Source organism: Ornithorhynchus anatinus, chromosome 1 (assembly GCF_004115215.2).
Source record: "Ornithorhynchus anatinus isolate Pmale09 chromosome 1, mOrnAna1.pri.v4, whole genome shotgun sequence".
Lineage (NCBI taxonomy): Eukaryota > Metazoa > Chordata > Mammalia > Monotremata > Ornithorhynchidae > Ornithorhynchus > Ornithorhynchus anatinus.
Genome location: NC_041728.1, coordinates 164,486,655 through 164,555,843, shown reverse-complemented (window position 1 = coordinate 164,555,843; position 69,189 = coordinate 164,486,655). Strand labels below are relative to the sequence as shown.

At 62.1% G+C, this 69,189-nt stretch overlaps 2 protein-coding genes across 4 annotated transcripts; one reads left to right on the top strand and one right to left on the bottom strand.

Moving 5' to 3' along the window:
• Nucleotides 1-29,541: 29,541 nt before the first annotated feature.
• Nucleotides 29,542-56,863, bottom strand: FBXO45 (F-box protein 45). The gene is made up of 4 exons (XM_029062938.1): nt 56,564-56,863; nt 43,102-43,458; nt 32,682-32,828; nt 29,542-32,036 (listed from the first exon to the last, which is right to left on the bottom strand). The coding sequence occupies exons 1-4, from the start codon at nt 56,861-56,863 to the stop codon at nt 31,389-31,391; spliced, it is 1,452 nt and encodes a 483-aa protein (XP_028918771.1). The 3' UTR covers nt 29,542-31,388.
• Nucleotides 56,864-57,196: 333 nt separating this feature from the next.
• WDR53 (WD repeat domain 53) lies at nt 57,197-67,427 on the top strand. Of its 3 annotated transcripts, XM_029058877.2 has the most exons (4): nt 57,224-57,258; nt 61,111-61,606; nt 66,345-66,470; nt 66,811-67,427. In XM_029058877.2, exons 2-4 carry the CDS (start codon nt 61,124-61,126, stop codon nt 67,393-67,395), a joined length of 1,194 nt encoding a protein of 397 aa, XP_028914710.1. In that variant the 5' UTR covers nt 57,224-57,258; nt 61,111-61,123; the 3' UTR covers nt 67,396-67,427. The 3 variants fall into 3 exon arrangements, with proteins under 3 accessions (XP_028914712.1, XP_028914710.1, XP_028914711.1); XM_029058878.2 differs by lacking the exon at nt 66,345-66,470; XM_029058879.2 differs by lacking the exons at nt 61,111-61,606; nt 66,345-66,470 and having other exon boundaries at nt 57,197-57,258.
• Nucleotides 67,428-69,189: the final 1,762 nt, after the last annotated feature.

The window sequence follows — 69,189 nt, the reverse complement described above, 5'->3', positions numbered from 1 at the left end:
GGGAGTCAGAAGGACCCGGGTTCTAATTCCACCGCTGCCCCTTGTCTGCTGTGTGACCTTGGTCAAGTTGCTTCACTTCTCTGTGTCTCAGTTACCTCATCTGTAATAATAATAATAATAATAATAATTGTGGTACTTTTTAAGCATTCACTATGTGTCAGGCACTGTTCTAAGTGCTGGGGTAGAGACAAGTTAGGTTGGACACAGTCCCTGTCCCACGTAGGGCTCACTCTTAATCCCCGCTTTCCAGATGAGGTAACTGAGGCCCAGGGAAGTGAAGTGACTTGCCCAAGGTCACACAGCAGATAAGTGGCAGAGCCGGGATTGGAACTCATGACCTTCTGACTCACAGGCCTGTGCTCTATCCACTAAACCAAACTGATTTAAACTGTGAGCCTTTTGAGGGATACAGATTATGTCCAATCTGGCAACTTGTATCTAAACCAGAGTTTAGTACAGTACCTGGCACATAGTAAGTGCCTAACAAAAAACATTTTTAAAAAAAATAGCTGACCAACATGGGTGGCTAAGCCTGCAGTAGTTACCAAGGCAATCACCTTCTGGTTTTGGAGCTGCAGCACAATTAGGATCGAGACTCATCTGTGGTTCTTGATGGGAGACTCCATCATCGTCATCAAGTGCTTTGTCTAGGGCACATGCCATAAGTATGATATAGGGCATTAATTATAGGACTTTTAAAATTGATATTAGTTTTACCCCAACGGGCTCTCGTGCATCTGTTGTATACTACCTAAAAAACTATTTAGCTTTTTGGAAACTTCAGCAGAACGAACAACTGATATGAATCACAAAGGAAGTTAAAGCATACGCGTCCCATGGAGAAAGACATCAGAGCCGAAGAACTCTAATGCCATTCAAACTGAAATAAACTAAGGATTTCTAAGCATCCTTCCATACTACCGCGGAAGAGGATGTACCCGGTCTGGGGATATTTGGGTCCAGTCTTGCTAATTCTATATTCTACACACAATTACACTTAAGGATGAAACAAGGAGCTGTAGGTGGGGTGAATACCAAATGCCTAAATGACCCTTCCAAACGCTAGGTGAAGCAAGAAAGAGAGGGAGAAGGAGAAGAAAGGTTTTAATCGGGGAAGGCCTCTTGGAGGAGACGGAATCTTAATAAGGTCCTGAAGGTGGAGAGAGTGGCGGGCTGGCATAAATGAAGGAGGAGAGAGTTGTAGGCCAGAAGGAAGATGTGGGAAAGGGGTCAGGAGTGAGATAGGCAAGACTGGGGCACGGTGACAAAATGGACATTTGAGGAACAAAGTTTGTGGGCTGGGCGATAGTAGGAAATCAGCGAGATAAGGGGAGAGGGAGAATGCTGATTGAGTGCTTTAAAGCCAGCGGTACAGAGTTTCTGTTGGACTCCGAAGGGGGGGTTTATGAGGAATGGGAAGATGTGGACTGAATTTTTTTTAGAAAAATGATCCAAGCAGCAGAGGGATATGGGGACTGGAATGCGGAGAGACATGAGGCAGGGAGGTTAGTAAGGAGGCTGACGCAGCAGTCAAGATCAGATATTATAAGTATTTGGATCAACATATGGCAGTTAGGATGGAGAGGAAAGGGTGGATTTTAGCGATGTGCAGAAGTAGAACCAACAGGATTTGGTGACAGTTTGAATATGTGGGTTGTAGGAGAGAGGTGAGTCTAGGATAACACCAAAGGTTATGGGCTTGTAAAATATGTGATCCCTTTGTTGGGTAGGGATTGTCCCTATCTGTTGCTGAATTGTATTTTCCAAGTGCTTAGTACAGTCCTCTGCCTATAGTAAGTGCTCAATAAATACGATTAAATGAATGAATGAATGCTCAGTACAGTGAGTGGCACAAAGTAATGTATACCCCAATACATAGATTCTAGATATACAGTTGGTTTAGCATCCTAACTTCACACATGATTGCAAATACCTTAATACAAACATCTACGTTAAAACAAACAGCAGTAAGTTCTATTTGGGGTAATTATTAGGCCCTGCCATTATAGGCCACTATAAGGATCTGGTAGGCAAACTCTACTGCCTACTGCTGGAGAAGCAGCGTGGCTCAGTGGAAAGAGCACGGGCTTGGGAGTCAGAGGTCGTGGGTTCTAATTCCGACTCTGCCACTTGTCAGCTGTGTGACTTTGGGCAAGTCACTTCTCTGTTGCCTCAGTGACCTCATCTGGAAAATGGGGATTAAACCTGTGAGCCCTACGTGGGACAACCTGATTACCTTTTATCTACCCAGCGCTTAGAACAGGGCTCGGCACATAGTAGGCGCTCAACAAATACCAAATTATTATTATTATTACTGATACGCAGGTTAGGAATCGTGAGCTGGCTTCTTCCTGTCCCAAGACTTAGACAAACCAAACTTCCTGATAAACACGTAGCCAGATACGTAGAAAGGATAGAACAAAGGAGAGAGGAGGATACCTGATGTGTCCGCTTCGGGTAAATGATGGCTTGGCCAAACAAAATGGAGCGCAGGCCTAAAGGTCCATCACGTTCCACCTCTGGGTATTCTACTACTCCTAGGGCCTCTAGTCACCAGAGTTACTTTTGTGCTCTTAAACAAAGCGGTTAGGAGACAATCAAACAAGCCTAGAAACAAAACAGCTCAGAGGGAACAGTTGGACCAAAAGAGGCTAAGGCAAGGCCTCGACCACGGTCCTTCCACAGCACACAGTGGCCCCTCGGACGGGAGATGAGGGAGGAAGACCCAGGGGGTGAGGACTCTTCACACACACCCGGCTTCGTCTTCGGGCCGGCCAACCCAGGAGACCTCGCCGCCTCAGCTTGGCCCGGACGCTCCACTCTCGGCCTTCCCTAAAGCGAAAAGAACTCTGTTGAAATGAACCGGACCTTTCCCTCTTCCTCCTCCTCACCCCAAGTCACGATGTGACCGGTGTGGTGGAGAGGGCGCAAAGCTGGGGGACGGGGAGAGAGCCCTGGCCGAACCAAAGCTCTGGGGCCTAGACCAGACCAGCCGGGGCCAGCTTCTGGCCTGGTCCTCTCCCCCGGCCTGATCCCGCCTCCGAGCCCCAGAGAATAAACTGGGCCAGAAGTTGGTGAGAGCTCATTTCTGGTGTTGTCTTATTTTTTTTCAATTTGTTAAGGGCACAGAGCTTGTTTTGAGCATGGAACGTCTGCTAATTCTGTTGTAGTCTCCCAAGTGCTTAGTACAGTGTTCTACACATAGCAGATGCTCAATAAATAGCATGGATTGATTCTAAGTGCTTAAATAATGACAATAATAATAATGATGGTATTTGTTAAGCACTTAATAATAATAATGTTGGTATTTGTTAAGCGCTTACTGTGTGCAGAGCACTGTTCTAAGCGCTGGGGTAGACACAGGGGAATCAGGTTGTCCCACGTGGGGCTCACAGTCTTCATCCCCATTTTACAGATGAGGGAACTGAGGCACAGAGAAGTGAAGTGACTTGCCCACAGTCACACAGCTGACAAGTGGCGGAGCTGGGATTCAAACTCATGACCTCTGACTCCAAAGCCCATGCTCTTTCCACTGAGCCACGCCAGCACTATTCTAAGCACTGGGGGACATGTAAGGTAATCAGGTTGTCCCTTGTGGGGCTCGCAGTCTTAAACCCCCTTTTACAGATGAGGTCACTGAGGCACAGAGAAGTGAAGTGACTTGCCCAAAGTCACACATCTGGAAAATGGCAGAGCCGGGTTTAGAACCCACAACCTCTGAATCCCAAGCCCGAGCTCTTTCCACTAAGCCGCAGTGAAGCATCGTGGCCTAGTGGGTAGATCAAGTGCCTGGGAGTCAGAAGGACTTGGGCTCTAATCCCTGCTCCATCACTTGTCTGCTGTGTGACCTTGGACAAGTCACTTCACCTCTCTGGGTCTCAGTGACCTCATCTGTAAAATGGGGATTAAGACTGTGAGCCCCATGCGGGACACAGGCTGTGTCCAACCTGATTATCTTGTTGTCACGAGGTCCCATATCTCTTGTACCAACCTGGACCTTCCTGGACTGGGGGAGCCTCAGTGACACACAGTAGAGTTCAAACCACAACTCCGGTGGTTTGGTTAATGTGAAAAGTCTTTTAATAATAATAACAATGATGGCATTTGTTAAGCGCTTACTATGTGCCAACCACTGTTCTAAGCACTGGGCGTGGGGGGGGGGGGCGGGCAAAGTAATCAGGTTGTCCCACACGGGGCTCAGTCTTAATCCCCATTTTACAGATGAGGGAACTGAGGCCCAGAGAAGTTAAAGTCGCACAGCCGACAAGCGTCAGAGCAGGGATTAGAACCGATGACCTCCGACTCCCAAGCCCGGGCTCTTTCCACTGAGCCGTGCTGCTTCTTTTACTTAATTTTACCAACGTGCAAGGGAGTGACTCATTCACCCCACCACCCAAGGGTCCCATACCAGTCGGCGGTCCAAGGAGCCCCTTCTGCCGATTCTTCTTCCTGCTTCCCGGTGCTGTTGCCTTCTGCTGCTTCTCTGAGTGCTGCTCTCTTGCTGCTTCAGTGCTCGCTTCTCCGTGCTGCCTCGGGCTACCTCCAACTGCCCCCGAGGCTCAGCGTGGCCCTCATCATTCAAAACCGGCGCCTTTTATGTGCCCGAGGCGGGCGGCTGGGACTCTCCGGGGCAGTCACTGACTGGTCCAGGCCCGTTCCCGGGTAGAGCAGGGAGGGAAAGCCCCACCACCCTGCATCCTCCACCGCCCCACAGGCCCGCAATCCCCTGTCTCAGGTAGAGTCCCTCAGCGCCTTAGCAAAATTTCTCATTCAGTCGTATTTACTGAACGCTTACTGTGGACAGAGCACCGCACTAAGCGTTAGAAAAGTACAATTCAGCAGCAAATGGAGATAATCCCTACCCAACAGCGGGCTCACTAATAAGGCAGCTTGTTTTGGACTCACCACACTTGTATTTCTCCCAGTGTTTAGATCGGTGCCTGGCACATATTAAGTGTTTAACAGCTACCATTTTTAAAAAAAATAACCCTGGGGTAGTTATAAGTTAATTAGGTTGGACAAAGTTCAACCAAGGGGCTCACACATAGGACTCACAATCTTTGCACAGATTGATGCCTGTCTACTTGTTTTTATTTGTTTTGTTGTCTGTCCGTAGGGCTTGTCTCTGTTGCCGAATTGTACTCTCCCAAGCGCTTAGTACAGTGCTCTGCACACAGTAAGTACTCAATAAATGCAATTGAATGAATGAAAGCAGCATGGTTTAGTGGCAAAAGCCCGGGCTTGGGAGTCAGAGGTCATGGGTTCTAATTCCTCCTCTGCCACTTGTCAGCTCTGGGACTTTGGGCAAGACTTTGTGTGACTTTGACTTCTCTGGGCCTCAGTTACTAAAATGCGGATGATTAATAATAATGTTGGTATTTGTTAAGCGCTTACTATGTGCCGAGCACCGTTCTAAGCGCTGGGGTACATGCAGGGTAATCAGGTTGTCCCACGTGAGGCTCACAGTTAATCCCCATTTTACAGATGAGGTAACTGAGGCACAGAGAAGTTAAGTGACTTGCCCACAGTCACCCAGCTGACGAGTGGCAGAGCCGGGATTTGAACTCATGACCTCTGACTCCCAAGCCCCTGCTCTTTCCACCGAGCCACGCTTAAGACTGCGAGCCCCACAAGGGACAACCTGATTACCTTGCATCTACCCCAGCGCTTAGAACAATGCTTGGCACACAGTAAGCGCTTAGCAAATATCATTTTTACGTGGCTAAATGGGGCTCACACATAGGACTCACAGTCTATGTAGAGAGGCAGCGTGGCTTAGTGGCAAGAGCATGGGCTTGGAGGTCAGACGCTGTGGGTTCTAATCCCGGCTCCGCCACTTGTCAGCTGTGGGACTTTGGGCAAGTCACTTCACTTCTCGGTGCCTCAGTTACCTCATCTGTAAAATGGGGATGAAGACTGTGAGCCACCTGGGGGACAACCTGATTACCTTGTAATAATAATAATAATGTTGGTATTTGTTAAGCGCTTACTATGTGCCGAGCACTGTTCTAAGCGCTGGGGTAGACACAGGGGAATCAGGTTGTCCCACGTGGGGCTCACGGTCTGCATCCCCATTTTCCAGATGAGGGAACTGAGGCACCGAGAAGTGACTTGCCCAAAGTCACACAGCTGACAAGTGACCAAGCCGGGATTCGAACCCATGACCTCTGACTCCAAAGCCCGTGCTCTTTCCACTGAGCCACGCACCCCAGCACTTAGAACAGTGCTCGGCACGTAGTAAGCGCTTAACAAATGCCATCATTATTATTATTCGAGATGTGGCTACCTTGAGGGCTGCTGGGACTTGTAGTGTCACCCACCCAAGAGCTCAGTGCTGCTCTGATCGTAGCATGGGGGGGAGTCTCCTGGAGCTCTCCTCTGGCCCTCTCAACACCCCCAGCCAAAAGCAGATAAAATGGGAGGATGGGTGGGGGGGCTGGGAGAGCTCAAGTGTATCCTTGAATCTACCCTCTGGGCCCAGGTTTTTTTAATGGTATTTAAGCATTCACTCTGTGCTAGGCACTGGGTTAAATACAAGCTCAACAGGTTGGACCCAATCTATGTCCCACATGGGATTCACAGTCTTACCCCCCATTTTTAAGATGAACAGACACAGAGAATAATTAATCGTATTTATCAAGTGTTTACTGGGTACCAAGCACTGAACTAAGCAGTCGGTACAACACATTCCCTGCCCACAGCGATCTTACAGTCTAGAGAGGGAGACGGACGTGAATATAAATAAATAATCTGTACAGAAGTGCTGCGGGGCTGAGGTGGGGAGGGGGAATAAAGGGAGCAAATCAGGGTGAGGCAGAAGGGAGTGGGAGAAGAGGAAAGGAGGGCTGAGTCGGGGAAGGCCTCTTGGAGGAGGCGGGCCTTCCATAAGGCTTTATAGGTGGGGCGAGTCATCGTCTGTCGGGTCTGAGGAGGGAGGGCTTTCCGGGCCAGAGGTAGGACGTGGGGCCAGAGGTCGGTTGGTGCGGCGGGCTCAGGAACCCCGTAGGTTAAGCCAAGCTCAGGTAACACTTTCATTCAATAGTATTTACTGAGCGCTTACTATGTGCAGGGCACCGTACTAAGCGCTTGGGATGAACAAGTCGGCGACAGATAGAGACGGTCCCCGCCGTTTGACGGGCTTACGGTCTGATCGGGGGAGACGGGCAGACAAGTAACACTCTGGTCGTGGGGAGGGGAAGCGGGGTGGACTAGTGGATAGAGCTCAGGACTGGAGTCAGAGGACCGGGGTTCTAATCCCAGCTCCGCCACCGGTCTGCTACGTGACCTTCGGCAAGTCACTTCACTTCTCCGTGCCTCACTTTCCTCAGGAGCGGAATGGGGATTCCATGCCTGTCCTCCCTCCTACTTAGACTGCGAGCCCCACCTGGGGCGGGGCCTAATTAACTTGTAACTACTCCAGCGCTTAGAACAGTGCTTCACATATAGTAAGTGCTTTAGCAAATACCCAAGAAAGGGGGGCAGAGGAGGATGTGTAATAATAATGATAACTGTGATACTTATTAAGCATTTACTATGTGCCAAGCACTGTTTTAAGCACTGGGGTAGATACAACGTAATCAGAGTTGACACAGTCCCTGTCCCACGGTCTTAAACCCCATTTTACAGGTGAGGTAACTGAGGCACAGAGAAGTGAAGTGACTTGCACAGCAGAAATGTGGCAGAGCCGAGATTAGAACTCACGTCCTCTGCCTCCCGGGCCCCAGCTCTTTTCACTAGACCATGCTGCTTCCCTAGACCACACTATTTCTCTTGTATGACCCAAGGGTTTCTGGAGCTCTTAACAACTCTTCCGAGGAACCGGAAACAGGTGTCCTTAGGTTGCCTTTCCTTCAGGACTTTGAGGCGATGCCCGCTTTGCCCACTCCTAACCTGGCCACATTCACCCGTGAAGTATTAGATTAGAGGCAGTGCCGTAGGCCTGTTTAAAAGAAACGCCCGAGCCGCTGACTTGAAATAACTAGGACCGATGAACTGTTTTGCTTGCAGTTTGCCCGTGACTCACTGAGGGCCAAAAAATCTCTCGGGACCCCAGACGCTTTCAGCACTTTCCCTTCCCCGCGGCCCATCCCCGCGGGATCGGGTGAGGTCAGGCCAGCCTAGGGGTCCCTTAGACTCTGCTAAGAGAAGCCCAACCTCGACAGCTGGGTTGGGAATGTCCGCTCGAGAGGGTTGAAGCCAAACTGACATCAGAGATTGCCGTTCCCCGAGGGCCGGGAACCGTGAGCCGGGAAACGGGGAGTCAGAGCCGCCAAGGAAGAGAGAGGAGGCCTCACGGGCACTGGGAATTCCTCCAGTTTCTCCCGCTCCCAGGAAGCCTGGAGCCTTCTGTACCCCTGAGCGCACGCCAACCTTCTTGGCTGTGCCTCGGCTCTTCCGGCCAATGGCACTGCCTCCAAGGTGGCGGCCGTCCAGCTTCCCCTCCCCGCGGCAGCCCAGCTCGCCAGCGGGGAGCCGGGCCGGAGCTCCCCGGGCCAAGGCCGGGCCAGGGCCCCGATATCCCCCTCGCCCCCGCAGCGTGTATGACAAGGGGCTCAGCCACCAGCGGAGAGGCCACCTGCTTCCCAAGCTGGGCTGCAGGCCCCACGGCCGGGGGAAGGAAGGCCCGAGGACGGGGGTACCTCTTCCGTAAAACATATCCGAAGTCCTCTAGAACCAAGGACGGACCAACTCCCCAGCTCAAAAAGCAGTAGTGATGACAGGGCAAGTCTCTCTTTCACCTCACGCTCTCCTTTTCGATCCCAGCTCTTCACCCACTCCCTCTTCAGTCCCCAGTTTGTTTTTTTATGGTATTTGTTAAGTGCTTACTCTGCGTCAGACGCCGTACAGAGTGCTGGGGTAGATCGGGTTGGACACGGTCCCTGTCCCTCATGGGGACGTTGGCATTATCCTTGAAACCTTGGCATTATCCTCGACCCCTCTGGCTCGTTCCACCCACATATTCTAGTCAGTCTTACCTTCACAATGTGGCCAAAATCTGCCCCTTCCTCTCCGTCCAAACTGCAGCCTCATAATTGCAAGCACTTTTCCTCTCCTGCCTTGATTATTGCATCAATCTCCTTGCTGACCTCTCTGCCTCCTGTCTCTCCCCACTCCAGTCTATTTTCCATTTTGCTGCCCCAATCATTTTCCTTCAAAAACATTCAGACCACGTTTCCCCACTCCTCAAGAAACTCCAGTGTTTGTCCATCCACCTCCGTATTAAATAAAAACTCCTCACCTTTGGCTTAAATCACTTAATCTCCTTGCCCCCTCCTACATCACCTCACTACTCTCCTACTCCAACCCAGCCCGTACACTTCATTCCTCTAACGTCAACCTACTCAGCAGCGTGGCTCAGTGGAAAGGGCAGGGCTGGGGAGTCAGAGATTATGGGTTCGAATCCCGGCTCAGCCGCCTGTCAGCTGTGTGACTCTGGGCAAGTCACTGAACTTCTCTGTGCTTCAGTTACCTCATCTGTAAAACGGGGATTAAGAATGTGAGCCCCCTGTGGGACAACCTGATCGATTTGTATCCTCCCCAGAGCTTAGAACAGTGTTTTGCACATCATAAGTGCTTAACAAATGCCATTATTATTATTATTATTATTATTACCTCCATCTTATCTATCTCGCCGTCGACCTCTCGCCCACATTCTGCCTCTGACCTGGAAAGTCCTCCCCCTCAAATCTGACAGTTGCTCTCCCCCACTTCGAAACCTTATTGAAGGCCCATCTCCTCCAAGAAGCCTTCCCTGACTAAACTCTCTTCTCCTTTCATTCATTCACTAGTATTTATTGAGCACTCACTATGTGCAGAGCACTATACTAAGCGCTTATCTCACTCCCTTCTGCATCACCCTGACTTGCTCCCTTCATTCACCCTCCCTCCCAACCCCACAGCAGATATGTATATATCTGTATCGATCTGTAATTTATCGATTTATTCTTATTAATGCCTGTCTCCCGCTCTAGACCGTGAACTCGTTGTGGGCAGGAATGTGTCTGTTATTATATTGTACTCTCCCAAGTGCTTAGTACAGTGCTTTGCTCAAAGTGAGTGCTTAATAAATATGATTGAATGAATGGGGCTCCAGTCTTAATCCCCATTTTCCAAATGAGATAACAGACACAGAGAATCAATCAGTGGTATTTACTGAGCGTTTATGATGTGCTTGGGAGAGAACAAGACAACAGAATTAGCAGAAACGTTCTCTGTCCATAATGAGTTGGTGATCTAGAGAATTGAAGTGATTTGCCCAAGGTCATATGGCAAACAAGCGGCAGAGCTAGGATTAGAACCCAAGTTTTCCTCAGCACAGGCTTGGGGCCTCCTCTGTTTCGCTTTGGGAAATGCAGCTATTCATTCATTCAATCGTATTTATTGAGCGCTTACTGTGTGCAGAGTACTGTACTAAGCACTTGGAATGGACAATTGGGCAACAGATAGAGACCATCCCAGCCCAACGATGGGCTCACAGTCTAAAAGGGGGAGAGAGACAGCAAAACAAAACAAGTAGACAGGCATCAATACCATCAAAATAGATAAGTAGAATCATAGATATATATATATATATCATGAATAAAATAGAGTAATAAATAATATATACAAATGTACACAAGTGCTGGGGAGAGGGGAAGGGGGAAGAGCAGAGTGAGGGATTCGGGGCGATGGGGAGGGCAGGAGGGGCAGAGGGAAAGGGAGGGCTCAATCTGGGAAGGCCTCCTGGAGGAGGGGAGCTCTCGGTAGGGCTTGGAAGGGGGGGAAGAGAGTTAGTTTGGAGGAGGTGAGGAGGGAGGGCGTTCCGGGACAGCAGGAGGGCGGGGGCCGGGGGTCGACGGCGGGACGGGTGAGAACAGGGGACGGTGAGGAGGTGGGCGGCAGAGGAGCGGAGCGTGCGGGGTGGGCGGGAGAAAGAGAGAAGGGAGGAGAGGTAGGAGGGGGCAAGGGGATAGAGAGCTGTCTGACTGGATTATCTTGTATCCCGTCAGATACTGTCACTAAAAATCATACCTCCTCCAAGAAACTTTCCGACAACTAAGGCTTCATTCCCTATTCCCTCTCCTTTCTGCATGGCCTGTGCACTTGGAGCTGTATCCTTTAAGCGCCCGATATTCACCCCACCTTCAGCCCCACAGGATTCATGTATATTATTATTTTTTATGAAGCACCGAGTCATTTCCGATTCATAGCGACTCCATGGAAATGCTTTCTCCAGAACGTCCCGTCTTCTGCCATAAATCCGCAACGTTTCTCCCGGTTCTTCCGTTATCAACGTTATGGTCTCTGGCCTTCTAGCTGCCGGTCTACCTCTTCCACGTTTTCCCTGGACTTTTCCCAGCAAGGATTTTATTAATGATGTGTATATATCTATAATTCTATTTATTTATAAGGATGCTACTGATGCCTGTTTACTCGTTTTGATGTCTCTCCCCTTCTAGACTGTGAACCCGTCACGGGCATAGACTGTCTCTGTTTGTTGCTGAATTGTACTTTCCAAGCACTTAGTAAAGTGCTCTGCACACAGTAAGCGCTCAATAAATCGATTGAATGAATGAATCAACGCATGAATAGCCATAATTTATTTTCACGCCTGTCTCCCCCTTTGAACATTAAAGTCCTTTTGGGCAGGGATCCTTCCTTCCAACGCTACAGTAATAATAGTAACGGTATTTGTTAAGCGCTTACCATGTGCCAGACACTGCACTAAGCACTTGGAGTGGATACAAGCCGATCGAGTGGGACACAGTCCCTGTCCCACCTCAATCCTCATTTTATAGACGAGGTGACTGAGGCCCAGAGAAGTGAAGTGACTTGCCCGAGGTCCCGCAACAGACTAGTGGTGGAGCCGGAATTAGAACCCATGACTCCCGGGCCGATGCTCTATCCACTACACCACGCTGCTATCGTACTGTACATCCCCAAGTGCACAGCACAGTGCTCTGCACACAGTAAGAGCTCAAAAAATACCACCGACTGACTGCTTGAATCTCCCCCCAGTGTTTAGTCAGGACTAGGCCCGTAGTAAGCACTTAATAAACACATTAGCATATCATATATATCTACCAACGCTCAGAACAGTGCTTTGCACATAGTAAGCACTTAACAAATACCATCATTATTATTGTTATTACTTATTTATTGAGCGTTTACTGAGCACGCTGAGCACCGTGATAAGCGATTGGGAGAGTACAATTAACAATAGGACAGAGTCGGTAGCCTCTAGACTGTGAGCTCCTTGTGGGCGGGGACTGTCTCTCTTTATTGCTGTATTGAACTTTCCCAAGCACTCAGTCCAGTGCTCTGCACACAGTAAGCGCTCCATAAATACAACTGAATGGACATATTCCCTGCACAAGATGAGATGATGTTATTATTATTATTATTGCTGTTTATTAACTGCTCTCTCAGCCCCTGCCACAGAAGTGTCTGCCTGAAGGCTCTGAGACCTCTGTCTCTCTTTCCTCTCCTCCACACTCAGGAGCAGGGGCTGGCCTGCCCAGAGAAAGTGCTCAATAAATACCTGAAGTGTCTCGCTCCTTAGATTTTAGCTGCAATGAATTATAGTATTCATCAATTAATGGTATTTTTTAAGAACTTACTAAGTGCCAGGCACCGTATTAAGTGCTGGGGTGGATACAAGCAAATCGGGTGGGGCACAGTCCCTGTCCCACACGGGGCTCACAGTCTTCACCCCCATTTTACAGTTGAGGAAACTGAGGCCGAGAGAACTGAGGCGGCTTGCCCGAAGCCTCACAGCAGACAAGTGGTGGAGCTGGGATTAGAAATTGCCATCGTTCTTGTCTGCCTGCCTCCCCCGATTAGACTGTGAGCCCGTCAAAGGGCTCTATCTGTTGCCGATTTGTCTATTCCAAGCGCTTAGTACAGTGCTCTGCACATAGTAAGCGCTCAGTAAATACTATTGAATGAATGAATGAATGAATGAATGAACCCATGACCTTCTGACTCCCAGGTCCGTGCTCTATCCCCTATGCTTTCTGTTGAATCCTCAATTGTTCCTAGGCTTAGCATGCCCTTGAATTGTGAGCATTTTAAGGGTAAGGCCTGTACCAAATTAACTTTCTCTGTATCCTCCCAGCTACCCACCCAAGTGCTATATACAATTTAGGTGCTCAGTAAGTGACTGTCCTAATGAAAATACTTACCTGGCTGTACTTCCTGCTCTCGAGAAGAGAGCCGGGGTAGACAGGCAAAATCAATCAATCAACTTTGTGCAGAGCACTATGGTAAGCACTTGCAAAATTAGCTCAATAGTTATGTAAATATTTTGCTTTGGTAATCCAAAATAAACTACCCTCTCAAAGGTCACAAACGATCTCCTTCTTGCCAAATCCAAAAGTCACCATTCCATCCTAATCCTCCTCATCCTCTCGGCTGACTTCGAAAACCCCCTTCTGGAAACATTATCCGACCGCGGCTTCACTGAGAGGTCCCCTCCTCCAAGAGGCCTTCCCAGACTGAGCTTCCCCTTTTCCCTCTGCTCCCTCTGCTGCCTCTCTGCTTCCCCCTTCACCTCCCCTCAGCCAAGCCCTCTTTCCCCCTTTTCCCTCTGCTCCTCCCCTCTCCCTTCCCCTCCCCTCAGCACTGTGCTCGTCTGCTCATTTGCCTATATTTTTATTCCCCTATTTATTTTGTTAATGAGGTGTACATCCCCTTCATCCTATTTACTGCTCTTGTTTTTGTCTGTCTCCCCCGATTAGACTGTGAGCCCGTCACTGGGCAGGGATTGTCTCTATCTGTTGCCGAATTGTACATTCCAAGCGCCTAGTAGAGTGCTCTGCACATAGTAAGCGCTCAATAAATACTACTGAATTGAATTGACTCGACTCTGTCCTCTCCTGCTTCTCCTCCTGGCTCTCTGGCCTTTCATCCACAGTCTCCTGCCTCCCACCCCCGAACTCTGGGTGTCCCTCAAGGCTCAGCTCTGGGTCCCCTTCTTTCCTCCATCGACGTCCACTCCCTTGGAGAACACATTCGCACTCGTGGCTTCAGCTATCTTCTCCATTCAGAAGATTCCCAAGTCCACATCACCACCTCTGATCTCTCTCCATCTCTGCAGTCTCACATTTCCTCCTGCCTTCAGGACATCTCTACTCAGACTCATGTATCTTTCCCACGCGCAGCCTCTGGCCCGGAAAACCCTCCAACTTCATATCCAAAAGACAATGACTCTCCCCTGCTTCAAAGCCTTAAGGAAGGCCCACCTCCTCCAAGAGGCCTTCCCTGACTAAGCCCTCCTTTCCTCTTCTCCCACTCCCTTCTGCCTCACCCTGACTCGCTCCCTTTATTCATCCCTCCTCCAAGCCCCACAGCACTTATGTACTGATCTGTAATTTTATTTATTTATATTAACGTTCCCTGCCCCCCCCCCCCCAAGACCGTAAGCTTGTGGTGGACAGGCGATGTGTCTGCTTTGTTATATTGCCCTCTCCCACCGTGGAATATGCAGTGCTCTGCGCACAGTAAGTGCTCAGTAAATATGACTGATTGGCTCCGTTGGGATACTAATAATAGTGTTGGTATTTGTTAAGCGCTTACTTTGTGCCAAGCGCTTGTTCTATGCACCGGGGTAGAGAAGCAGCGTGGCTCGGTGGAAAGAGCCCGGGCTTGGGAGTCAGAGGTCGTGGGTTCGAATTCCAGCTCTGCCACGTGTCAGCTGTGTGACTGTGGGCAAGTCACTTCACTTCTCTGGGCCTCAGTTCCCTCATCTGTAAAATGGGGATTAACCGTGAGCCTCACGTGGGACGACCTGATTACCCTGTATCTACCCCAGCGCTTAGAACAGTGCTCGGCACATAGTAAGCGCTTAACAGATACCAACGTTATTATTATTATTATTATTATTACAAGGTAATCAGGTTGTCCCACATAGGACTCACAGTCTTCATCCCCATTTTACAGAGGAGGTAACTGAGGCACAGAGAAGTTAAGCGACATGCCCAAGGTCCCACAGCTGGGAAGCTGACACCACAAACATACCACGTCCAAAACAGAACTCATCTTTCCACCCAAAACCATCTATAGGCTGTGAGCCCATCACGGGGCAGGGATTGTCTCTATCTGCCGCCTAACTGTACATTCCAAGCGCTTAGTCCAGTGCTCTGCACATAGTAAGCGCTCAATAAATACTATTGAATGAATGGAGGCGGTACCCCCATCCTTCCTGTCTCACAAGCCCTTAATCCTTGACTCATCTCTCTCATTTAACCCACATATACAATCTGCGGCTCAATCCTGTCAACCTTCAACCTTCGTAACATTCCTCTCTATCCAAACTGCTTCCAGACTAATCCAAGCACTTGTCCTATCCCGCCTTCAACACTTTATCAGCCTCCTTATTGACCTCCCTTCCTCCCGTCTCTCCCCACTCCAGTCCATACGTCGATCTCCTGCCCGGATCATTTCGCTACAGAAACATTCGGTCCACGTTTCCCCGCCCCTCAAAAACCCATCCACCTCCGCATCGCACAGAAACTTCCACCGTCGGCTTTAAAAGGCTCAATCCCCTTACCCCCTCCCTCTTCGCCTCCTGCTTTCCTCCAGCCCAGCCCACACGCTTTGCTGCTCTAACGCCAACCTACTCACTGAACCTCAATCTCATCTATCTCGCCGCCAACCTCTCGCCCACGTCCCGCCTCTGGCCTGGAACGCCCTCCCTCCTCATATCCGACAGTCGATTGCTCTCCCCCCTTGGAAGTCTTCTTGGAGGAGATGTGCAAGCCTTACTGAAGGCCCGTCTCCTCCAAGAAGCCTTCCCGGACTAAGCCCTCATTTCCTGTGCATTTGCTCCCTTTATTCACTCCTCCCTCAGCCCCACGGCACTCATGTCCACATCTGCAATTATTTATATCTGTCTCCCCCTCTTGACAGGGACCTCACTGTGGTCATGAAACACATTTACCAGCTCTGTTAGAAGCAGCGTGGAGTAGTGGATAGAGCACAGGCCCGGGAGTCAGAAGGTCCTGGGTTCCAATCCCGGCTCCGCCACTTGTCTGCTTCACTTAACTTCTCTGGGCCTCAGTTGCCTCATCGGAAAAACGGGGATCGAGCCGGGAGCCCCACATGGGACAGGGACTGTGTCCAACCTGTTTCCCTTGGCTCTACCCCGGCGCTTAGTACAGTGCCCGGCACGTAGTAAGTGCTTAACAAATACCATAATAATGATAATTGTGATATCTGTTATTATTACTGTATGCTTAATACAGTGCTCTGAACACATTTAAAGCTCAATAAATGACTGACTGAAGGTGAAAACTAATAATAATAATAATGATTGTGGTATTTGTTAACACTTACTATGTGCCAGGCACTGTACTAAGCAATGGGGTAGACAAGCCAATCGGGTGGGACACAGTCCCTGTCCCCGTGGGGCTCACAGTCTTAATCCCCATTTTGCAGATGAGGTAACTGAGGCCCAGAGAAGTTAAATGATTTGCCCAAGGTCACAAGAAGAACATCCCCCATCACACGGGGTGTGTCTACACACCATTAGTGAGTCAGTCAATAGTATTTATTGAGAACTTACTGTGGGCAGAGCGCCGTACTAAGCGCTTGGGAGAGTACAATATAACAGCGTAACAGACGCATTCTCTGCTCACAACGAGGTAACAGTCTAGAGGGAGCTTAGCAAAGGGGTTTCTGAAGACCGTGTGCTTTTAATAATATGGACAGAACTTTAGCACACCGTGGTTCTCAGAGTGAAGAGACGATCTTCATTCGTTCATTCAATCGTATTTACTGAGCGCTTACTGCGTGCAGACCACTGTACTAAGCGCTTGGAAAGTACAATTGGGCAACAAATAGAGACAGTCCCTGCCCAACAACAGACTCACAGTCTAGAAGGGGGGAGACAGACTTCCAAACAAGTAAACAGACACCAGTAGCACCAATATAAATAGAATTATGGATATATACGCATCATCGATACAATAAAGAGAATAATAAATATATACAGATCTACACAAATGCTGCGGGGCGGGGAGGCGGGGTAGAGCAGAGGGAGCGAGTCGGGGCTCTGAGTGGGTAATGCGTCCTGCAGCCTGGCACAGAGCCTCAGAGAACACATTTGTCTGCAAAAATTTTCCCAGTCCATTCCACGATTCCCGGGACCTTGTGGCGCCTACTGAAAGGAAGCAGACAAAAAGCAGACTGCAGGAATATTGCATCTCTGGCAGGCTGGTAGGTTCTATTTTGCCAAAACTCTTGCCTGCGGACCAATCTCTTGCCTTTTCTTTTTTTTAATGGTATTAGTTTAGAGCTTACTGTGTGCCAGGCACTGTACTGAGCACTGGGGAAGGCCCAAAATAATCAGGTTGGACACGGTCCCCGTCCCACATGAGGCTCACAGTCTTAAAATCCAATCTTAATCACGGTCTTAACCTGTTTGACCCAAGCTAATTTCTGTAATTGTATTTCTCCTTTAATTTTCCTTTTCCTGTGAAGACAGCCTCTCTCTTGGCTGGATTCATTCATTCACTAGTATTTATTGAGCGCTTACTATGTGCACAGCACTGTACTAAGCGCTTGGAATGGACAAACCGGTAACAGAGACGGTCCCTGCCCTCGGACGGGCTTACGGTCTAATCGGGGGAGACGGGCAGACGAGAACGATGGCAACAGAGTCGAGGGGAAGAACATCTCATAAAAACAATGGCAACTAAATAGAATCAGGGTGATGTACATCTCATTAAACAAAATAAACAAAATAACTAGGGTGATGAAGATATATACAGTCGAGCGGACGAGTACAGTGCTGAGGGGGTGGGCCGGGAGGGGGGAGGAGGAGAGGGAAAGGGGGGCCGGTCGAAGGTATTTACTGAGTGCTTACTCTGTGCGGAGCACTGCACTAAGCGCTTAGGAAAGTGCAGTACGGTAGGTGTAGTGCCAGCCCTCGAGGAGCTTACAGTCTGCAGGGTGAGACCGACATTAATACAGTTTAGGGATAGGGGAAATAGGGAATAAGAATATTGACCCAACTGCTGTGGAGCTGGCATATCAAACCGCGTAGAGTACATAGCCAAGTAGAGAAGCAGTGTGGCCCAATGGACAGAGCACAGGCCTGGGAGGTAGAGTAGAGGACCTGGGTTCTAATCCCAGCCCCCCATTTGTCTGCTGTGTGACCTCGGGGAAGTCACTTCACTCTTCTGTACCTCAGTCACCTCACCTGGAAAATGGGGATGAAGACCGTGAGCCCCCAAGTGCTCAGTACAGTGCTTCGCCCACAGTAAGTACTCAATGAATGCGATTGAATGAATGTGGGACCCCATTTGTCTGCTGTGTGACCTTGGGGCAAGTCAATTCACTCCCCGTACCTCAGTCACCTCACCTGGAAAATGGGGATGAAGACCGTGAGCCCCCAAGTGCTCAGTACAGTGCTTCGCCCACAGTAAGTAGTCAATGAATGCGATTGAATGAATGCGGGACATGGACTGTGTCCCACGTGATTGGCTCGTATCTACCTAGAGAAGCCGCACGGCTCAGCGGAAAGGGCCCGGGCTTAGGAGTCAGAGGTCATGGGTTCCAATCCCGGCTCTGCCACTTGTCAGCTGTGTGACTGTGGTCGAGTCACTTCACTTCTCTGGGCCTCAGTGACCTCATCTGCAAAATGGGGATTAACTGTGAGCCTCACGTGGGACAGCCTGATGACCCTGTATCTCCCCCAGCGCTTAGAACGGTGCTCTGCACACAGCAAGCGCTTAACAAATACCAACATTATTATTATTATTATTATTACCCCAGTGCTTAATACAGTACCTGGCTCAAAGTAAGCACTTAAATATCATCAAATAAGTACGAAGAATTAAGTTCTCCCTGGCCTAACTAGTCACTCAACAGGTCAGCTTGTATGAATAGAACTGTGTCTCACCTCTGTAGTTAAGGGCAAGGAAAAGGGAACTACACAAAGTCACTGAAGAAATCCAGCTAGATTATTCATTCATTCATTCATTCGTATTTATTAAGCACTTACTGTGCACAGAGCACTGTACTAAGCACTTGGGAAAGCACAATACAACAATAAAGAGCGACAACCTCTGCTCACAACGAGCTCACAGTCTGGCGGGGGAGACAGACATCGATACAAATAAACAGACCTCAATATAAATAAATGAAATGACAGATAAATACATGCGCTGTGGGGCGGGGGGAGGGGGGAAGAGCAAAGGGAGCGAGTTGGGGCGACACAGAAGGGAGTGGGAGATGAGGAAAAGGGGGATTTAGTCAGGGAAGGCCTCTTGGAGGAGATCTGCCTTCGGTAAGGCTCTGAATGCAGGAAGAGTCACTGCCTGGCGGATTTGAAGAGGGAGGGCGTTCCAGGAGAGATGTAGGACGTGGGCCAGGGGTTGGCAACGAGACGGGCGAGATGGAGGCACAGGGAGAAGGTTAGCGGCAGCAGAGGAGCCGAGTGCGCGGGCTGGGCTGGAGAAGGAGAGGAGGGAGGTGAGGAAGGCGGGGGCAAAGGGATGGGGAGCTTTGAAGCCAGTGGCGAGGAGTTTTTGTTTGATACAGAGATGGACGGGCAACCCCTGGAGATTTTTGAGGAGTGGGGTGACGTGCCCAGAGCGTGTCTGCAGAAAGACGATCCGGGCAGCAGAATGAAGTACGGAGCGGGGAGAGGCGGGAGGTTGGGAGTTCGGAAACGAGGCTGATGCAATCATCTAGGCGGGATAAGATGAGTAATTATAAATTCCTCGTGGGTGGGGTTCTTGTCTACCAGCTTAATCCTGGCTCTGCCCATCGCTGTGTGATCTCGGGCAGGTCGCTTAACGTCCCAGGGCCTCAGTTTCCTCTCCAATCGAAGGGGATCCGATACCTGTGGGATCCCCCCTGTGGGATCCCCCTGCGGGACAGGGACCGGGTCCAATCAGTATCGACCCCGACACTCAATACAGTGCTTGACACATAGTAAGTGTCTTATAAATACCCTTATTTTTATGAATCGTTATCGCATTGTACTTGCCCATGCGCTTAATACGGTGCTCTGCCCATAATAAGCGCTCAATAAATGCCACTGATGATTGAGGAAAAAGTCTACTGTGTCTTTTAAATGAATGCTTCTCCTGGTACACCCATTCATTCATTCGTATTTATTGAGCGCTCACTGTGGGCAAGGCACCGTATGTAGGAAGTGCTTGGGAGAGGACAACAGAACAATGAACGGACATTTCCCCGACCCCAGCGAGCTCACAGTCCAGAGGGGGAAACAGGCACGAATAGAAATAAAGACCCAGCTCAGACGCTCCGCCCCTCTCGAGATCACCTTCTCGCTGGGTTTGTTCTTCGCTCTCCAAGCTCCGCCTCTGGCCTCGATTTCCCTCCCCCTTCAGATCTACCAGGCGTTAGGTCTCCCCATCTTCAGAGACCTGCTGAAATCCCCGCTCCTGGAGAACTTCCCCTGTCGCACTTTTCTTCCTCCCCCTCCACCACGCCACATCCCCTCAGCTGGCACCTCCCTTTAGCACCTCCCTCTCGGCCCTCAACGACTTGCCGGGGGGGTCGCACGGCATACAAGCGGTGGAACCGGGTTTAGAACCCAGATCCTCTGACTTTCCACTAGGCCACACAGCTTCCCCAAAGCGCTCGGTAAATGCGATCGATGACGGTTCGGTGTTCTGCCCACTGATTGATTGGGATCGGGGGGCGTTCAGATTCTCCATCCCCGTCCCCGCCACTGAGTCGGGGTGACTTTACCACGCTATTTCCCTCCCCCTGTGCCTCCGTTAACCTCTCGTCTGATGGGGATCACACATTTCTAGACCGTGAGCCCACCGTTGGGTAGGAATCGTCTCAATCTGTTGCCGAATTGTACATTCCAAGTGCTTACACGGCGCTCTGCACATAGTAAGCGCTCGATAAATACGATTGAGGGAATGAATGAACTGTACTTTCCAAGCTTAGCACAGTGCTCTTCACACAGTAAGCGCTCGATAAATACGGTTGAGTGAATGAATGAATTCCTCTGCCTCCCGTTTCCTGGGGTTACGGAAAAGAAGTCTCTCTGTACTCCTATAAGGCAGCCAACAAAGATCAGTCAACAGCTCAATCAATTGAGGCACGGAGAAGTGAAGTGACTTGCTCAAGGTCACACAGCAGGCAAGGGGCAGAGCGGGCGGGGATCAGAACCCATGACCTTCTGACTCCCAGGCCTGTGCTCTATCCGTGACACGCGCTGTTTGCGAAGCACTGTACTAAGTGCTTGGGAGAGTACGACAGTAAAAAGACACAGTCTCTGCCCACGAGGAGCTTACAGACAAGCGGGAGACACAGACATTAATATACAAAAGTAAATTAATCCTGTAAATAAATTACAGATCTGTACATAAGTGCTGTGGGAGTCGGGGAGAACAAAGGAAGCTAGTCGAGGTGATGCAGGGGGGAGCGGGAGGAGAGGAAAGCGAGCCCGTCGTTGGGCGGGGACCGTCTCTATCTGTTGCCGAATTGTCCACTCCAAGCGCTTAGTACGGCGCTCTGCGCACGGTAAGCGCGCGACAAATACGACTGAATGAACGAATGAAGGGGGGTTAGTCAGGGAGGGCCTTCTGGAGGAGGTGCGCCTTCAGTAAGCCTTCAATGTAGGGAGAGTCACCGTCTGTCAGATATGAGGAGGGAGGGAGGGAGGGAGTTCCAAGCCTGAGGCCGGACGGGCATAATAATGATGATAATGTTGGTATGTGTTAAGCGCTTACTATGTGCCGAGCACCGTTCTAAGCGCTGGGGGTAGTCACAGGGGAATCAGGTCGTCCCACGTGAGGCTCACGATCTTAATGTCCGTTTTCCAGATGAGGTCACTGAGGCCCAGAGAAGTGAAGTGACTCGCTCAGAGTCCCACGGCTGACAAGTGGCAGAGCCGGGATTCGAACCCATGACCTCTGCCTCCCAAGCCCGGGCTCTTTCCACTGAGCCACGCTGCTTCTCTAAGGGGCCAGGGGTTGGCAGTGAGATAGATGAGACGGAGGCACGGTGAGAAGATTAGCATCATTCATTCAATCGTATTTTTCGAGTGCTTACTGCGTGCAGAGCACTGTACTAAGCGCTTGGAAAGGCGTGAAGTGAGACCAGGGATCCTACCCCCATTTTTCAGCTGAGGAAACTGAGGCACGGAGAGGTAAGTGGTTTACCCAAGAGCGTGCAACCGGCAAGTGGCAGAGTTGGGGCTAGAACCCTGGTGTCCCAAATTTCTGCTCTCTCCACTGGATCGTGCCAACGCCCCATCTGTTGAGGAGCAGCGTGGCTCAGTGGCAAGAGCCCGGGCTTGGGAGTCAGAGGTGGTGGGTTCCAATCTCGGCTCCGCCGCCTGTCAGCTGTGAGACTTTGGCCAAGTCGCTTCACTTCTCTGGGCCTCAGTTCCCTCAACTGTAAAATGGGGATGAAGACTGTGAGCCCCACGTGGGACAACCTGATCACCTCGCATCCCCCCCCAGCGCTTAGAACGGCGCTTGGCCCATAGTAAGCGCTTAACGGATACCATCATTATTATCTCACCCAGAATTCCCGGGTCCCAGAACCTTGCTACTGTCACCAAGCAGGCTGTCTTCTAGGATCTACAGAAACGTTCTGGGCCCTGTCACTCCCCTCCTCAAAAGCCTCCAGCGGTTGCCTATGGACCTCCGCACGAAACAGAAACTTCTCACTCCGGGCTTCGAGGCCGTCCGTCCCCTCGCCCCCTCCGACCTCCCCTCCCTTCTCTCTTTCTCCAGCCCAGCCCGCACGCTCCGCTCCTCCGCCGCCGCTCACCTCCTCGCTGTGCCTCGTTCCCGCCTGTCCCGCCGCCGATCCCTGGCCCACGTCCCACCTCCGGCCCGGAACCTCCTCCCTCTTCAAATCCGCCAAACATTCATTCTTCCCCCCTTCCAAGCCCTACCGAGAGCTCCCCTCCTCCTGGAGGCCTTCCCAGACTGAGCCCTTTTCCTCTGTTCCTCCTCCCCTCCCCATCGCCCCGAATCCCTCCCTCTCCTCTGCCCCTTCCCCTCCCCACAGCACTTGTGTATATTTGTATACGTTTATTATTCTATTAATTTTATTAATAATGTGCATATATCTTAATTCCATTTATCTATTTTGATGGTACTGATGCCTACTTGCTTTGTTTTGCTGTCTGTCTCCCCACTCTAGACCGTGAGCCCGTTGTCGGGTAGGGACGGTCTCTATCCGCTGCCCAATTGTACTTCCCAAGCGCTCGGCACAGTGTTCCGCACACAGCAAGCGCTCAATAAATACGATTGGATTCATGAATGAATCGAATGAATGAATGAATGATAGATCCAGGGGAGTAAATTCAGACTGAGAGATCCCGCCACTGAAAGAAAAAAAAAAAAAAAATCAAATCAATCATACGTTTGAGCGTTTACTGCGTGCAGAGCGCTGCGCTCGAGAGAGTACAGTATAAAAGAGTTAGTAGGCACATTCCTTGCCCACGAGGAGTTTACCGTCTAGAGGGGGAGGCAGACGTGAAATTAAATTACGGATCATGGACATAAATGCTGTGAGGCTGAGGCCGGGGGGAACGGCAAGTGCCTAGAGAAGCAGCGTGGCTCAGTGGCAAGAGCCCGGGCTTGGGAGTCAGAGGTCGCGGGTTCCGATCCGGGCTCTGCCACCTGTCAGCTGTGTGACTGTGGGCAAGTCACTTTACTTCTCTGGGCCTCAGTGACCTCATCTGTAAAATGGGGATGAAGACTGTGAGCCTCACGTGGGACAAGCTGATGACCCCGTATCTCCCCCAGCGCTTAGAAAAGTGCTCTGCACATAGTAAGCGCTTAACAAATACCAACATTATTATTATTATTATTATTATTACAATGTGTGCAGACAATGCAGGAAAGAGGAGATGGGGAAGTCAGTGCTCAATAAATACCACCGATTGGTCCGAAGCAGCATGGCCTTGTGGATAATGTACAGGCCTGGGAGTCAGAAGGACCTGAGTTCAACCCCCGGCTCTGCCGCTTAACAATAAGAATCCTGGTATTCGTTCTGCTTACCATGTACCAGTCACTGTACTAAACGTCAGGGTGGAGACAAGCGAATCGGGTCGGACACGGTCCCCGTCCCACGTGGCACTCACGATCTCAATCCCCATTTTACGAAGTAACTGAGGCCCAGAGAAAGCCAGCGACTTGCCCAGGGCCACACAGCAGACAAGTGGCGGAGCCGGGATTAGAACCCATGACCTTCTGGCTCTATCCTCTATGCCTTGCTGCCATGCTGCTTCTCATCTGCCGCGTGACCCTAGGCAAAGAAAAGCAGCGTGGTTCAGCGGCTAGAGCACGGGCCTGGCAGTCAGCTGGTCGTGAGTTCTAATGCCGGCTCTGCCGCTTTCTGCTGTGTGACCTTGGGCAAGTCGCTTCACTTCTCTAGGCCTCAGTTACCTTATTTGTAAAATGGGAATTAGGAGCGTGAGCCCTATGCGGGACACGGACTGTGTCCAATCTGATTACCTCGAACCTCTCCCAGCGCTTGGCGCGCAGTGAGCGCTTAAACCACTACCGTAATTATTACTTCAATTCAACCTCTCTGTGCTTCGGTTACCTCATCTGTAAAATGGGAAGTGAGACCGGGACTCCCGTGTGGAAAAAGGACCGCGTCCAACGCAATTTGCTGTATCCATCCCAGCGTTTACTAGAGTGCCTGGCAGATAGTAAGCGCTTTTTTACCCTCGTCGATGAGGGCTCAGTCGTCGACGAGCTCGTTGGGTGCCGAGCACCGTACGAAGCAGAATTAGAAACTGATTCTCTTCCCCTCTTCGAAACCCCACTGAAAACTCACCTCCTCCGAGAGGCCTTCCCAGACCGAGCTCCCCTTCTCCCCCTACTCCCTCTACCGCCCCCCCCTTGGCCTCTCCGCAGCTTAACCCTCTCTTCCCCCCCATCTCCCTCCGCTCCTCCCCCTCTCCCTGCCCGTCCCCTCGGCACCGTACCCGTCCGCTCGACCGTATCTATTTTCTTTACCCTATTTATTTTTCTTAACGAATTGCACATCGCCTCGATTCTATTTAGTCGCCACCGTTTTCACGGGACGGTCTTCCCCTCGACCCTCTTCGTCGCCGTCGTCCTCGTCCGTCCGTCTCCCCCCGATCGGACCGTGAGCCCGTCGGACGGCGGGGACCGTCTCTATCCGTTGCCGACTCGTTCGTTCCGAGCGCTTGGTCCGGTGCTCTGCTCAATAACTACTACTGAATGAATGAACGAATAAGCACTTGGGAGAGTACAGCGGAACGGTAAACGGGCACAGTCCCTGCCCACGACAGGTCCACACACTAAAAGGGGAGACAGACATTAACATAAATAAATTATGAGTACGGACACAGGAGCTGTGGAGGCGAGAGAGGGATGAATAAAGAGAGCAAATCGGAGTGACGCAGAAGGGGAAAAGAGGGCTTAGTCAGGCAAGGCCTCTTGGAGACGTGACCTCCATCAGGTTTTGGAGGTGGAGAGAGTAATCTTCCGTTGGATACGAAGGAGGGCGTGCCGGGCCAGAGGCGGGACGTGGGTGGTGGCCATTCATTCATTCATTCAATAGTATTTATTGAGCGCTTACTATGTGCAGAGCACCGTACTAAGCGCTCGGGATGTACACTTCGGCAACAGAGAGAGACGATCCCCGCCCAGTGACGGGCCCACAGGCCGGATAGATGAGATTGAGGGAAAGGGAACAGGTTGGCTTTAGAAAAGCGAAGTCTGCAGGCTGGGTTGTAATAGGAGAGTGACGAGGTGAGGTAGGAGCGGGCAAGGCCACTGAGCCCTTTGAAGCCCACGGTAAGGGGTTTCTGTTGGATGCGGAGGTGGACGGGCAGCCACCCGAGTGGGGAAACGCGGACTGAACGACGACGCGGGCAGCAGGGCCAAGTACGGACCGGAGTGGGGAGGGACGGGAGGCCGGGAGGTCGGCGAGGAGGCCGATGCGGTAATCGAGGCGGGATCGGATAAGCGCTCAGATCAGCGCGGTAGTGATTCGGACGGAGAGGAAAGGGTGGATTTTAGCGATGCGCTAAAATCCCGGGGACAGACCATTTGGCGACGGGTTTAAGCGTTTAATAAATACCACCGACTGGTTGATCGACTGAGGGGATGCAGGGCAGAGCCTCGAGGGACGGCCAGCGGAGAAAAGAAGAGCCAGCTGAAGGGAAAGCTTTTAGGCCAGGGCACCGACGTGGGCTCGTCCGGAGGCAGAGAGGGAGGAGCCTTCAGAAGTGAGCGGTTGAAGATGGTGGAGAGGAGAGGGGTCGATGGGGCTGGTTTTAGACGGTGAGATGGGGGTGGGATTGGAAGCCCGGGTGAGATTATGAAACCGGCCGGAGGGCAGCTCGAGAGATGGAGGAGGGTACGGGGGAGGTGGGGGGGGGGGGGGCTCGGCTCCCACCCGAAGGCTCTGATTCCGTCCACCGAGTAGTTGGCAAGGGGAGAGGCGTCCTCGCCTTTCTCCTTCTACACCCCGGCTCGCATACGTCATCCCTTAAGCCACCCGACTCGCCGCGCCTCGTTCCCGTCCTCCCTCCTACTGCCCTCTTGACGCCTGGCAGACCACGCCTCTTCCCACCCTCAAAACACTGGACTGAGATTCAGTAGATGGCATCTCGGCCCCCGCGGCGAACCTACATTCTAGCGGAGAAGCCGGGTGGCCCTTTTGAAAAAACATCTCCTCTTTAATTAATCTATCTTCCCATCTATTCCCCCCCCCCCCCTCCCCCGCGCACACCACTTAAGCTCTTGGGTGCTCACAAACATCCATGAAACTTACATAAATACCTTCATGCTCTTTCGCTTCCTATCTGTCATCTACTGTAGGGTCTTTTGCTTCCACCGGATTGTGAGCTCCTTTGGAGCGCTGATAGTAATGATAATAACGGTATTTGTTAAGCACTTACTATGCTGTATTAAGCACCGGGGCGGATACAAGCAAATCCCGCGGGACCCAATCCCTGTCTCATATGGGGCTCGGAGTCTCAACCCCCATTTTACGGACGAGATGACTGAGGCACGGAGGAGTGAAGTGACTTGCCCAAGGTCACACAGCAGACAAGTGGCGGAGCCGGGATCAGAACCCATGACCTCCTGACTCCCAGGCCCGGGCTCTAGCCACCAGGCCACTTCTTTCTTTAGTAAAGTAAAGAAAGACTATTTCTACCTCCACGATGTGTTTATTTTCCAGCCTATGCTTTCTTCGAGTTTACTGCCTAGAGGTGAGGAGCAATATTATTTTATCGCCATCGTTCTCGTCCGTCCGCCTCCCCCGATTGGACCGTAAGCCCGTCAGAGGGCAGGGACCGTCTCCATCTGTTACCGATTTGTCCATTCCCAGCGCTCGGTACAGTGCTCTGCACATAGTAAGCGCTCAGTAAATACTATTGAATGAAGGAACGAGAACCCTCCTTGAATTTATATAGCATCTTTCTGCCAGAGGGTTCCAGGTTTTTCTCCTCTATCGTCTCCTTTCTCCTCAGTCACCCTGTACGAACAAGGTTTTGTTTTATAGACAAAGGATGTTGAGGAACAGCGCTGGAAAGAACTTCAGAAGGAATCAATCCGAGGATGGCTCGCTCGCCCTTGAAGCGCGGGCGGTCTGTCCTCGGCTAAGCACCGTGAGAGGTTTAAGGCGGAGTTTAACGCCCTTGGGCGTATCGCTTCCTCCGATGGCAAGTGAGCCAGAAGGACTGGCTCCCGACGAAGACCTGAATGTGGCTACCCCCACGGGGGTCCGGCCGAGGTTCCTTCTAAGAGCAGAAAATAAAAATGAAATAAATAAATGTTGGTATCCGTTAAGCGCTTACTACGTGCAGAGCCCTGTCCCAGGCGCTGGGGGAGAGATCCAGGGTCATCGGGTCGTCCCACGCGAGGCTCACGGTCTTCATCCCCATTTTACAGACGAGGGAACCGAGGCGCAGAGAAGTGAAGCGACTCGCCCACAGTCGCGCAGCGGACAAGTGGCAGGGCCGGGAGTCGAACCCGGGACCTCTGACTCCCAAGCCCGGGCTCTTGCCACTGAGCCACGCTGCTTCAAAGACAACGGGACTGTAGCGCTTAACAAATACAATCATCATTAGGATTATTACTCGGTAGATCGGGGACGTTCACACGGAAGCTCGCCTGTCGTCGCTGCTCGCCGGCGTCGGAGGTCATGGGTTCGAATCCCGGCTCCGCCACTTGTCGGCTGTGTGACTGCGGGCAAGTCACTTCACCTCTCTGGGTCTCAGTGACCTCATCTGTAAAATGGGGATGAAGACTGTGAGCCCCGCGTGGGACAACCCGATTCCCCCGTGTCTACCCCAGCGCTTACGACGGCGCTCTGCACGTAGTAAGCGCTTAACAGATACCAACGTCATTATTATTATCCGAAAGGACGAGGGAGACGGCCCGGGCTGAAGACCTACCCACGGGGATGCCCGCGCCGGTCCTGGCCGTACCCGGCCGCTCGCCGTCCTCCGAAGGGGGGTGGGGGTGGGGGGGGGGGGCGGCCGGCGGACGCCGTTGTCGGTCCGTTAAGGATCGGAACACCAACCGGGTCCGGCTTAAATAGTGTCTCATCTCCCCTGGGTCGAGGGCTTGACGGGAGGATCCTCCGCTACTGATGTTTTTCTGCACGCTAATAAACGTTTCCTTGCCGTGACACCGAATATCGTGGTTCGTTCCGTCGGTGAAGCTGATCCACGCGCCTCCGCGCCCCCGTCCCTAACTGACTCTGTTGGGATGGAACACTCCTCGAGACTATAAATTCAGGATGGGTGGGAAAGGCGTCTGCTAATTCCGTTCTACTGTGCTCTCCCAGGCGCTTAGTACAGCGCCCTGCACACAGCAAGCGTTCAAATAGCGTTTTTTAAAAAAAAAAAGCGCATCTGTGAGTCACACTAATGACGACGGTATCTGTCAAGCGCTTACTATGTGCCGGGCAGCGTTCTAAGCGCCGGGGGTAGATGCAGGGGAATCAGGCTGTCCCACGTGGGGCTCACGGTCTTCATCCCCGTTTTGCAGATGAGGGAACCGAGGCCCAGAGAAGCCAAGTGACTCGCCCGCAGTCAAACGGCCGACAAGTGGCAGAGACGGGGTTCGAACCCACGACCTCCGACTCCCAAGCCCGGGCCCCTTCCGCTATGCCACGCTGCCCCGGCGAAACCCCGTTTCATTTTGCTCTGCCGAGCGTTTCGCTCATTCACTCAATACAGCGCTCTGCGCGAAGCGCGCAGCGCATACCGCCGGTCGACGGTTATTCCTGAAGCGCTCAGGGCCTGGGGTCACGGGTTCGACTCCCGGATCCGCCACTTGTCAGCTGGGTGACTCTGGGCGAGTCACTTCACTTCTCTGGGCCTCGGTGACCTCATCTGGAAAACGGGGATTAACCGCGGACGACCCGATTCCCCCGTATCTCCCCCAGCGCTCGGAACGGCGCTCTGCACGCGGCAAGCGCTTAACGGATCCCGACATCGTCACCGTGCGCGGAGCCGAACGCCAACGCGCCACCGACGTTCAACGCTCCTTCTCCCGAGCCGCTTCCTTCCGCCTAGTCCTGCCTCGGCTGAGAGAGAAATGAAGAGCAGATGCATTTCCGGGAACATTGTAACAGTTTATTTTAATATTTTGTACAGCTAGTATTGGTCTCCTGCAATAAGTTAGAACAAGTCAGAAGTGAAGATTCTTCACTCCCTGGCCACCCCCCCCCCCCCCCCCCCCCCCCCAACTCCGCTCGAAAGGAATCGCAAATTGGGACACTGGAAATACCAATAAGTCGGCAATGGTCGAATTATCATCGGTTATAAAGTTTTTTTTTGGGGGGGGGGAGGGGGGAGAGGGTTAGAGATCACTTTTCATGATATTGAGCCAATGCCTGATTGTAAGTTCGCTGTGCAGCAACTTGGTCTCACAGTCCGCCAACTCCTACGAAACTCTGGGGTCAACGAAGGTTATCGGAAGACGGTCATCGGAAATCCGACTTCTCCGCAAAACCTCCGGGGGAAACACCTGGGGATCGACCGACCGACCGACCGGACTTAAATGCGCAAGTGGCGAGCGCCGAGGAAATCCGCCGTTTCGCGCGGGGGGCCGGGAACCTCCTTCAACCCGACGGCGGCACTCCGCTCCGCTCCTGCCTCAGCTCAGAGGCCCGAAAGATCCGTTCTTCCGTAGCAGCGACGTCCGCGCGCGACCCACACGGGCCGACCCGCTTCATTCGGATGGTCTCGACCCCGAAGAGTCGGTTCTCTCTCTCTCTTCGCCGGGAGGTAAGGGTGGACCCCCCCCCCCCCCCGCCCCCCGCCAGCTATCCCTTTCGAGTAACGGACCGAACGTTCGACAAATGAATACGTAAACCCCCTTCTCGCGGCGGCAAGGTGTCGGACCTCTGTCCTGCGGCCTCCTCCCCTTCCTCCTCGGCGCGTCAAGTGGGATTTCGAATCCGATCGGCCCGGCCCGCTGCCCTGCGCGCCGTCTCTCCTGGCTCCGTCGGACCCCCTCCCGCCCACCCGCACTCAGCCGCCACAGACACACGCGCGCGCGCGCGCGCGAGCCCCCGCCCGCCCCGCAGCAACCGAGATTCTACTTCGAGAGAGCCCCGTCACAAGTCCCGCGCGTGACCGCGCGCGGTGGGCTTCCTCGCGCGGAAGAGCGGCGCTGCCTTCCGCGTCAAGGGTGAGTCGGGCCTCCCCGCTGGGTGGCTTCGGGCGAGTCCCCCGACGACTCTGGGCCTCGGGTCCCTCATCTGGGGAAAAAAAAAACCCAACGGGGAATTCGACGCCCGACTCCCCTCCCCTTAGACTCTGAGCCCCGGGTGGGACGGGGGACTTGGGTCCGACCTGATCCCGTCCTCTGGCCACCTCGGCGCCTACAAAGCGGTGCTCGGCTTTAACTCCCGACCTCACCGTCATCGTCGTCGGGAAGCTCCGTCGGTCGGCTCCCGGCACCCTCCCGGACCTCGGGCTGGGTCTGACCGATGACAGTCCCGATGGTGACCGCGGCATCCGTCGAGCACCTGTCGCGCACCGGGGCGGACACGGGCGAACGGGGGCGGCCGCCGGCCGCCGTGGGGCTCGCGGTCATCCCCGTTTTCCAGATGAGGAAACCGAGGCCCGGGGCAGCCGAGCGACCCGTCCGGGGCCGGGGTCGGAACCCGGGTCCTTCGGACTCCCCGGCCGGCGCTCTGGCCACCGGGCCGCGGGACAGACCCTCCGGCCTCGCGGGAGAGCCCCGCCGGGACGGAGCTCTCGGCCCCGGGGGGGGGGGGGACACGAGACCACCTTTCCCGTCCCGAGAGAGGTGGGTCGTCTTCGGGGGGGGGACGGGGCGGGGGGGACGACGGGACGACGACACACCCTCCGCGACTAGGGCCGGGAACTCTCGTCGCCACGCCGCGTCACTCCACCGACGGGGAAAACCTCGCCGGGGTGGATCGATCGGTCAGTCGGCGGTATCTGGGGAGCGCTCACCGCGTGCGGAGAGGACTGTCCCGGGCCCCGGGGAGAGAACCACGGGGACGCCGTCGGCCGACGCGCTCCCTGCCCTTAAGGGGCTCACGGCCCGGGGCCGATCCCCCGGAGAGGCGGGCGGCCCGGCCCGTCCTACGGAAGCAGGACCGCGGCAGGTCCGGACGCTACGCGCCTGGCGGGCGGGGCCCGGCCCCGCCGGATCACGCTCTCCGGGGCGCGCGGCCCGGCCCGGCGGCGCCCGACGGGCACGGCTGACCGGCGGGGACGCGCCCGTCGGCCGAAGGAGCGACGCGGCCGACCGCTCGGGCGGCTCGCTTCCGGAATCCGGACCGCTTCGCCGGCGTCCCGACCCGTGAGGGCGAACGGCGCCTTCCTGTGCCGCGAGGCGACGTTTGTTGTTGTTTTTTTCTTCCTCGGGGGGCGAAGAGGTAGGGCCGGACATCACATCAACGTGCGTTGGTAGTGTCGAGCGGCGGTTATCGAAAAATACTAATTCCGTAACAGAAAATAGCTTGCCTCTCCTCATTCCTCCGAGGAAAGGGAATCTGCAGTGACGAGTTTTAGGCTGATCTCCTCGCGATCGTCTCGGATAGAAAAACGGCCCGCCAGCTACGGGAACCTTCGGTGGGTACAAAACGATCCGATTTAGCACCTCTCTCTCTCTCTCTCTCTCTCTCCCCGTAAAACCTCCCGAGACGGCTTTTCGGGAACCCAGCGGCTCTCCCCGGAGACGGCTCCGACGCGTGCCCCTTCGTCCTCCTTTCCGTCGGCCGGGTTTCGGGTCTCTCCCCGACGGCTCCCCTGCACGGACCGTCTCCGCACGGCTGGTGAAACGCAGCCGGGGGGGAGCCGCCCGCCCGCCCCCCCCTCGCCGGCCTCGAGGGGCGAGCGCGGCCCGGGCCCGACCGCGCCGCGAATGAAAAACACGCCAGGGAAACCCGACCGGCTCTCGTTCTCCTCCGCGGGGAGGGCGGGGGGGGGAGGAGGGGAAGAGACGGGCAGCCGGGGAACGGGGTCCCCCCTCCTCCGCCGCCGGGCCGCGGCCGGGCGGCAGACCGCTTCCCTCGCCCGCCTCGCCGGCTGCCGCCCCGAGGATTCCCGCGGCCCGACGGGGACGGCGCGCCCCGGTCCGCCGTCGCCCGAGGGGCCGGCGTCTCCCGCTCTCCGCACGCGGAGTCCTCCTCGGCCGTCCGTCTTCCGCCCCGACCCCCCGGCGGGGCCGCCGTCATCCGTCCAGAGGCTTCCCCAGGTAGACCAGAGTCACCTCCGTGTTGCCGTAGACCGCCGACACGGCCGGGTACAGGCAGGCCTCGGGCAGGCCGCGGAAGGCCACCCCCAGGAACTCGTAGCCTCGCTCGAAAGCTAAAGTCTTGTCTTCCATGTCCAGGATGACGCGGATCCTCTCCCCGATCTGCAAAAGCGCACACGACCACACGGAGTCAGAAGGGGGATCGCCGAGGCCGCGGAGAAAGACGAGGCGGGACGGCCCCGGGGCCCGGGGCGGCCGTCCCGAGCGCGGGGGCGGATCCCGGCACATCGGGCCGGACGGGGTCCCCGTCCCCGTCCGTCCCCCCCCCCGCCCCGCCCCGCCCCGCCCCGCGGGGCTCGCCGTCCCCGTCTCCCGGATGGGGGAACCGAGGCCCGGGGAAGCCGAGCGACTCGCCCGGGGTCGCGCGGCCGGGCCGAGATCGGAACCCGCGGCCGGCTGACGCCCGGGCCCGGGGAGGCGACGCGGCGTGGTGGGAAGAGGCCGGGCTCGGGAGCGAGGGGTCGCGGGTTGCGATCCCGGCTCGGCCGCTTGTCGGCCGTGGGACTTCGGGCGAGTCGCTTCCCGTCTCCGCGCCCCAGTCCCCTCCTCGGCCAAACGGGGGCGAAGACCGCGAGCCCCGCGCGGGGCGCCCCGACGACCTTCTCTCTACGCCGGCGCTGAGGAGAGCGCTTCGCGCGGAGTGAGCGCCTGACAGACCGTCGCGTGCCGCGCTGCCTCTCGCAGAAACCCGCCGGGCGAGCCGGGGGCCCGGCGGGAAACTCGGAGGAAGACGGATCGGCTCCGGCCGTCGGGTGGGGGCGGGGGGGGGACGGACCCGCGACCCGTCAGAGATCCGGACCTCATTTGCTCCGAAATAAATCGAGAGGGTCTCCGTCGGAGTCACCCTTCCTCGGAGCGGGGGGCGGGATCCGGAAGAGCCGCTGCCGAGCTGAAGGGAACGGCCGGGGAGTTTCTCCCCCGCCCTTTCTTCCGCGCTCCCTCCCTCCCTCTCTCTCTCTCTCTCTCTCTCACACCGAGACAGGAGAGACGGAGAGACGGAGACGCCCTTTCCGCGGTCCGTTCCCGGGCCGCGCTCCCATCCCGGGAAGCAGCACGGTCCGGGCGAGGGAGGGGAGGGGAGCAGAAGACCCGGGTTCCAATCCCGGCCCCGACCCCTGCCGGCTGCGGGCCCTCGGCCTGGTCACCGAACGTCTCCGGGCCTCGGTCCCGCGTCCGTAAAACGGGGGTTCGGTGGGCGGGCGCCCTCCTACGATAACGTTAAGCGCCTCCTACGCGCAGGGCACCGTCCTAAGCGCCGGGGGAGATCCGGGGTCATCGGGCCGTCCCACGTGAGGCTCACGGTCTTCATCCCCGTTTTACAGATGAGGTGACCGAGGCCCGGGGAGGTTAAGTGACTCGCCCAGGGTCACGCGGCCGACAAGCGCTGGAGCCGGGATTCGAACCCACGAGCCGTGACTCCCCGGCCCGGGCTCTTTCCACCGAGCCACGCTGCTTCCCTTCGAGCGTGCGCCCCGTACGGGACCGGGACCGACCGGATGAGAACAACAACACCACCAACGGAGAAGCGGCGCGGCGCGGCGGGAGGAGCCCGGGCTGGGGAGTCAGAGGCCACGGGTTCAAATCCCAGCCCCGCCGCTCGGCAGCTGTGTGACTCTGGGCGGGTCGCTTCCCCCCTCTGGGCCTCGGCGGCCTCATCTGTAAAACGGGCATCGACAACGACGACGACGGCGGTATCTGTTGAGCGCTTACCACGTGCAGAGCACCTTAGGGTTCTAAGCGCTGGGGCAGATACGGGGCGAGCGGGTCGTCCCACGTGAGGCTCGCCGTCTTCATCCCCGTTTCGCAGATGAGGGGACCGAGGCGCGGAGAGGTTAAGCGACCCGCCCACGGTCACGCGGCTGACGGGCGGCGGAGCCGGGATCCGAACCCACGACCTCCGACTCCCAAGCCCGGGCCCTTCTCATCGAGCCAGGCCGCGTCGCGACCGCGAGCCCCCCGGGGGACAACCCGATCCCCTCCTATCTCCCCCGGCGCTCGGAACCGTGCTCGGCACATAGTAAGCGCCTAACGAGTACCGTCGTCGACATCATCATCAATCAAGCGCCACGCGCCAGCGCTAAGCTGGACACCGGGGTGGTCAGACGCAAATCGGGTCGCCTGTCCCGCGTGGGGCCCGCCGTCCCGATCCCCATTTTACAGATGAGGCGGCCGAGGCACGGAGCCGGGAGGCCACTGGCCCGAGGCCACGCCGCAGGCCGGCGGCGACGTCGGGATCGGAACCCACGGCCTTCCGACTCCCGGGCCCGCGCCCCGGCCGCTCCGGGCTCCGCGCACGGCGAGCGCTCAATGAGCGCGGCCCGGTGGAACCGACGAATCTACCCCGGCACCCGGTTCGTAGCGGGAAAAGCCGCGGTCGTTACCCGGGTTCTCATCCCGGCTCCGCCGCCCGCCGGCTGGGTGACCCCGTCTGTACGGCGGGGATCGGGGCCGGGAGCTCCGCGCGGGACAGGGACCGGGGTCCCGCCCGATCGGCTGTGATCCGCCCCAGGGCTCGCTCGGTACGGCGGCCGGCACGTGGCGAGCCCTCGGCGAATATCATCGAATCAGAAAATCACCTCACGCGGGACGGGGACCGGGAGCGACCCGACGGGCGGCCGGCCGGCCCGGCGCCCGGCCCGGCGCCCGGGACGGAACGCTTGACGAGTACCCCGCTTATCGAGCGGAGCGGCGCGGCGCGGCTCGGCGGGAGGGGCCCGGGCTTGGGAGTCGGAGGTCGTGGGTTCCAATGCCGGCTCCGCCGCCCGTCCGCCGCGTGACCCCGGGCGGGTCACTTCGCCGGGCTCCAGGTCCCCCGTCCGGAAAGTGGGAACTGAGACCGCGAGGCCCGCGGGGGACGACCCGATCCCCCCCCGCGTCTACCCCGGCGCTTAGGACGGGGCTCGGCACCCAGTGGGCGCTTACCGATTACCAACGTCGCTACCATCGTTCGGAGCGCCCGGCCCACGGCGAGCGCTTAACAGACGCCACCGTCGTCACCGTTTCGGCGGAGTCCGGGCGCACGGCTTCATTTCCACCGGATCTGAGCGCCGTACCGAGTGCCCGCCCTGTGCCGTGCACGGGCACTCGTACCGAGTACCGAGTATTCGAGTACCGTGCGGGACGCCCGGGAAGCGCAGCCAGGCGACGGACGGACACGCTCCCTACCCGACGACGGGCTCACGGTACTGCACCGTTTTGGGTCTCGTCTATTTAAATGCGCTCGAGGAGGAGAAATGACCGACGCCGCGCCGGCTGCCGCACCGGCGTAGGTAGGGCCCGGACGCCCGACCCCGAAGACGGGCCGCGGTGCGGGATCCGCGCAGACGAGCGGCGCCGTTCCCGGACCGCGCCGCGACCCGGCCCCCGTCGGCGCCGGAGAGGGGATTTGGCCCAACCGTGCGGTGATGAGAATCCTTGAATCGGGAAGGTGCGCTTCGCTTTTCCTTTCTCCAGATCTCGTCCACACCGGTCGTCCCGGGGCGGGCAGGCAGCGCGGCCCGGCGGCAGAGGACCCGCGTTCAAGTCCCGCCCCCGCCGCTCGTCTTCGGGGCGACCTCGCGCGAGCCGCTTAGCTCCTGCGGGCCTCGGTCCCCTCCCCCGTAAAGCGGAGTGAGATCCTACGCGCCCTACTTGGGCCGCGAGCTCCGGGCGGGGCGGGGACCCGCGTCCGACCTAGACGGGCCGGCGCTCCGTACGCCGCCCGGCCCCAACGGCGAGCACTTAAACGTCCCCGCCGTCGTCGCCGCGCCGGGCCGGTGGTTCCCCGGCTGCCCCGTTTATTTTGCTCACGGGGCGCACGTGGCCTCGGGCCCATTCGCCCGCTCCCGTTTTCACGAGACCGTTCGTCCCCTCGATTACCGTTCATCGCCGTCGCTCCCGGCCGGCCGTCTCCCCCGATGGGACCGCGGGCCCGTCGGAGGGCGGGGACCGTCTCTTTCCCATACCGACCTGTCCGTTCCGAGCGCTCGGTAGGGTGCTCTGCGCGTAGCGAGCGCTCGAGGGACGCGACCGAATGACCGGATGAGCGACGGAAACCTTGAACGAAGGCGCTCCGCTACCTCGGGCCCTTAACCGTGTCCCTTTCGTGGCGTAGGATTTCTGGGCCTCCCCCCTCCTCCTCTACCCGCGGCAAATGACGGTCGGATCCCGGCTCCCTTCCCGTCACCCGGCTCGCTCGCCGCCCTCCACGCCCCGGTGCCGGCGTCCGGCGTCCGGGACGCCGGGGGGGACGCCCGGGGCGCCGCGGGCTCCCTCGCGGAAGCCGGATCCGAGCGACCACCGGTCCCCCGGAGCGACGCGCGGCTCGGAGATCACCTCGTCCGCTCGGTCCCATTTAACGAGCGCTCGCTACGTGCGGGGCACTGGGCCGGGCGCTCGGGGCGGACGGCTCGGCAGCGGAGAGAGACCGTCCCCGCCCCGCGACGGGCTCGCGGCCCAAATGGCCGATCGTGACGACGGCGTCCGTTCCTGAACCGACGACGAGCAGCCCGGCACCGGCTGGGCGCTCGCTACGCGCCGAGCAGCGTTCCGAGAGCCGGGGAGGATTCGAGGGGACCGCGCCGTCCCGCGTCGTCCCCGCGGGCCTCGTCCCCGTTTTCCGGACGAGGGGACCGAGGCCCAGGGAGGCGAAGAGGCTCGCCCCGCGTCGCGCCGCCGCCAAGCGGCTGAGCCGGGATCGGGACCCGCGCCCTCCGACGCCCCAGCCCGGCCTCTTCCCGCCGCCTCTCAGACGTCGAAGACGAAAGCGGCCCCCGCGGGCCGGAATGTTTCCGGAAAAATCCTCGAAACCCTCGGGATACCGGAGAGGCTTCGGGAGAATAAACGGATACGACCATTTTTGCTCGACAGAAGCCCCGTTCGGGCAGGAACGGGCCGCGCGGCGGATGGGCGACGTAACGTCAGAGCGGATCTGACAGAGGGCGAGGCGGCGTGAGCGGGCGGCCGGGGCCCGGGCCGCGGGTTCCCATCCCGGCGCCGCCGCTCGTCTCCCGCGGGACCCCGGCGAAGTCGATTCCCTCCTCTGGGCCTCGGTTACCGCCTCTGTAAAATGGGGGTGGAGACCGTGAGCCCCACGAGAGACGCGGGCCGGGGCCGGCCGGGTTAGCTCGCGTCCGCGGCGGCGACTGGCGCGTACTAAGCGCTCCGCGGGGGCCGCTTTTTTAAAAGACGAAGCTTGCGGGGGTGTCTCGCGCACGGGGCCGGAGAGAGCCCGGCACCCCGAGGCACCCCAGGTCATCGGGCGCCCCGGGTGCGACTCCTCGTGCCGTCTCGCCGTCTGCCTCCCCCGCCCGGGCCGGGAGCCCGTCGCCGGGCAGGGACGGTCTCAGGGGGGCGGCGGGGCTCGGCGGGAAGAGCCCGGGCCTGGGAGTCCGAGATCGTGGGTTCGAATCCCCGCTCCGCCGCCCGCGTGAGCGAGTCGCTTCTCTGGGCCTCGGCGACCTCATCTGGAAAACGGGGACTGAGACCCTGAGCCCCACGCGGGACCACCCCATTCCCCCGGATCTCCGCCAGCGCCACCATCGTCGTCATCATCATCTGTTGCCGAACTGGGCGCTCCGCGCGCCGTTAAGCGCTCGGCAGACGCGTCCGAATGAACGAACGGACGCTCCCTCTGAAACGACGGAATCTGGACTCCGCGAAGGAACGGGATCATCCTCTCCGGGGCTCTGAAACCGCGGATCGGTCCCATCGCCTGTAAAACGGGGACGAGGGCAACGAGGGAGGCCGGGGGGAGGCCGGACCCACCGGGGGGGGGGGGGGGGGGAGGGGATCAGAGGTCACCCGGCCCAGGGTCACACCACGGGAAGGCGGCGGAGCGGGGATCGGGACCCGGATCCTCCGGCGCCCGGCCCCGGGCTCTTTCCACCGGGTCTCGCCGCCTCCCGGCGTTCCCTCCCCGCGACCCCGGAGCCCGGGGACGTCTGCCGGTCGGAGGGGGGGCGGTCAGAAAAACCACATCGCGCTCGGATCCGTGACCTCTGGGCGCCAGACGCCCGCCCCCGCGCCGGCCCCGCGGCAAGAGCCCCGGCTTGGGAGGCGGGGGTCGCGGGGGCGGATCCCGGCCCCGCCGCCCGTCGGCCGCGCGACCCCGGGCACGGCGCCTCGCTCCTCGGCGACCTGATCCGGAAAACGGGGGCCGAGACGAGCGAGCCCCCCGCGGGACGACCCCGTCGCCTCGGATCTCCCCCGGCGGCCCGGACGGCGTCTGGCGCGCGGTCGGCCCCCGGCGGATGCCGTCGTCGTCGCTCACGGACCTATCTCGCGGATCGCGGAATGTAAGCGATTCCTCTATCTGAACGTCCGTCTCCCCGGCTAGACCGCCGGCTCCCGCGGACGGGGAGCCCCTCCACCGACTCGGCCGCGCCGGTCGCTCCCGCGCGGTGGGCGGGTCGCTCCTCCGGGCCTCGGCGGTGACGTGGGGGGGGGGAAGACCGCGAGCCTCACGTGGGGCGACCCCGGATCCCCCCCCCCCGGCGCTCGGGACGGTGCCCGGCACGTGGTAAGCGCTTAACAGATCCCGACATCACGACTGTAGTCTCCCGAGCGCTCGGTACAGTTCGCGGCACGCGGTGGGCGCTCAATAAATGCGACCGGATGCACCGGCTCGTCCCCGACGGGCTCCGGCGTCGGGGCGACGGCTCCCCCGGCCCCGGGGCCCGGCCCGGAATCCGTTCATCCGGTAGCATTTGATAATAAGGATGGTAACGTCGGTGTTTATTAAGCGCTTACTACGTGCAGACCGCCGGGCGCCGGGGTAGACCCAAGGGAATCGGGTCGTCCCACGCGGGGCTCACGGTCTTCATCCCCATTTTACCGACGAGGGAACTTAGAGAAGCGGCCTGGCTCGGTGGAAAGAGCCCGGGCTTCGGGGTCAGAGGTCATGAGTTCGAATCCCGGCTCCGCCACCCGGCGGCTGCGTGACCGGGGGGCGGGTCGCCTCGCCTCTCTGGGCCTCGGTTCCCTCGCCTGTAAAAGGGGGATGAGGACCGCGAGCCCCACGTGGGACGACCCGATCCCCCCGTGTCTCCCCCGGCGCTCAGAGCGGCGCTCCGCACGTAGTAAGCGCTCAACGAATACCGACATCATCATCATCCTCCTCAACTGGGGCCCAGAGAGGTTGCGACCCGCCCACGGTCACACGGCCGACCGGCGGCGGGGCCGGGATTCCAACCCACGACCGGCGACTCCCAAGCCCGGGCTCCGTCCACTGAGCCTCGCGGCTTATCTGACGAGCGCTTACTACGTGCGGAGCGCCGTCCCGAGCGCCGGGAATCCCGGCCCGGCGGGGGCGGACCGGGGGGTGGGGGGCAGATGGCCCGGGGAGGAGGGGGCGGGCGGCGCAGGGAGCGGGGCAGATGGCCCGGGGAGGCGGTGAACCGCCGCCGCTCGCTCCCTCCTCCTCTCCTCCCCCCTCCCGGCTCTCCCCCTCCGCCCTCCTCCCGCCGGAGGCCGGCTCGCGCCCTCCGCTCGGGCCGGGTCCCCTTCCTCCCGGTCCCGCTCCCCGACCCGAGGGCGTCGCGAGGCCGTGGGCTCCGATCCCGGCCCCGCCGCCCGGCAGCCGGGCGACCGCGGGCCGGTCGCTTCGCTTCTCCGGGCCCCGGTTCCCTCATCCCGGCACGCGGCGCGGCTCAGCGGAGAGAGCCCGGGCTCGGGGGTCGGAGGCCGGGGGTTCCGATCCCGCCTCCGCCGCCCGTCTGCCGGGCGACCCTCTTCGCTCCCCCGCGCCTCATTTACCTCATCTGCAAGACGAGGACTACGACCGCGAGCCCCACGGGGGCCGAGCCGACGACCCTGTAACCGCCCCGGCGCTCGGGACGGCGCTCCGCGCGTAGGAGGCGCTTGACAAATACCCCGCTCTCCCCCCCCCCCCCCCCGGGCCCCGGCGACCTCATCCGTAAAATGGGGACCGAGACCGCGAACGCCTCGTGGGACGGGGCCCGCGTCCGGCCCGATTCGCTCTCCCCGGCGCCCGGCGAGCGCCGAACCGATGCCGGCGCCGGCGTCACGGGCCCGATTCGCGCCCCGTCGTCTTCCTCGGGGGGTCCGCCTCCCGCCGTTCTGAGCCCCCCCCGGTGCCCGGCGCGGCGCCCCGGGGTGCTCGGGCGAGCGCTCGGCGGAGACGACCGAACGAGGCCGTTCGCTCCGGGGCGGGGACCACGCTTGGCCGGGGCCGGCCCCCCCGAGAGATACCGTCAATTCAGCAGCGCGCTTCCCGAGTGCCCCCTCCGTGCCGGGCGCCGGGGCCGGCTCGCCCCGTCGTTTCCGACCCACGGCGGCGCGACGGACGCTTCTCTCCCTCGACGGCCCGCTCTCCGTCGCCGCGCCGGGTTCCTCCCCCCGGCCTTTATTCGTTTATCATTTTATTTCTCCGGAGGAAAAAGGGCACCTCTCGAACGCGTCCCGCGCGTCCGGCCCCGTCCCGAGCGCCGGGAGAGACGCGGCCGGATCGGGTCGGGAATCGTCTCCGCCCCGCACGGGCCTCGCCATCTAAGCAGGAGGGAGACCGGGTACCGAAACCCCATTTTTCGGCGCGGCTCAGCGGAAGGAGCCCGGGCCCGGGGTCCGGGGGTTCGAATCCCGCCTCGGCCACTCGTCGGCCGCGTGACCGTGGGCGCGCGGCTTCACTTCTCCGGGCCTCGGTTCCCCGGTCTGTAAAACGGGCAGGAAGACCGTGAGCCCCGGGCGGGACGACCCGGTGACCCCGTATCTCCCCCGGCGCTGGGGACGGCGCCGCGCACACAGTGAGCGCTTACCAAACACCAGCGTCGTCATTAGTGTCTTTCAAGGCGGGGAGGCCCTTAGAGAGAGGGCGGAGGGCAGGGCGGACGGACGCCGTCCCCGCCCTCCGGGCGCCCCCGGTCTAACGGCGCTGCGTGACGACGGCGTTCGTGAAGCGCTTACTACGTGCCGGGCACCGTCCTGAGCGCCGGGGGGGGTACGGGGCGATCGGGTTGTCCCACGTGGGGCCCCCGGCCTTCATCCCCGTCTGACAGACGGGGGTCACGGAGGCCCGGGGAAGTGAGGCGACTCGCCCACGGTCACCCGGCTGACGGGTGGCGGAGCCGGGATCCGAACCCACGGCCTCCGACTCCCAGGCCCGGGCCCCTTCCGCCGCGCCGCGCCGCTTCCAGTCCACGGTCTGGCGCGGAACCCAAGTGGGAGTCCCCTCTCGCCTCCTAGTCCCGCCCCGCCGACGGGGCAGGGAAGCAGCGGGGCTCCGGCGGAAAGGGCCCGGGCTCGGGAGTCGGGGGTCGGGGGTTCCGACCCCGGCTCCGCCGGCCCGTCGGCTGTGCGACACCGGGCAAGCCGCTTCACTTCTCTGGGCCTCGGCGACCCCGATCCTAAACCGGGGCGGAAGACCGCGAGCCCCACGGGATCGCCTCGCGTCGACCCCGGCGCTCCGAACGGCGCGCGGCGGGGGCTTAACCGACCCCACCCCTCTCGTCATCCCCGCTCCGCCCCTCGGCAGCTGTGCGGCTGCGGGCGGGTCGCCTGGCTTCTCTGGGCCTCGGGTCCCCCCGTCCGGAAAACGGGGACGAAGACCGAGCCTCACGAGGGACGGCCCGATGACCCCGTCTCCCCCCCAGCGCTCAGAACGGTGCTCTGCGCGCGGTAAGCGCCTCACGGATACCCGCGTTGTTGTTATTGCTACGGAGAGCCGCCCGGCCTGCCCGTCGCCCCGGCCGGCCCCCTTCCCCTCTGCGCCATTTTCCCCACGGCCATCGTTAAATTCTCTTCCCCTCTTCGGATCCCTACTTGAAGCTCACCTCCTCCGAGAGGCCTTCCCAGACCGAGCTCCCCCCCCGCTCCCCCTGCTCCCTCCACCCGCCCCCTTCACCTCTCCGCAGCCGAACCCTCTCCCCCCCGCCCTCGGCCCCGTGCCCGTCCGCTCGACCGCACGGATCTTCGTCGCCCTGTTTATTTCGTCTGACGGGCCGTCCGTCGCCCCGGTTCCGTTCAGCTGCCGTCGTCTCTACGAGACGTCCTTCCCCTCGGCCCCGTCCGTCGCCGCCGTCCCCCGTCCGTCCGCCTCCCCCGATCGGACCGCGAGCCCGTCGGAGGGCGGGGACCGTCTCTACCCGTCGCCGACCCGTCCGTGCCGAGCGCCCGGTCCGGCGCCCTGCACGCCGTGAGCGCTCGGTAGGTACCGTCGGACGAACGACGCGGCGGGTCCCGTCCTCGGCGCGGGGGGGAGATCCGAGGGCGGCCGCGTCCCCCGGCCCCGTCGGACGGGCGGCGGGTCGGACCCCGGATCCCCCCCGCCCCCCCCCCGCCCCCCCCCGGGCCCCCGGGCCCCGCTGCCGCTCCCCGGGCCGGGTGGGTCGATCGCCGCGGAGCGGAGGCGGCCCGGCGGCCCGGCCGCGCTCCCTCTCACCTGGTATTTGGGCGCGTTGTTGCACTGGGGGAAACTGCCGTTGACTTCTCCATTGTGGAGCAGGTTATTGTCCACCAGGTTCCAGCCCCAGCTCTGGTCGTCGCTGCCCAGCAGGGCCACGTAGCCCTGGCACTGCATGGGCGCCTTCTTGGTGGCGATGCCGACGACGGCCACGGTGCCCAGCGGGCCCTCCCACCACACCTCCCAGGCGTGGCGGCCCTCGCTGAAACCGATCTTGGTCCTCGCCCCGTCCGTGCTCTGGGCGATGGGATTGCGGTGCAGCGTGAAGCCGTTCTTCTTGATGTAGACGTTCCGGGAGCAGTCGTCGGTGCTGAAGGCGTGCCGGAAGGCCCGCACCTGAAATCGAGCCGCCCGTCAGTCCGCCCGCCCGGGGGCGGGGACCGGCCCGCGACCGGGGCGGCCGCCCGACCGACGCGGCCCCCACCCGCGACGGGGCGGGGAGGCGGGCGGGGACCGGAGTCGCCGCGCCCGTTCTCCCGTTGCGTCGGACTCGCCCGAGCGCTCGGCGGAGGGGGCCCGGGCTCGGGGGCCGGGGGTCACGGGTTCGACTCCCGGCTCCGCCGCCCGCGCTCGCTTCCCTGGGCCTCGGTGACCTCATCTGGGAAGCGGGGATCGACCGCGGGCCTCCCGCTCCGGGTCGGCGCTCCGCACGTAGCAGGCGCTCCGACGCCGACACCGTTACCGTCACGGTCCCCCGCCCGCGGCGAGCCCCCGGTAAACACGACCGACTCGGTGAGCGACGGCTACGGACGTCGGGGCCGGGGCGAAATCCGGGGGGGGGGGTAACCGCAGAACGATACGGCACACGGCGTCCCCCGCCCACGACGGGCTGACGCTCCGGCGGGGGAGAAGGACACGGACCCCGACGCCTTCCGGACACGGACGTCACGAGGTTGGCATCCGTCGGGCGCTCGCTGCGCGCGGAGCGCCCTTCCAAGCGCTGGGGGAGATGCGGGGTCGTCGGGTCGTCCCACGCGAGGCTCACGGCCGATCCCCATTTTCCAGACGAGGGAACTGAGGCGCCGGGAAGCGATCCGCCCACGGGGGACGAGGGGCGGGCCCGGGATTCGAGCCCACGACCCCCGACCCCCAAGCCCGGGCTCTCTCCACCGAGCCACGCCGCCTCTCCGCGAGGGCCGTGGGGGGCTGGTGAGTGAAGGGGGCGAGTCAGGGCGACGCGGGGGGGGGGGGGAGGGGGGGAAGAGAAGGAGGAGAGGGCTCAGTCGGGGGAGGCCTCTTGGAGGAGACGCGTCTTCGGTTTGGGCCGGGGATCGGGGGACAGCGGGCGGGAAGAGGGAAGGGGGTCGAGGGAGGGACGCGGGCGAGAGCGGGCGGGCCGGCGGACACGCGGGGTGGGGGGGGTGGGGGGTCGGGAGGGTCTCCGCCCCCGGGCCTCCGCTTCGCTTCCCCGAGCCCCGTTCCCTCACGCGCCCGACGGGGATTCGATACCCGCCCCCCCGCCCCCCGGTTAGACCCGCCGCCCCCGGGCGGGCCGGGGACCGCGTCTCCGACCCGGTTCTCCCGCGTCCCCCCCGGCGCGGCGCCGGGCGGCCGGCCTGACGCGGAGGAGGCGCTTAACAAATGCCACGGTCGTCGTTGCGGGCTCCCTTCGCACCCCGCAGTTTCACGGACCGGCCCCCGCTCTACGCGGGGCCGGCGATCGCCGTCGAAATGAGCCGTGTCGGGGACGTGACTGAGACCGCGAGGCGGGCGGCTCCCGGACCGATACGGAGAGTCACCGGGCGCGTTGACGGTCGTCGTCGTCCCCCGGGGGGGCGCCTCTGAATCCTTTTATAGATCCGTCCCCTATCCGGGGTGGGAATCGTTTCCGGATCGCCTCTGGCCGGACACCTTAGCCGCTCCGCGGGCAGAGACGGAGTAAAAACGCCAGCGCTGACGAGGGACGACGACCTAAGGAGCCCGTCGCGGCGCCGCCGGCCTTCGCCGCGGCGGCCCCGGCCCGGGGGAGATCCCCCCGTCCGAGCCAGAACCGGAGCCGGCCTAAACGGTTCCGAGGGTTACGGGATCGCGGTCCGCCGCTCTCCCGCCGCCGGGAACCCTCCCCCTCCTTCCCCGTCCGGCCCCCGAGGGACCGCCGGACTCCCCCCGGTTCTCCAGATCGCTCGGGGGGGGTGGCTCGCAGAGGGAGGTCCGTGGACCGCCGCCAGCCCGGCACGGCCGACTCCGGCCCTCGTTTCCGGGCCCGACCTCCGGCGTCCGAGCTAGCGACGGGGTTGGCCCCGGGGGTCTACGTTAGGGAAGAGAAAAAGCCCTCTCTGTGATCCTCACGCCGCCCTTTCGTAACAATAACAACAACAACAACGCCGGCACCCGTCGAGCGCTTACTACGTGCGGAGCAGCGTTCTAAGCGCCGGGGGAGATCCGGGGTCGTCGGGTCGTCCCGCGGGAGGCTCGGAGTTAATCCCCGTTTTCCAGATGAGGTCGCTGAGGCCCGGAGAGGCGCGGCGACTCGCCCGCGGTCGCCCAGCTGACAAGCGGCCGAGTTGGGACCGGGACCCGCGACCTCCGACTCCCGAGGCCGGGCTCTCGCCGCCGAGCCAACGGATACCCAGTATTATCATTAGGATCGCCTAAGCGCCGTGGGGCCGGGAGGGGGGATGAATGGAGGGAGCGAGTCAGGGGGAGGCAGAAGGGGGGGGGGGGGGAAAGGAGGGCGCGGTCGGGGAAGGCCTCCGGGGGGAGGGAGGCTCCGAAGGCGGGGGGGGTCACCGCGCGTGGCGGATCCGAGGAGGGACGGCGTTCCGGGCCGGGGACGAGGCGGCGGGACGGAGGAGGCGGAGGGTTGAGCGAGAAGGACGGCGGTAACGGCCCCGTCGGCATCCGTTGAGCGCTTCCCGCGTGCCGAGCGCCGTTCCCGGCGCCGGGGGAGGATACGGGGTCGTCGGGTCGTCCCGCGGGAGGCTCACGGTCGCCGTCCCCGTTTTCCGGACGAGGGAGCCGAGGCACCCAGAAGCGAGGCGACCCGCCCACGGTCCCCGAGCTGCCGAGCGGCGGGGCCGGAATCCGAACCCATGACCTCTGACTGCCGAGGCCGGGCTCTCTCCGCCGAGCCGCGCCGCTTCTCCGAGCGGGGGCGCCGGCCGGGTCGGGTCGGGACGGTAGCCGCGGGAGGGGTGACGGCCGCTTCCCGCAAGCCTGTCGATTTCGTTGAGCGGGTTCGGGGCAGGGGTTCGCTAAGTCCGGAGCGAGAAAGAAAAGGGAACGCGGGCCCGGGGGCGAGAGCCCCCGGGGGCCGGGAATCGCCAGGTCCCGGGTTCTCGTCCCGGCCGCGTGACCCGGGGCAGGTCGCTCCGCTTCTCTGCGTCTCGGCTTACCTCGCCCGCAGGACGGTCACGGCCGGGAGCCCCGGGTGGGGCACGGGCCGCGTCCGACCTGATCATCCGGTTCTCGAACAACAATAACCGTTCGTTCATCCGGTAGTATCTACCGAGCGCTCACTACGCGCGGGGCACCGGACCGAGCGCTCGGAACGGACCGATCGGCGACCGGCAGAGACGGTCCCCGCCCGGTGACGGGCTCACGGTCCAATCGGATGCCCGTTTACTCGTTTCGGCGTCCGGCTCCCCCCGCCCTCGACCGTGAGCCCGCCGTGGGCGGGGATTCTCTCTCTCTCTATCGCTGCACTGTGCTTTCCGAGCGCTGCGCACGCAGCGAGCGCTCGGTGAACACGAACGTACCGGCTCATTCCGTCGTACCCTCCCGGGCGCCCGGCACGGCGCTCCGCGCCCAGTTAGCGCTCGCGTTGACGGCCCTACCCCGGGGCTTACCGTAGCGCCTGGCGCACAGTAAGTGCTTGGCCAATACCATACAAGAACCAACCGCAAAAACGGGCATCGCTTCAGTGTACTCCTCGCCCGGCCGCTTCAGGGTGACGGCGCCGAACGGGAAGACGGAGAGATCTGCACGTCTTCGATCATCCCGGCGTTTCCTCGGGAGTCCGAGTCACCGGGGTCTTCCTCCGAACGAGCCCGACGGGTTCCCGCGCTGGCCCGCTGAAACTCCAGAGGATCTGGCGGTGAACCAGGAGGAGTTTCCTTCTTTTTTAAAGAAGGAAGGAAGGAGGTCGCGCGCTCCGACGTTCCGACCCGCTCGAGTGGCTTTCGGGTCCATCCATCGCCGCGGCTGGAGGACAGAAACCCTTAAACGCTCCTTCCGTTCTTTCCGAAGACCCGCGCAACCCATCGTAGGATTCTTCTCCCAGATCTGAACCTATTCCATCACAGCCGGCCTCGTACACGCCGGCGGCTTAGCGCGCGCCGAGCACCGGCGGCCGAAACGCGACGACGAGGCCTCCGGCGTCTCCGCGCGTTTGACGGCCTCCAAAGGCGGGAGAGCGTCTGGGCCCGGGAGTCGAGGGCCCCGGGTTCTGATCCCGGCTCCGCCACCTCGGTGCCGCGTGACGTCGGGCGAGCCGCCCGACTCCTCTGCGCCTCAGGTCCCCCGTCTGCGAAACGGGGACTCAGAAAAACCCACGAAAAACCCGTTCCTCCTCCTACTTTGACCGAAAGCCCGACGGGGGACCCGATCCCCCGTAAGCTCGCCGCGGGCGGAGAACGCGTCCGCCAACTCCGTCGTATTCTTCTCTCCCGCTCTCCCAGGCACTCGGAGGGGCGTCCTGCGCGCCGCAGGCGTTCGGTGAACACGATCGATCGACCCCAGCGCCCCGTAAGGTGCCCGGCACGCACGAGGCGCTCAACCAAGACCGCGACTGTCGTCACGGGGCTTGGGAGTCAGGGGTCGTGGGTTCTAATCCCGGATCCGCCGCTCGTCAGCTGTGTGACCGTGGGCGGGTCCCTTCACTTCTCCGGGCCTCGGTTCCCTCATCCGTAAAGATGGGGATTCAAAAACGTGAGCCCCACGCGGGACGACCCGACGACCCCGCGTCTCCCCCGGCGCTCGGGACGGTGCCCGGCACGTAGTAAGCGCTTAACGGATGCCGTCGTCGTCGTCGTCGTCGTCCGGGCGGTTAATGGTGATAGCAAAATCTCACCTCGGCGCAACCGTGAGGTACACCCACCGCAGGGACGACAGAAACGAAAACGAAAGCACCCGTCGGAGGTTTTCCTTCTAGCCTCGCCCTCGGCCGAGCCTTCTGCAGCTTATTCACGTTACCATCTGTAATCCTACTTATCTGCGTCGATGTCTGCCTCCCGCCCCCTTTCCCACGGAACCGTGAGCTCGCCGTGGGCGGGGGATGTGTCCGTCTACTGTCGTGTCGTTCTTTCCCAAGCGCTTCCCGTGCTGGGCACACGGTAAGCGCTCGATGGACGGAATGAATTTAATACGATTGAATGCACCGCTCCTCCTCCCCGCCCCGAATCCTTCCTTCTGCTCTAACCCCCTACCCGCTCCACAGCACTTGTGTGTGTGTATGTATATATATATATATTATATTTTTTTGCATATATATACACAAAATATATATTTTATATATATTAAATATATATAGTATACAATACATACAGTTATATATACGTTATATATATTATATGTGTGCGTCTATATATATGCGCGCGTGTGTGTGTATACATCCATATATATGGACACGCATACAATATATATATTATACGTGTGTGTCTCTATATATGCGTGTGTGTGTGTGTATATGTATCCATATATGTATAGACACACAATATATCCATATACACACACACACACATATTTATTACTCTATTTTATTAATGACGCGTATACGTCTCCGATCCTATTTATCTATTTTGACGCTACTTCATCCTATGCTGTTTTATCACCTGCCTCCGGCCTTCTGGACTGCGAGCCCGTCGTTGGGTAGGGACCGTCTCTACGTGCTGCCGAATTGTACTTTCCAAGCGCTCGGTATGCAGCAGGCACCCAGGAAACGCTCGATATATACGACCGAACGAAGACGACCGGACGGATGACCGTCTCCCCCCGTAGACCGTCGGCTCGTCGAGGGCGGGGGACGTGTCTTTCGGAAGGCCGTACTCCCCCGAGCGCCCGGAGCGGCGCTCTGCACACGGTAGGCGCTCGATAAATACGACCGGACGGATACGGCCGGAGGAAAGACCGTCTCCCCCTCCGGGCCGTCGGCTCGTCGAGGGCGGGGGACGTGCCTGCTATACCGAGACACCGTATTCGCCCGAGCGTCCGGTACGGTGCCCCGCGCCCGGTAAGCGCTCCGTAAGGCAGGACGGGAGGTCCTCCGGCATTTTTTCCCGTGGCCCGCGAGAAGGCGTCCTCTCCGACGCCCCCGGCCCCGTGGGCCTCCGCCGAGACGGGGTCGGTCCCTCTCGACCGGAGGCGCCCCGAGGGCAGGGCCCGGGTCTGTTCGCTGTTCTCTCGCCCTCGTTCCGTCCTGACCGTCGAGCGCCTCCCGAGCGCGGAGCCCCGCACTAAGCGCTCGGGCGACGATAACCGGCGACGATCTCCGCCCGCGACCCGCCGGCGGCCCGGAGGAAGCGGCGCGGCTCAGTGGAGAGAGCCCGGGCCCGGGAGTCGGGGGTCACGGGTTCCAGCCCCGGCTCTGCCGCGCGTCAGCTGTGCGACCGTGGGCGAGTCGCTTCGCTTCTGTCTCGGTTACCTCATCTGGAAAACGGGGACGAAGACCGCGAGCCTCGCGGGGGACGACCTGACGGTCCCGTATCTCCCCCCGGCGCTCAGAACGGTGCTCCGCACGCAGCGAGCGCTTAACGGACACCGACGTCATCGCAGAGGGACCGAGACCGACCGAGACCGCTTAATGGAGGTCCACGGGGCCGGCGGCGTTTGAGGCGGAGCCCGCTCGGGCGAGCCCTCCCCCTCGTCGGTATCGGCCCGAGCTCGCGGTAGTAACCGGGATACTCGTCGAGCGCCGTCTACGGGACGGGCACCGGGGCGGACACGGGCGTGTCGCACGCGGTGAGCGCCCCGTAAATACGATCGACCGCCCGAACGCTCAGTCCTGCGCCCTGCACACGGCGAGCGCTCGACAAATACAATCGAAGGCTCGACCCGGCGCACGAGAAGCGCTCGCCGGATGCCGCCGACTGACCGTCCGAGGTCCCCCACGTCGCCGACGGGTCGCGGCCGGCGAGGGAAACGACTCCTCCGGGGGGAGACGGCCGGGGCGGCGATCGGTCCCGGGCGGCCGGCACCGGCCGCACGGCACCTGGGGCCGTAGAGCCGCTTCCCAGCCCTCTCCAATTTATCTGATAAGCGCGGTGTCCGGCGAGCGCTCACCACGCGCCGGGCGCCGCGGGGGACGCGAGCCAGTCGAGTCGGACCCGGTCCCCGCCGCCCGCGGGGCTCACGGGCTCCATCCCCGTTTGGCAGAAGAGGTGACCGAGGCCCAGAGAAGTGAAGCGACCCGCCCCCGGTCCCAGGGCAGACAAGGGGCGGAGGCGGGATCAGGACCCACGATCTCCAGACTCCCGGGCCCGGGCTCCGCCCGCTAGGCCGTGCCGCTGCCTATTCGCCCCAGAGTCCGACCCGAAAAAGACCGCGAGTCGCCGACCCGCTCCGTCGTACCGGACCCCCCCGGGCGCTCGGGACGGCGCTCCGCACGCGGTCGGCGCTCCCGACGTACCGCTCGGCGCCGTCCGCCTCCTCGGCTCCGGCCGCGGGGCACGGCCGGCGGAAGCCTCGACGCCGGGCCCGCTCCGTCCCCTTCCGGTTCGCCCTGGCCCGCCGTGATCCCGCCCTCTCCTCCGCCCGGCAGGACGTCCGAGACGGCGCGGGGCGACGACTCGCCCGAGGAGCTCGGAGGGGAACGGGAGGAGGGAGACGGGGCGGGAGAAAGGAGGAGCCGTGGGGGCGAGAGGGGGGGGTTTTGGGGGACCGTCCGAAAGCGGGGGGGGGGGGGGGGTAAGGGGAGGCGCCACCGGAGAGCAAACGCGACCGTCGCCCTCAACGACGCCCTCGCCACCCGTTCCGGACGTTCAACTCCCTCCTCGGGCTCCGCCGCCTGCCCGGCCCCCGCCCCCCCGTGAGCCGGCCACCTACTCCGTTGAGAAAAATCGACCCCATCGGGCGTGAGCTCCCTAAAATCTCCCCCTTCGGTCCCTCCCCTTTCCCGCTCCCCCTCCCGCCCTCCCGTCCCTCCCGGCGGCATCTCGAGAGGGGATCGCCCGCCTCCTCTCAAAAGCCACCCCCCTCCGCCCGCGCCGCCGACCCCGTTCCTCCGCGCCTTCGGGGACGGAGGCCGCGGAGGGGCGGCGCGGCTCGGTGGCGAGAGCCCGGGCTCGGGGGTCCGGGGTCACGGGTTCGGATCCCGGCTCCGCCACCCGTCCGCCGCGTGACCGCGGGCCGGCCGCCTCACCGCCCCGGGCCTCGGCCCCCTCACCCGGAAGATGGGGATGAAGACCGTGAGCCCCACGTGGGACGACCCGATTCCCCCGCGTCCGCCCCGGCGCTCGGCGCGTAGCGGGCGCTCGGCGGACGCCAACGTCATCACCTCGGCGGGACCGTCCCTACCCGTTACCCACCCGTCCCTTCCGGTCGCTCGGTCCGGCCCTCCGCACGCGGCGAGCGCTCGATAAATACCGTCGGACGCGCGAATGAGTGAACTCTCGCCCCCCGCCCCCCCCCCCCGCTGCTCTCAAACATACCCGTGTCGCCCCCGTCCCGAGAAAGACCCCCCCCCCCCCCCTTCGACCCCACGGCTCCTTCCCTTCCCCGCCGCCCCTCTCCCGAGTCCCCGAGCGAGTCGTCCGCACCCGCGATCTCCGATTCCTCACCGCCAGTTCTCTCCCGGGCCCGCTCCGGCCCGGCTCCCGTCCCCTTCGGCCCCCCCCCCCCCCCCCGGGAACCGCCCTCCCGAAGGTCGCCCGTGACCTCCTCCTTGCCGACCCCCACGGCCCCCGCTCCGTCCCGATCCTCCTCGGCCTCTCGGCCGCCTTGGACGCCGCGGACCGCCCCGCGCTCCTCCGGACGTCATCCGGCCTCGGCTTCGCCGACCCCGTCCTCTCCCGGTTCTCGTCGCCGCCCGCCCATTCCGGGTCTCCTTCGCGGGCCCCTCCTCCGCCTGCCCCCCCCGCCCCCCCCAACCGCGGGGGTCCCTCGAGGTTCGGTTCCGGGTCCCCTTCCGTTCTCCATCTCGTCCCGCTCCGTCGGGGCAGTCCCTCGCTCCCGCGGCCTCGCCTACCGCCTCTACGAGGACGGCCCCAAATCCACACGTCCGGCCTCCATCTCCCTCTCCCTCGCTTCACCTCGCGCTCGACGTGTCCGAATCGCAACCCCTCAGCTTCCCACGCCGACCCTCTCCTCCCCGCGACGTTCGCTCGTCCGTTCGCCCGGGACGTTCCCGTCGCTGTGGACGGCGCCACCGCCCCTCCCGTCTCACGAGGCCGTCGCCCCGGCACCGTCCTCTTCTCCCTCGTTCCTGTTCGATCCCGGATCCCGCCACGTCACCGAAACCCGCCCCCCCCCCTCCGTCTCCACCGTCGCCGCGTCGATACGACCGCCCGTCCACATCCCGCCGGGATCACGGCCTCGACGGGAAGGGGGCCGAGATGGGAGCGGCCCCCGCGGAGGGTCGGGGGCCGGGGGACGACACAAGACGCGAGGCCGAGAGACGCCAGCCCGGACGCTGTCTCCCCCGCACCTCCCGGGAAGCCAAGAGCCGAGGGATCTCGCCTAACCAGAAGGCCCCTCGGCGGGTCCGGACAGAGGGGAGAGAGGAAGGGGACGGACCGCGACGTGCCGGTGGCACCCGGGGAAGAGAGTCAACTGGCATTTTAACCCGAGAGAGCCGCCCGAGCCCCCTTTCCCGCTCGCCCTCGCCCTCGCCCTCGCCGGGGAGAGACGGCAGGCATCCGGGGCGCCGCCCGGCCGCCCTCTCGCGACCCGTCGGTCGGCCCGACCGGTCCCAAGCGAGACGGCTGAAGGTAAACCTCGAGAACCTCCCCCAAAATAACAACGCGGGTGGCCGCCGAGCGCTTACTAGGTGCCGAGCGCCGTTCTAAGCGCTTGGGGCGGAGCCGGGATTCGAACCCACGACCCCCGCCTCCCAAGCCCGGGCTCTTGGCACTCAGCCGCGCCGCTTCCCTATGCACATTTCGGTCACCCGTCCGTTCGGCGGTATTTATCGAGGGCTGCCCGGGCGCGGGGCGCCGGGCTGAGCGCTCGGGGAGCACGTCTCGCTCACTGGTCCGACGGTACTCGCCGGGCGCTTCCCCAGGCCGAACGCCGACGGCGGCCGCGTCTGAGGGCCCGTCTCGCCTCTCGGAACGGGAGGGGGAGTAAAACGCACGGGAGACCGCGAACGACGTACCGCCCCGGCCCCGGCGGCCGGGACGAGGGCGGAAGAGGAGGAGGAGGAGGAATCCGTCCGGGCGAAACCACTTCCGGGTCGCCTCTCCCGAACCCGATCCTCTCTCCGCTCCACGCCCGACACAACACTCTAACCACGACACCTCCGACGGCCGGGTCTCCGGGATAAACAGGGGCTCTTCGGCCGCCGCCGGAGCACGTCATGCCAGACCGGGCGACTCTGCGGGGAGTCTCCGGAGCGGTGCTCCGCGCACAGCGGGCGCTTCGCGGATACCGCGATTCGTTCTGCTTTCATTTACCTTCCAACCGAGGCCGACCCGGCGTATCCGCCGCGGACCTCCGGCGCCGGGACGTTCCCGTCCCCAGGGGCGGGGCGGGGCGGGGCGGGGCGGCCCGGCGGACAGAGCCCGGGCCCGAGAGCCACGGGACCCGGATTCTAGTCCCGCTCGGCCACGGACCGGCCCGGGCGAGCCGCTTCCCCTCTCCCGGCCTCAGCCGCCCCGCCCGTCAGACGGGGACGAAGACCGCGGCGGCGGGCGGGGATCGGGTCCCACCCGGTCAGCTCACGCGGTAACGTCGGTATCCGTCAGGCGCCCACTAGGTGCCGGGCGCCGAGCCGCCCCGGTGCCCGGAGCGTAGCGAGCGCTCGACGGATCCCGTAAGAGAATCAAGGACCGGCGAGAAGAGGGGATATTCCGGGTGAAACGTCACGGGACGGAGAGACGCCGCCCGCGGCACAACGTAGCGGGCGCGTGCATCCCCTCCGCTTCCGCTCGGCGCCTTGGCCTTGCGGACGGGGATCCGGTTCGGGGGCTTTCTATCTCGGACCACCGTCTGCCCCCGTCCGACGGTATTTACCGAGCGCTTCCCGAGCGCCGTTCCGGGCGCCGGCGCGGAGACGGAGCAGTCGGGCGGTCCCACGTGGGGCTCACGGTCTCGATCCCCGTTTTCACCGAGGAGGGAGCCGAGGCGCGGGGAAGCGGCCCGCCCGAGGCCGCCCGGCGGAGTCGGGATCGGGACCCACGTCCTCCGGCTCCCGGGCCCGGGCGGGCTCCCCCCCCCCCGCCCCCCGGAGCCGCGCCGCTTCGGCCGGATCCCAGGGTTCGCCGGCCGGCCCGGCCGGGCCTCGCTCCCGGTTTGCGCCCGTCCCCGTCCCCGTCCCCCCCGGGTCAGACCGCGAGCCCGGCGTCGGGCCGGGCCGGCCCCTCTCCGTCGCCGAGCCGTCCGTCCCGAGCGGTCGGGACGGCGCTCTGCGCCCGGCGAGCGCTCGCTCGACACTACCCAGTGAACGCTCTGCCCACACTCGGCGCCCGATGGACCGAATCGATCGGCCCCGGAGACTCCGGGGCCCTCCTACCGTCCGGCACGCGGCCGGCCACTCGGAACGGGAGGGAGACTCTGTGCCCGGGGGCGGGGGGGGGGAGGCGGTGGAGAGAGAATCGATAACGGGAGGGTCTTCGGGTTCGGTCGTCCGCTCGGCGGCACCTACCGAGCGCGCCCGCCACGCGCAGGGCACCGGCCCGAGCGCTGGGAACGGACGGATCGGCCACGGGGAGGGCCGGTCCCCGCCCTCCGACGGGCTCGCGGTCCCATCGGGGGAGACGGGCGGACGAGGACGGCGGCGACGGACGGAATCGAGGGGACGGACGCCGCCGGGGAGGGGCCCCGAGCGACGGCGTCCGCTCCAACGCGAGAGAGGTCGATTCGGCCCGTCGCACCTCTTGAGCGCTCACCGTCCGTCCGTCCCGCGGGATCTATCGAGGGCCCGGCCCGGGCGCTCGGACCGAGACCGTCCCCGCCCGACGCCGGGCCCGCGGTCCGACCGGGGATGCCGCCGGCCCCCGTCGGGCGCCCACGACGGGCACGGCGCCGGTCGGAGCGCCGGGGCTAGAGCCGGGGGGTCTTCATCCCCGTTTGACGGACCAGGGGGCCGAGGCCCAGGGGAGCGGCTCGCCCACGGCGGGGCGGCGGGGCCGGGACCCGAACCCGCGACCTCCGGGGTCAGGGCTCGGACGGGACGGAAGCTCCCCCCCGGGCGGGCGCCGAGGCCGGACGCCCTCGGCGGGCGGAGCTCTGCGCTCGGCGGGGGGGGGCGGGGGGTCGGCGCTCTTTGGCGGGCGCTCCCTGCGCGCGGGGCGCCGTACCGAGCGCTTGGGAAAGGGCGGCGCGACGACGTCCCGGGCCCACGGCGAGCTCACGGTCCAGAAGGGGAAGCGGCGCGGCGCGGCGGCGAGGGCCCGGGCTTGGGAGTCGGGGGTCGCGGGTTCGACCGTGGGCCCGTCGCCTCGCTTCTCCGCGCCTCGGTTCCCTCGCCCGGAAGACGGGGACGAAGGCCGCGGGCCTCCCGTGGGACCCCGCGAGGACCCCGCGTCTCCCCCGGCGCGGGGGACGGTGCCCCGCACGGAGGGAGCGCCCGACGGATACCCACGTCGTCATCGGGCGTGGGAACTCAGTGCCGGCAGGGGACGTGCCCGGCGTCGCGCTGGACCCTCCCGAGCGCCCAGAGCGGTGCTCTGCACCCGGCGGGAGCTCAATACAGAGGACCGGTCGTTCGGCCGCACGCTGGGGGGGGAGGGAACGTGGAATTCAGCGGGCACTAGGCGGGGGAGGTCGGCGGGGGGGGGTGGGGAGGACGCTCCCGGCGGCGTACTGGACTCTCCCGAGCGCTCAGAGCGGTGCTCTGCACCCGGTAGGAGCTCAATACAGAGGACCGGTCGGTCGGCCGCACGCTGGGGGGGGAGGGGACGCGGATCTGAGCAGGCATTAGGCAGGGGAGCTCGGTGCGCCGGGGGGGGATGCTCCCGGCGACGTACTGGACCCTCCCGAGCGCTCAGAGCGGTGCTCTGCACCCGGCGGGAGCTCAATACAGAGGACCGGTCGGTCGGCCGCACGCTGGCGGGGGAGGGAACATAGAATTTAGCAGGCACTAGGCAGGGGAGGTCGGCGGGGGGGGTGGGGAGGACGCGCCCGGCGGCGTGCTGGACTCTCCCGAGCGCTCAGAGCGGTGCTCGGCACCCGGCGGGAGCTCAATACAGAGGACCGGTCGGTCGGCCGCCCGCTGGGGGGGGAGGGGACGCGGAGCTCGGCACGCCCCGGGCAGGGGAGGTGGGCGCGGGGGTGGGGGAGGGCAGGGCAGGGCAGGGGCGGGCGGCCGAGCTTAGCGCTGCGCGGAAGGCGGGCGCGGCCCCCCGACCTTGGCCTTGTAGCTGGGCAGGTTGCAGAGGATGTCGGTGCGCAGGGCGTCGTCGGCGAGGCTGCGGGCGCAGAGGCTCCGCCACACCTCGCTGTTCTCGTCGCCGTGCAGGCAGCGGTACCACTGCTTGCACACCAGCGCGCAGCTCCGCAGCTCCGACAGCTCCAGGTAGGAGAACACCAGCTCCAGCACGCGGCCCGGCAGCCGCACGCCGGGGCCCGGGGCCGGGACCGGGGCCGGGGCCGAGGCGGCCGTCGCGGGGGTGGCGGGTCCCGCGGCGGGGGCCGCCGCCGCCGCCATCGCCGCCGCCCCCCCCCGCCCCGGAAGTGACGTCAGCCCCGGCCGCGCCCCCGCGGGCCGGGCCGCCTCCTCCGCGCCGCCCGCCGCCCCAACGACCGCGGGCCCGGACGACGCCCGGACGGCGCGGCGGCGGCGGCGGCGGCGGAGGAGGAGGAGGAGGAGGAGCGCGTCCCGGGGCGCCGCTCCGCCATGGCCGGGCGCCGCCGCCGGACGGGGCCGGAGGGGGACGTCGGCCGCCGCGCCTGCGCCGCCGCCCCGCGCCGATTGGCCGGGCGGCCTCGACGTCATCGGGAGGCGCCGCCACGGCCGCCGCGCCTGCGCCGCCGCCCCGCGCCGATTGGCCGGGCGGCCGCGACGTCATCGGCGGGCGCCGCGAGGGAGCCGCGCCCGCTCAGGTAAGGCCGCCCGGCGCTCCTCCCTCCCTTCCTTCCTTCCTTCCTTCCTTCCTTCATTCGGGCGGATTGAGCGCTTAGGATGTGCGGAGCGCTGCACTGAGCGCTTGGAGTGGACCAAGCCACGGCACGGAGCGACCGGGGGCGGGGGGGACGGGACGACGGAAACGAGGCAGCTTCATGGCGATCATTCATTCATTCGTTCGATCGTCATTCATTCATTCATTCCCGCATTCATTCATTCATTCATTCAATCGGTCGTCCCCTGGGAGGGTTCCCTGCGTGCAGAGCACTGGGCCGAGCGCTCGGAGAGCACGTTTCTTTCATTCCTTCGATACTGTTTACTGAGCGCTTACTGGGTGCAGAGCACTGGACCGAGAGCTCGGAAAGAACATTTCATTCATTCATTCCTTCGATACTATTTATTGAGCGCTTTGCAAGGTGCAGAGCACCGGACGGAGCGCTCGGAGAGCACATTTCATTCATTCGATACTATTTATTGAGCGCTTACTAGGTGCAGAGCACCGGACTGAACGCCTGGAGAGCACGTTTCATTCATTCATTCGATAGTATTTGTGGAGCGCTTACTAGGTGCAGAGCACCGGACTGAGAGCTTGGAATGGACAATTCATTCGATAGTATTTATTGAGCGCTTTACTAGGCGCGGAGCACCGGACGGAGCGCTCGGAGAGCACGTTTCATTCATTCATCCGATAGTATTTGTTGAGCGCCTACTGGGCGCGGAGCACCGGACCGAGCGCTCGGAGAGCACGTTTCATTCATTCATCCGATAGTATTTACGGAGCGCTTACTAGGCGCAGGGCACCGGACCGAGCGCCTGGGACGGAACAATGCGGCCTTCGTTCACCGCATCCATCGAGCGCTTATTGGGGGCGGGGCGCTGGACCGAGCGCTCGGAGAGCACGTTTCCCTCATCCGATAGTATTCACTGAGCGCTTACTGGGTGCAGAGCACCGGCCTAAGCGCTTAGTACGATTCGGTCTTCACCCGGCCGTGTCGACCGGGTGCTTCCTGGGCGCGGAGCACTGGACCGAGCGCTCGTTCGGGACAGTTCGGCCTTGGTTCATTGTATCGGTCGAGCGCTTACCGGGTGCGGAGCGCTGGACCGAGCGCTCGGAAAGCGCCGTTCAGCTTCGTTCCCTCCATCGGACTGATCGGGCGCCCACCGGGCGCGGAGCGCTGGGCTAACGGCGATGATGTCGGCATCTGTTCAGCGCTTACTACGTGCCGGGCGCCGCTCTAAGCGCCGGGGTAGGCACGGGGGAATCGGGCCGGCCCACGTGGGGCCCGCGGTCTTCGTCCCCGTTTTACAGATGAGGGAACGGAGGCCCAGGGAAGCGAAGCCCCCCGCCCACGGTCCCACGGCCGCCAGGTGGCAGGGCGGGGGTTCGAACCCATGACCCCGGACTCCAGAGCCTGTGCTCTTTCCGCGGAGCCACGCTGCTTCCCTACTGAGCGCTCACTGGGCGCAGAGCACTGGACCGAGCGCTTGGGACGGTACAGTTGGTATTTGTTAAGCGCTTACTAGGCGCGGAGCACCGTTCTAAGCGCCGGGCGAGACGCGGGGGACTCGGGGTGTCCCGCGGGAGGCTCCCGCTCTTCATCCCCATTTTGCAGATGAGGGGACGGAGGCGCGGAGAAGGGAAGCGACTCGCCCGCGGTCACGCGGCCGGCGGGGGTGGGATTCGAACCCTCGACTTCCGACTCCCAAGCCCGGGCTCTTTCCCCCGAGCCACGCCGCTTCTCGTAACACTGCGTCCGTTTCCATTTGCGGTGGTAAAGGGATGACTGCTTTTTCCGGTATTGATCAAGCGCCGCTGCGTGCCAGGCCCCGTACCGAGCGCTGGGGGAGGCACAGGTGGACCGGGTCGGAATCGGCGCTCGCCCGGCAGGGGGCTCACGGTCCAGATCCCCGTTTTCCAGATGAGGGAACCGAGGCCCGGAGCGGTTCGGCGACTTGCCCGAGGCCACGCGGCAAGCGAGCGGTGTGGCGTGGCTCAGGGGAAGGGGCCCGGGCTTGGGAGTCGGAGGTCGTGGGTTCTAATCCCGGCTCCGCCCCCCCCGGTCGGCTGTGTGACGGTGGGCGAGTCACTTCACTTCTCCGGGCCTCGGTGACCTCCTCCGGAAAATGGGGATTCGGCCCGCGGGCCCCACGTGGGACCACCCGATCACCTTGCCTCCTCCGCAGCGCTTAGGGCAGGGCTCTGCGCGTAGGAAGCGCTTAAAGAAAATACCGTCGTTATTAAGCGTGGGACAAGAGAAACGGCGTGGCTCAGTGGGAAGAGCACGGGCTTCGGAGTCGGGGGTCGGGGGTTCGAATCCCGGCTCTGCCGCTTGTCGGCCGTGGGACTTGGGGCCGAGTCGCTTCACTTCTCGGTGCCTCGGTTCCCTCGTCTGTAAAACGGGGCCGAAGACCGCGAGCCCCGCGTGGGACGACCCGATTCCCGCGTGTCTCCCCCGGCGCTCGGCACGGTGCTCGGCACATAGTAAGCGCTTAGCGGATACCAACGTTATCCTTATTATTACTCTCATCTGGAAAATGGGGGTGAAGACCGGGAGCCCCGCGGGGGACCGCCGCGTTACCTCGTGGCCCGTCCCGTGTCCCCCCCCCCCCCCCGGCGCTTAGAACGGTGCTCGGCACACAGTGAGCGCTCAAATACCGTCGTTATTTTTATTCCCTGCTCGACAGATAGCATGATTATCCGTGTTAACGTCCGTCTCCCCCTCTAGACTTAAGCTCGCCGTGGGCGGGGAAAGCGTCCGCCCACTGCTGCGTCGTACTCTCCCGGGGGCTTACGGAGCGCTCCGCGCAGGGTCGGCGCTCAATAAATAGGATATCGCGAGCTCCGGGGTGGAGACGACCCACTGGAAGGCGTCCCAGCGGGGTCCGCGGGGTGGCCCGGTGGAGAGAGCCCGGGCCTGGGAGGCGGAGGACCTGGGTTCCGATCCCGGCTCTGCCGCCGGGTGACCTCGGGCGAGTCATTTCGCCTCTCGAGTCGGTCCCCGTCCCAGCTTACTCTCCTCAGAGAGAAAGCCGTTGGCGGGAGGGAGGATCGGGGCGGCCGCGCGATTTCAGGGAGGGGGAAAAAAAAAACGCCAAAGGGGAGCACTGATCTAAGAGGTGACGCTCGTGCTCGGCAACGATGATGATGACGTTTCACGATAATAGAAATAACGGTAGCGTCTCTTAACGGCGCTGCTCATTGCTAAGCGCTTCCTACTTGCCAAGCGCCGGACGGAGCCCGGGAGTGGATGTGGGATCGTAATAATGGTAACGATGGTGGCATTTGTCGGGCGCTTACTGGGTGCAGAGCGCCGTACTGAGCGCTCGGGATGTAAGCGCCGAACGACGGATATCAACGTTACCGTCGTCGTTATGTTAACGGCCGTCTCTCCCCCCCCCCCACCCCGGCCGTCAACTCGCGGTGGGCGGGGAAAGTGTCCGTTACCGTATCGTGCTCTCCCGAGCGCCTATGGAGCGCTCCGCGCGTTGTAAGCGCTCGACAGGTACGACGTCGTCGTCGTCACCGCGCTCTTCCCCCCCCCCCCGTCCCATCGATCGTGTTTATCGAGCGCTCGCCGTGTGCGGGGCGCTGTACCGAGCGCTTGGAAGGGTACAGCGAGGCGCCCACCCGGGCCCGGGGGTGTCTTTCGCCGTCCGTTTTACGTAGGGACGTGGGGAACCCGTTCATTCACTCGACGGGGTCGGCCGAGCGCTCCCGGCGCCGCGCCCGGCGCCCCGGGAGTCCAGTTGGACGGTAAACGCGATGGGTCGGCCGCTCGGACGTTGCCCGTCGTCGATCGGGGGCACTGACGTCGCGCTTCCCTCCGCAGAGTCCCCGGAGTCATGGCGGCCCGGTGGGACGGCGTCCACTCGTCTCCGGTCCTGTGCCTCGACGCCGGGCCGGAGGGGCTGGTGGCCTCGGGGGCCGAGGGCGGGCACCTGGCGGTGTGGGGCGGCGAGGGGGTCCCGCTGGGGCAGGTCCGCTTCCGGGACGCCGGGGACGTGTCCTGCGTCGTCTTCTCGCCCTCCCGCCCCGCCACGCTCTTCGCCTCTCACGGCCGGGCCGTCAGCGAGCTGGACGCCCGGGCCCTGGGGGACCCCGTCCGCCACTTCCGGGCCAACGCGGAGGAGATCAACTGCCTCTCGCTCAACGGGACGGAGGGCCTCCTGGCCTCGGCCGACGACTCCGGGGCCGTGGAGGTCGTGGACCTGGGCGACCCCCGGGCGTCCCGCCGCTCCCTGAGGGGCCACGCCAACATCTGCTCCGCCGTGGCCTTCCGCCCGCGGAGGCCCCGGAGCCTGCTCTCCTGCGGGCTGGACGCGCAGGTGAGTCGGGCCCTCCGGGTCTCCCGCCGCGCGACCGAGCAGACGGTCGGGGTCGCCGGGCGGGTCCCGGGTTCCGAGCGGTCGGGAGAGGGCGGCGCGACGACGAACGCGCTCCCTGCCCACGGCGAGCGTACGCCCTAATCGGGAAGCGCAGAGGGGGTGCTTCCTCCTCCGCTCCTAACGGCCCTGACCGTCCCTCGCCCGGGAAGGTGGAGTCGGGCGGGGGTCGGGCGGGCCGGGCCCCGACGCGTAAAGGCGGCCTCGGTCCCCGAAGGGAGGGGACGGGCGGGCCGCGGCGCGGCGGGGGACGACGCCGTCCTTCCGTGCGGCTTTCGTCCCTGAGGAGAGGAGACGGGCGGGCCCGCGGCACGAGAGAGGACACCGTCCGTCCCTGCGACTTTCAGCCCTGAGGAGAGGGGACAGGGAGGCCACGGCGCGACGGAGAGGAGGCCGCTGTCCCTCCGCACGGCTCTCGCCCCCGACCAGAGAGGACGGGCAGGCCGCGGCATGACGGATGGGAGGCCGCCGTCCGTCCGTCCGTCCGTCCCCCCGCCGCCTCGGTCCCCGATGACAGAAGACGGGCGGGCCGCGGCGGGACAGAAAGGAGGACGCCGTCCCTCCGCGCGGCCCCGGTCCCCGAGGAAAGACGACGGGCGGGCCGCGGCGCGACTGACGGGGGGACGGCGGCCCCCAGGCGGCCCCGGTCCCCGAGGAAAGAAGACGGGCGGGCCGCGGCCCGACGGAGGACGCCGTCCTCCCGTGCGGCCTCCGTCCCCGGGGAAAGAGGCCGGGCGGGCCGCGGCGCGACAGATCTCAGGGGACGCGGCCCCTCCGCACGGCCTCGGCCCCCGAGGAAAGGAGAGGGGCAGGCGGGGCGGGAATTCAAGAATCTGGAAGCCGGGCGAGATTCCGGAGCGAAAGGGAGGAGCGCGCGCCCTGGGTCGCCCCGGGACCGGGAGAGGCCGACGGTTCCCGAGGTCCCCGACTGACGACCGCCGTGAGCCCTCCTGGTCCCCTTCTGCGCCGGAAGCACCGTCGGGCGGTGCTCTCCGAGGCGCTCGGTACGGGGCTCCGCGCAGAATAGGCGCTCGGTCCGTCCCACTGATTGATGGACGGGGGTTGAGGGATAAGACACGGGTACTTGAGGGAGGGGGCGTCTTTCCCAGGCGGGGCGCTCCACCGAGTTGACCCGTGCCCGAGCCCGGACCGCTGGCCCCGAACGACCCCCTCCTAGCCAACGGACGGTGACGCCCCCCCCCCCCCCCCCCCCCGCGAAGCCTTCCTGAAGGGCCGCCTCCTCCGAGAGGCCTTCCCTGACCGAGCCCCGCTTCTCCTCACCTCCCCCTTCCGCGTCGCCCTGACTCCCTTTACTCGCCTTCCCCGCCTCCCAGCGCTGCCGGACGGATCTGTCGTTTTTATTTATATTAGCGTCCGCGTCCCCCCCCCCCCCCCCCCCAGGCTCTAAGCTCAGTGTGGGCGGGGAGGGTGTCTCTTTATTAATCATAATAATGTTGGTGTCTGGTAAGCGCTCACTACGCGCGGAGCACCGTTCTCCGCGCTGGGGGAGATACGGGGGAATCGGGTCGTCCCACGTGAGGCTCGCGGTCAGTCCCCATTTTACGGACGAGGGGACTGAGGCGCAGAGAAGTGAAGTGACTCGCCCGCAGCCCCACGCGGGACAACCCGATGACCCTGTATCGGCCCCAGCGCTCAGAACAGTTCTGGGCACGTAGCGAGCACTTAACCAATTCCAGAATTGTCGTCGTCGTCATAATCAGCAGTCAACCAGAAGGAGAAGAATCGTTGTCGTTATCGTTCCTTTAGCTGCGTCGGAATTCCAGGGTCACACCTACCTCCGCACGCCCCCCGGACTGTTTCGAGTTGCTTAATTGTCACCGTCCTCTTCCCCTCCATCGCTCTTGGTCTCAGCCGTTGGCTAAAAGATTTCACGCCCGCGGTCCGGGTAGCCCGCGTGGCTCGGTGGGAGGAGCCCGGGCTTTGGAGTCGGGGGTCGGGGGTTCGACTCCCGGCTCGGCCACTCGTCAGCCGTGTGACTTCGAGCGAGTCGCTTCACTTCTCCGTGCCTCGGTTCCCTCGTCTGTAAAACGGGGATGAAGACCGTGAGCCCCGCGCGGGACGACCTGATGACCCCGTGTCTGCCCCGGCGCTTAGAACGGTGCTCTGCACGCGGTAAGCGCTTAACAAATACCAACCTTGTTATCACCTGTGGTTCGGTGTCCCCGTGAAACTGCTTTTTGCTCGCCAGCTGGCATCTCTTCCCGGTACGGCTCGGCTTCTCGGTGACAGAACCACCCACGGGCCGACAGAGAGTGGAATCGCGTTCCTGGGAATGTCCCGATCGGCCCCGCTTCCTGAAAACGACCGCCGATCGATCCGTAGCGCTTACTGAGCGCCTGCCTTGTGCGGAGCGCCGTGCTGAGTGCTTGGGAGAGTACGGAGCGGCGGGGTTAGTGGACCCGTTCCCTGGCCGCGGGGAGCTTTCGGGGGATGGCGAGGAGCGGCGTGGCTCAGTGGCGAGAGCCCCGGGCTTGGGAGTCGGAGGTCGTGGGTTCGCGTCCCGGCTCCGCCGAGGGTCAGCTGGGTGACCCTAGGCGAGTCGCCTCACTTCTCTGGGCCTCGGTTACCTCATCCGTAAAATGGGGATTAACTGTGAGCAAGTCAGTTGATAATAACGGTAGTCACGTTGGCGTCTGCTAAGCGCCGACTGTGTGCGGAGCACCGTTTTAAGCGCCGGGGTAGAGACGGGGTCTTCGGGCCGTCCCACGTGAGGCGCGCGGTCTCAGTCCCCGTTCTCCGGACGAGGGAACCGAGGCCCGGAGAAGTGCAGTGACCGGCCCGCGGTCCCACAGCTGACAGGCGGCAGAGCCGGGAGCGGAACCCACCACCTCCGTCCGCCTCCCAAGCCCGGGTTCCTTCCGCCGAGCCACGAACCTCTCTGGGCCTCGGTGACCTCCTCTGTAAAACGGGGGTGGAGACCGGGAGCCCCCGCGGGGGACGACCTCGTTACCTCGTACCTACCCCAGCGCTTAGAACAGCGCTTGCCGTATAACGGGCGCTTAACAGATACCATCGTCACCGTACCTGTCATCCCGAACGCGGGTCGGGTCAGAAGCGGCCTCAGTTTCGTAGCCCCGGCTCACCGTGGCTCGGTGGAAAGGGCACGGGCTCCGGAGTCGGGGGGCTCGTGAGTTCGAATCCCAGCTCCGCCACTCGGCGGCCGTGTGACCGTGGGCGGGTCGCTTCGCTTCTCCGGGCCTCAGCTCCCTCATCCGGAAAATGGGGATGAAGACCGGGAGCCCCACGTGGGACGACCCGATTCCCCCGCGTCTCCCCCAGCGCTTAGAACGGCGCTGGGCGCGTGGTAAGCGCCGACCGGACACCGGCGTCATTATTGTTGTTAGTATCGCCTTGAAGTCCGACAGACGATGACCCCGCCCGCTTTCAAAGCCCCGCGAGAGGCCCGCCTCCTCCAGGAGGCCTTCCCTGACTCCGCCTCGGCCCCGCGGCGCCTGGGTCCGTACCTGTACCCGGTCGACTGCCGTCGGCGTCGGTCGCTCCCCGTGGACTGAAAGCTCTCGGTGGGCAGGGGAGCTTTCCGCCAACTCATTCGTTAATTTATACCGACGTCCGTCTCCCCCTCCCTTCGTCGCGTTGGTATTCGTCAAGCGCCTCCTACGTGCAGAGCAACCTTCCCAGCGCTGGTGGAGATGCGGGGTCGTCGGGTCGTCCCGCGTGAGGCTCGCGGTTCGTCCCCGTTTTCCGGCAGAGGTCACCGGGGCCCAGGGAAGTGAAGTGACTCGCCCACAGTCGCCCGGCTGATAAGCGGCAGAGCAGGGATTCGAACCCATGACCTCCGACTCCCAAGCCCGGGCTCTCTCCACCGAGCCGGTCACCTCACCCCCAGCCCCACGGTACCTCGGTACGGATAACAACTCCGTTACCTGTTAAGCGCTTACCGGGTGACGATAATGTTGGTGTTCGTTAAGCGCTTACTCTGCGCCGAGCACTGTTCCAGGCGCCGGGGGGGGGGGGGGGAGACGGGGGAATGAGGTGGCCCCACGTGGGGCTCCCGGGCTTCATCCCCATTTTACGGGTGAGGTCACCGAGGCCCAGAGAAGCGAGGCGACCCGCCCGCGGCCGCGCGGCCGACGAGCGGCGGAGCCGGGATTCGAACCCACGGCCTCCGACGCCCAAGCCCGGGCTCTTCCCGCCGGGCCACGCCGCTTACCGGGCGCCGGGCGCCGTACTGGTCGCCGGGATGGACACGAGCAAACCGCATCGGCTCATTACGGGCGGGGAACGTGTCTCCCGACCCCGCTGCACCGCGCCGTCCCGGAGACTGTCGGTTTGTCGGGGGCGGGGAACGTGTCCGTTTCCTGGCGTGCTCTCCCCGGCGCTCGGCGCAGCGCCCCGCGCCCGGTAAGCGCCCGACAGATACCGTCGACGGCGATAGCGGCGTGGCTCGGCGGAAAGAGCCCGGGCTTTGGGGGTCGGGGGCCACGGGTTCGAATCCCGGCTCCGGCGCTCGTCGGCCGTGTGACTGCGGGCGGGTCGCTTCGCTTCCCTGTGCCTCGGCTCCCTCATCTGGAAAGTGGGGATGGACCGTGAGCCTCACGAGGGACAGCCCGGTTACCCTGGCTCTCCCCCCAGCGCTTAGAACGGGGCTCGGCACAGAGTAAGCGCTTAACAAGTACCGGCGTTGTCATCGTCATCATAGGTCTGTCGTAGACTAGGTAGCCCGTGGAAGAAAGATCACCTCGACAGACGGGTCTCACGGAGTCGAGAGCGAGGCCGCGGACGCGTCTGTCCCCGAAGGCCCCGCTGTCCGGCCGCCGTCGTTCCGGTAGCGGATCCGAGGGGGTTCCCTTGGAAAAAATCGGGGAGGGGTTTTACCGACGCCTCCTCCCGCGCGGTAAATCCGACGCCGCGCCCTGGACTCCCGGGCCGCCGCCGGCCTTCCGCCCGCCGGGCCCCCGTCCCGTAGTCGAGACCGGTAGAGGAGCGCGGGCGCGACCCCGGGAGGGGACGACACGTGGGTGGGGAAGGGAAAGGGAGGAATCCGGCGGTAGCCCCGGGGCTCCTGGGGAGGCGGAGCGCCCGCGGGTCACCGGGCACGCGTCTCTCGGGTCCCGAAGATCGGCCCGCCCCTCTGACGCCGCGGCGCTCGCCTCTCTTCTCCGAAGGTGATGCTGTGGAGCGTCCGGAAGAGCCGCCCCCTCTGGACCGCCAGTTTACAGGAGGGCAAGGAGGGGAGCGAAGAGCCGTCCGCCGGCCGGCTGTTCAACCCTCCCCTGGCCCACTCGCTGAGCGTGGCGTCGTGCGGCGACCTCTTCGGCTGCGGGGCGGAAGACGGCACCGTCCGGCTCTTCCGGGTGACGGGCGTCGAGGCCGAAGGGCGGCTGGCGTTCCGGGCCCACGGCCTGGGCGTGTCCCAGGTCCGCTTCCTGCCCGGGACGCACCTGCTGCTGTCGGGAGGGAACGACGGGAAGGTGCGTCTGTGGGACGTCGGCCGAGCCGCGGTCGGAGCCGAGGGCCCCGGGGAGCCCGCGCGCCGGAGGGGATCCGGGGCGGCGGCCCGTCCCCAGCGACACGGCGGGGGCGGCCGGCCCGGGACGGGGGGCGCCGCGGAGGGCCCCGTCCCCCGGCTGACCGTCGACCACGGGGAGAAGGTCAACTGGATCGCGTACGCGGAGATCGGGGGGAGCGGGAGGGTCCTGGTTGCCGATCAGAGCCCGGTCATATCTGTGTATCCTCTCCGTGAACTCTAGACCCAATAAAGGAAGACGAGCCACCGGCGGAACCGTCGTGGATTTCTTTGGAATCGCGATCGTAATAATTACGGTATCTGTTGAGCTCTCGCTCTGCGCCAGGCCCCGTAGCGGGCGGCGGGGGCGGGGCGGGGGGGGCGGGGGGGGGGGACACGAGCGACTCGGAGTAGACTTAACCATAGTGATAATGCCGGTGTCCGTCAAGCACTGGCTGTGTGCCGCGCGCCGTGCTGAGCGCCGGGGTAGATACGGGGTCGTCGGGTGGTCCCGCGTGAGGCTCACGGTCTGCATCCCCCTTTTAATAATAACAATAATAATAATAATAACAACGTCGGTGTCTGCTGAGCGCTCACTGTGCGCAGGGCACCGTTCCGAGCCCTGGGGTAGACGATGATGGTGATGTTGGTATCCGTTAAGCGCTTACTATGTGCCGAGCGCTGTTCCGAGCGCCGGGGTGGATCCGGGGCCGTCGGGTCGTCCCGCGTGAGGCTCACGGTCTTCATCCCCGTTTTCCAGGTGAGGGAACTGAGGCCCGGAGAAGTGAAGTGACTGGCCCACGGTCACACGGCTGACGAGTGGCAGAGCTGGGATTCGAACCCGCGACCCCTGACTCCCAAGCCCGGGCTCTTTCCACTGAGCCACATCCCTGTCCCGCACAGGGTTCGCGGTCTCAATCCCCGTTTTACAGATGAGGAGACTGAGGCGTAGAGAAGAAAGGTGACTTGCCCGGGGCCACGCGACAGACCGGTCGGGGAGCCGGGATTAGAACCCGTGACATCCTGGCTCCCAGGCCTGGGCTCGATCCACTACCCCCCGCTACCTCTCAGTCATAATCACGGGGCTTGTTAAGCGCTCTCTCCGTGCCCGGCGCTCTTCTAAGCACCGGGGTAGATACGAGATATTCAGGTTGGCCCCCGGCCCCGTCCCACGTGGGGCTCACGATCCCGGTCCCCGTTTTACAGATGAGGTGATGGAGGCCCAGAGGAGGTAAGTGACTCGCCCGGGGCCACACCGCAGCGGACGTCTGTTACCGATTTGTCCGTTCCAAGGGCTGTGCTCCGCACCTAGTAAGCGCTCAATAAATACTGTCCAATGAATGAGTGAATATGGCAGCGCCGGGATTAGAACCCGGGGGGGGGGTAAGGGAAGCCGGCCTTCCTCACCCCCATCTCCGGCGCGCTGAAGAAACCTAAACTCCTGCCTAGGCGCGAGGCGGCCCCCGGTAGTGACGTGCTGCCACAGAAATGCTATTCCTCTTTGTGAGCGCGCTTTTCTTTGACGGTATTGGGCGCTCACAGCGTACCGGACACCGGACTGAGCAGTGGGGTAGATACTCACGCCACGTCGATTTGCTTGATTCATTTTGTTAACGAAATGTCCATCGCCTCGATTCTATTTAGTCGCCGCCGTTTTCCACGGGACGGTCTTCCCCTCGACCCTCTTCGTCGCCGTCGTCCTCGTCCGTCCGTCTCCCCCCCGATCGGACCGTGAGCCCGTCGGACGGCGGGGACCGTCTCTATCCGTTGCCGACTCGTTCGCTCCGAGCGCTTGCTACGGTGCTCTGCACAGAGTAAGCGCTCAATAGATACCGTTGAATGAATGAATGAATGAATGAATAGCGATGCCGGTCTACTCGTGTTGCTGTCCGTCTTCCCCTTCTAGACCGTGAGCCCGTTGTTGGGTAGGGATGATCTCGATCTGCTGCCCAACTGTGCTCCCCAAGCGCTTAGTACGGTGCCCCGGGCACAGGAAGCGCTCAATAAATACCGTTGAATGAATGAATGAAAAGGAGGG

Coding starts and splice junctions, on each gene's coding strand:
- WDR53 (XM_029058877.2), top strand. CDS start 61,124: ATGGCGGCCCGGTGGGACGGCGTCCACTCGTCTCCGGTCCTGTGCCTC. Junction 61,607..66,344: donor CCTGCGGGCTGGACGCGCAG/GTGAGTCGGGCC, acceptor TCGTCATCATAG/GTCTGTCGTAGACTAGGTAG. Junction 66,471..66,810: donor GTCCGGCCGCCGTCGTTCCG/GTAGCGGATCCG, acceptor TCTTCTCCGAAG/GTGATGCTGTGGAGCGTCCG.
- FBXO45 (XM_029062938.1), bottom strand. CDS start 56,863: ATGGCGGCGGCGGCGGCCCCCGCCGCGGGACCCGCCACCCCCGCGACG. Junction 43,459..56,563: donor TGCCCAGCTACAAGGCCAAG/GTCGGGGGGCCG, acceptor GCTCGATTTCAG/GTGCGGGCCTTCCGGCACGC. Junction 32,829..43,101: donor ACAACGCGCCCAAATACCAG/GTGAGAGGGAGC, acceptor GCGCTTTTGCAG/ATCGGGGAGAGGATCCGCGT.